The sequence below is a fragment of the Oncorhynchus mykiss genome, chromosome 20 (genome assembly GCF_057628025.1).
Source record: "Oncorhynchus mykiss isolate SJ-2025 chromosome 20, ASM5762802v1, whole genome shotgun sequence".
Lineage (NCBI taxonomy): Eukaryota > Metazoa > Chordata > Actinopteri > Salmoniformes > Salmonidae > Oncorhynchus > Oncorhynchus mykiss.
The window spans coordinates 17,476,364-17,548,452 of record NC_143041.1 but is presented as its reverse complement, the minus strand read 5'-3'; the positions used below and the strand labels follow the sequence as shown (position 1 = coordinate 17,548,452).

Sequence of the window (72,089 nt, the reverse complement as noted above, 5' to 3'; positions counted from 1 at the left end):
ATTCACGCACCTGACAGAAGAATCCGACCAAGAATGGACCCAGCGACTTCGGATCCTCTCCACTCAGCCGTCGAGATCCAGGGAGCGATGCTAGGCAGACACGAGCAGGAATTGTCTGCTGCTCGACATGCCGTTGAGACCCTGGCCACCCAAGTCTCCAACCTCACAGAACAGGTTCACCATCTCCGCCTCGATCCACCGGCCACTTCCAGGGCTTTCGAATCTCCGGAGCCCAGAATCAATAACCCGCCGTGTTACTCTGGGGAGCCCACTGAATGCCGCTCGTTCCTCACCCAGTGTGATATTGTGTTTTCTCTCCAGCCCAACACTTACTCCAGGAGCACTGCTCGTATCGCCTACGTCATATCTCTCCTTACTGGACGGGCTCGTGAGTGGGGCACGGCAATCTGGGAGGCAAGGGCTGAGTGTACTAACCAGTATCAGGACTTTAAGGAGGAGATGATACGGGTTTTTGATCAATCTGTTTTTGGGGAGGAGGCTTCCAGGGTCCTGTCTTCCCTATGTCAAGGTAATCGATCCATAACAGACTACTCTATTGAGTTTCGCACTCTTGCTGCCTCCAGTGGCTGGAACGAGCCGGCTTTGCTCGCTCGTTTTCTGGAGGGTCTCCGCGCAGAGGTAAAGGATGAGATTCTCTCCCGGGAGGTTCCTTCCAGCGTGGATTCCTTGATTGAACTCGCTATTCGCATTGAGCGACGGGTTGATCTTCGTCACCGAGCTCGTGGAAAGGAGCTCGCGTTCTCCGTTGCCCCCCTCTCCGCATCACTACCATCTTCCTCTGCCGGCTCGGGTGCTGAGCCTATGCAGCTGGGAGGTATCCGCATCTCGACTAAAGAGAGGGAACGGAGAATCACCAACCGCCTCTGTCTCTATTGCGGTTCCGCTGGTCATTTTGTCACTTCATGTCCAGTAAAAGCCAGAGCTCATCAGTAAGCGGAGGGCTACTGGTGAGCGCTACTACTCCTGTCTCTCCTTCAAGATCCTGCACTACCTTGTCGGTCCATCTACGCTGGACCGGTTCGTCAGCTTCCTGCAGTGCCTTGATAGACTCTGGGGCGGAGGGCTGTTTTATGGACGAGACCTGGGCTCGGGAACATGACATTCCTCTCAGACAGTTAAGGGAGTCCACGGCCTTGTTCGCCTTGGATGGTAGTCCTCTCCCCAGGATTCAGCGTGAGACGCTACCTTTAACCCTCACTGTCTCTGGTAATCATAGCGAAACCATTTCTTTTTTAATTTTTCGTTCACCTTTTACACCTGTTGTTTTGGGCCATCCCTGGCTAGTTTGTCATAATCCTTCTATTAATTGGTCTAGTAATTCTATCCTCTCCTGGAACGTCTCTTGTCATGTGAAATGTTTAATGTCTGCTATCCCTCCTGTTTCCTCTGTCTCTTCTTCACAGGAGGAGCCTGGTGATTTGACAGAGGAATATCACGATCTGCGCACGGTGTTCAGTCGGTCCAGGGCCACCTCTCTTCCTCCACACCGGTCGTATGATTGTAGTATTGATCTCCTTCCGGGAACCACTCCCCCCCGGGGTAGACTATACTCTTTGTCGGCTCCCGAACGTAAGGCTCTCGAAGATTATTTGTCTGTAGCTCTTGCCGCCGGTACCATAGTCCCCTCCTCCTCTCCCGCCGGAGCGGGTTTTTTTTTTGTTAAGAAGAAGGACGGGTCCCTGCGCCCCTGCATAGATTATCGAGGGCTGAATGACATAACAGTGAAGAATCGTTATCCGCTTCCTCTTATGTCTTCAGCCTTCGAGATCCTGCAGGGAGCCAGGTTTTTCACTAAGTTGGACCTTCGTAACGCTTACCATCTCGTGCGCATCAGGGAGGGGGACGAGTGGAAGACGGCGTTTAACACTCCGTTAGGGCACTTTGAATACCGGGTTCTTCCTTTCGGCCTCGCTAACGCTCCAGCTGTCTTTCAGGCATTAGTCAATGATGTCCTGAGAGACATGCTGAACATCTTTGTTTTCGTTTACCTTGACGATATCCTGATTTTTTCACCGTCACTCCAGATTCATGTTCAGCACGTTCGACGTGTCCTCCAGCGCCTTTTAGAGAATTGTCTTTTTGTGAAGGCTGAGAAGTGCACTTTTCATGCCTCCTCCGTCACATTTCTCGGTTCTGTTATTTCCGCTGAAGGCATTAAGATGGATCCCGCTAAGGTCCAAGCTGTCATTGATTGGCCCGTCCCTAAGTCACGCGTCGAGCTGCAGCGCTTTCTCGGCTTCGCGAACTTCTATCGTCGTTTCATCCGTAATTTCGGTCAGGTGGCAGCTCCTCTCACAGCCCTTACTTCTGTCAAGACGTGCTTTAAGTGGTCCGTTTCCGCCCAGGGAGCTTTTGATCTCCTCAAGAATCGTTTTACATCCGCACCTATCCTTGTTACACCTGACGTCTCTAGACAGTTCGTTGTCGAGGTTGACGCGTCAGAGGTGGGCATGGGAGCCATTCTTTCTCAGCGCTCCCTCTCTGACGACAAGGTCCACCCTTGCGCGTATTTTTCTCATCGCCTGTCGCCGTCGGAACGTAACTATGATGTGGGAAACCGCGAACTGCTCGCCATCCGCTTAGCCCTAGGCGAATGGCGACAGTGGTTGGAGGGGGCGACCGTTCCTTTTGTCGTTTGGACCGACCATAGGAACCTTGAGTACATCCGTTCTGCCAAACGACTTAATGCGCGTCAGGCGCGCTGGGCGCTGTTTTTCGCTCGTTTCGAGTTTGTGATTTCTTATCGTCCGGGCTCTAAGAACACCAAGCCTGATGCTTTATCTCGTCTCTTCAGTTCTTCAGTAGCCTCCACTGACCCCGAGGGGATTCTCCCTGAGGGGCGTGTTGTCGGGTTGACTGTCTGGGGAATTGAGAGGCAGGTAAAGCAAGCACTCACTCACACTCCGTCGCCGCGCGCTTGTCCTAGGAACCTTCTTTTCGTTCCCGTTCCTACTCGTCTGGCCGTTCTTCAGTGGGCTCACTCTGCCAAGTTAGCCGGCCACCCTGGCGTTCGGGGTACGCTTGCTTCCATTCGCCAGCGTTTTTGGTGGCCCACCCGGGAGCATGACACGCGTCGTTTTGTGGCTGCTTGTTCGGTCTGCGCGCAGACTAAGTCCGGTAACTCCCCTCCTGCCGGCCGTCTCAGGCCGCTTCCTATTCCCTCTCGACCGTGGTCTCACATCGCCTTGGATTTTGTCACCGGACTGCCTTCGTCAGCGGGGAAGACTGTTATTCTTACGGTTGTCGATAGGTTCTCTAAGGCGGCTCATTTTATTCCCCTTGCTAAGCTTCCTTCTGCTAAAGAGACGGCACAAATCATCATCGAGAATGTTTTCAGAATTCATGGCCTTCCGTCAGACGTCGTTTCGGACAGAGGTCCGCAATTCACGTCTCAATTTTGGAGGGAGTTTTGCCGTTTGATTGGGGCTTCCGTCAGTCTCTCTTCCGGCTTTCACCCCCAGTCTAACGGTCAAGCAGAACGGGCCAATCAGACTATTGGTCGCATCTTACGCAGTCTTTCTTTTCGCAACCCTGCGTCTTGGTCAGAACAGCTCCCCTGGGCAGAATACGCCCACAACTCGCTTCCTTCGTCTGCGACCGGGCTATCTCCTTTTCAGAGTAGCCTCGGGTACCAGCCTCCGCTGTTCTCATCTCAGTTCGCCGAGTCCAGCGTCCCCTCCGCTCAGGCTTTTGTCCAACGTTGCGAGCGCACCTGGAAGAGGGTCAGGTCTGCACTTTGCCGTTATAGGGCGCAGACTGTGAGAGCTGCTAATAAGCGAAGAACTAAGAGTCCTAGATATTGTCGCGGTCAGAGAGTTTGGCTCTCCACTCAGAACCTTCCCCTTAAGACAGCTTCTCGCAAGTTGACCCCGCGGTTCATTGGTCCGTTCCGTATTTCTCAGATCATTAATCCTGTCGCAGTGCGACTTCTTCTTCCGCGATATCTTCGTCGCGTCCACCCGGTCTTCCATGTCTCCTGTGTTAAGCCCGTTCTTCGCGACCCCGCTCGTCTCCCCCCCCCCCCATCCTTGTCGAGGGCGCACCTATCTACAGGGTCCGCAAGATTTTGGACATGCGTTCTCGGGGCCGTGGTCATCAGTACCTAGTGGATTGGGAGGGGTACGGTCCTGAGGAGAGGAGTTGGGTTCCCTCTCGGGACGTGCTGGACCGTTCGCTGATCGATGATTTCCTCCGTTGCCACCAGGTTTCCTCCTCGAGTGCGCCAGGAGGCGCTCGGTGAGTGGGGGGGTACTGTCATGTATTGTCATGTTGTGTCTTGTTTCTGTCCTTTCTCTTCACCCTGTCTCCCTCTGCTGGTCGTACTAGGTTACCTTTTCTTCCCCTCTTTCCCCCAGCTGTTCCTTGTCTTCTCTGACTACCTCGTTCACCCCTTTTCCCACCTGTTCCCTTTTTCCCTCTGATTAGGTCTCTACATCTCTCTCTGTTTCTGCTCCTGTCTTTGTCGGATTCTCGTTTGTGTTACTCATGCCTGAACCAGACTATCGTCGTGTTTGCTGCAACCTTGTCCTGTCCTGTCGGAATCTGCATGTTCATCTAACCTTGTCCTGTCCTGTCGGAATCTGCCTGTCCATCTGAGCCTACGTGTGTTTCGTCATTAAAGAAACTCTGTTTTGTTAATTCGCTTTTGGGTCCTCATTCACGCACCTGACAGTATCATTCTTTTTGGGAAATGATTTGGCTGGAGGGAAGGTTGTGCCGAATCCTGCCATTTGTAAGGAACCAAGAGTAGAGAAACCTGATGGGTTATCAGAAAAGTACCCTAGATTGTTCCCAGCATGTGCTGTTACACGTGGTATGTCTAAGAAGGTCTAGTGTTCTGGAGGATGTCAGCGATTCCACCATGGTCGATCTGTCCGATACCTTTATGGGTGATCCTGATTTTGCTAAACCTCCTGAGTTGACTTCTCCTTTGAAAACCCCAAAGGAAGAGAGGTACCCTAAAGTTGACACTTCGATCTCAAGGAAGCAGCTGATTGTGGAACAGAGTAAATATTTTTCCCTCTACCCTCTTTTTGCTGAAATATGTCCGGAGGAGGAGTTTGAGGAAGTTTGTGAGGCTTACTTTGACAGAGATGGGGTTCTAATAAGGAAATTATGTTCTCGCGCTACTTCTGGGAAAGACGATTGGCCCAGTGTATCTCAAATTGTCTTTCCAGTTACACTTCAACAAGAGATACTGAGGTTGGCTCATGATGGTAGTATGGCAGGCCCTATTGGGGTCAACAAGACGTATGTTGCATAATTTCTTCTGGCCTGGTCTGAAACAGGATGTTGTGGCTTACTGTAAATTGTGTCACGTTTGTCAGTGGATGGGTAAACCAAATCAAGCTGTACTAGTTGCACCTTTGCAGCCTATTCCTGCTTTTGACCAACCTTTCAGCAGGGTTCTGGTGGATTGTATTGGTCCTTTGTCCAAAGCCAAGATTAGTAACCAGTTTCTCTTAACCATAACCGCTTGTTTTCCTGAGGCCATTCCAATGAGGAAAATCACAGCTCCCAGTATTGTTAAGGCCCTGGTGAAATTATTTTCAACATTTGGACTTTTGCAGCTAGTGCAGTCAGACCAAGGATATAATTACATGTCAAAGGTCTTCCAGCAAGTGCTACAACAGTTTAGTGTAACCCATTGTTAAGATATTTTATCAAGATTTAAGATAAATTATTAAATAATTTCTACCCAGAAACTTAACCATTAGGGATTAGCGTTTATGTAGCATGAACAAGGAGTAATTAAAAATAATAAACACAGCTCCAACTGGGTTGGAGGGGGGGGGGGGGGGGGAAGAGAGGAATGTATGTGTGTGCCTAACGAAAACAAAGAGGATCCTTAACCTATGTTTGAACCGACCCAGCTATAACTCTGGAGAGATAAGATAGGACAAGGAGTGCCCCTCCAGGTTTCCCGTATCTGGGGGGGCCTGGAACTGTCAGCTGAGTGGTAATAAACTGTGGTGAGACTTCAGTAGAAAAAGAGAGAATCCTAATGTTAGTGTGTATGTATGTGCGTAGGTTAGAATGGTATATAAACTAATGTACATGGTATTTTGAGCAGAGCTCTCGGGAATAAACACTATTGTATATTTTGAGACTGGTCTTTGTCTATTTTATGCAAATAAGAACCTTACAAATTCTTAGAAACGTCTTAGAAAGTGTTTTGCTTTGTTACAATTTAATTGGTCAATGAACATATAGGAATTAAATTCCTACAACACCCATTGACCCTCTATTGCCTACCACCTTGACTCTCAAGTTGCTCTTGAGAGATTTCATCAGACTTTGAAGTCTATGTTGAGAGTTTACTGTTTTGAGTTTGAGAAAGACTGGGATGAAGAGGTTCCTCTTGTGCTGTTTACAGCGCAGGAGGTTATTCAGGAATCTCTCGGTTTTTGTACGAATGAACTTGTGTTTGGACATCATGTCAGAGTTTGCTGAGAGAGAGCTTGTTGCAGGATGACACCTTAAACACAAAAACTAATCTGTTGGAGAACATTAGCACAGATTACACCACACCTGTGAGTTTGCCAGTGATAATCTGGAGAAGACGCAAATGAAAATTAAAGTTTGGTACGATCGAAAGGCCCGAGACCCAGAGACAATTCTGATGTGGCCAAGACCTGGTTTCGTTGCCCACCATTGCAGGCTCGCTTTTCAGGCCCTTACCCCATAGTAAAAAAAAATGGTAAACTGGATTACATCATTGCCACACCGGAGCGCAGGAAGAAAACCTGCCTGTGTCATGTCAACATGTTGAAACCATATGATTGGACGGAGAAGTCAGTGTAAACTGGTAGTGATGTTCTGCCTGTGGCTGCTGCTGTCACCGTTGACTATGGTCTTCCTCGAGACTATGAGGAAAGCTCAATTTACTGTTTTTAAATCTTTAATTTCACCTTTATTTAGCAAGGTAGGCATGTTGAGAACAAAATCTCATTTACAACTGCGACCTGGCCAAGATAAAGCAAAGCAGTGCGACAAAAACAACAACACAGAGTTACACATAAACAAACGTACAGTCAATAACACAATAGAAAAGAAAAATAGAAAAATCTATGTACAGTGTGTGCAAATGTAGAAGAGTAGGGAGGTAAGCAATAAATAGGCCATTGATGTGAAAATAATTACAATTTAGCAATAATACTGGAGTTATTAGATGTGCAGATGATAATGTGCAAATAGACATACTGGGGTACAAAAGAGCAAGAGGGTAAGTAATAATATGGGGATGAGGTAGTCAGTCGGGTGTGCTATTTACAGATTGGATGTGTACAGGTACAGTGATCGGTAAGCTGCTCTGACAGCTGATGCTTAAAGATAAAGAGGGAGATATAAGACTCCAGCTTCAGAGATTTTTGCAATTCGTTCCAGTCATTGGCAGCAGAGAATTGGAAGGAAAGGCGGCCAAAGGAAGTGTTGGCTTTGGGGATGACCAGTGCAATATACCTGCTGAAGCGCGTGCTACAGGTGGGTGTTGCTATGATGACCAGTGAGCTGAGATAAGGCAGGGCCTTACCTAGCAAAGACTTATAGACGAACTGGAGCCACTGGGTTTGGCGACGGATATGTAGTGAAGGCCAGCCAACGAGAGCATACAGGTTGCAGTGGTGAGTAGTATATGGGGCTTTGGTGACAAAACTGATGGCACTGTGATAGACTACATACAGTTTGCTGAGTAGAGTGTTGGGGGCTATTTTGTATCGCCGAAGTCAAGGATCGGTAGGATAGTCAGTTTTACGAGGGTATGTTAGGTGGCATGAGCGAAGGAGGCTTTGTTGCGAAATAGGAAGCCGATTCTAGATTTAGTCCGTATGTGCTACACCTTTGCTGGTTGTTATCTCATTGGTGGGAAGGTATTTCAGCTGGGCTGGCCTAGGTGCTATTTAAGAATGGCAAACAATCCTTTATCTGATTTTGTTTTGCTCCACCTTTTTGGTTTGCTTCCTGTCTTGAAGTTTGGTGTGTGTTTTTCTTTTGGTTGGCCTCAATTTAGGCAAATTTTGTGGGCGCTCATGGTGGGTGTCTTTTAGGTCCCAATTGTTGTTGCGATGCAACTTTCAGTGGACACCCTCATGAGCGTCTTTCAGAACCCCTCATAAAACCCCATCAGTTTGGTTTTGGTTGTTGTTCAGTGATTCTTTGTTTGTTCTCCCTTCTGTTTGAGCAACAATATTTGGATTTCTTGCTTGGGAACGTAACAAGTGTTTATTTGCGTTCTGCCCATTCGTTTTTATAGATTCAGAACTAGCCAAATGAACACTGAATTCAGCCAAGCAGCAAAGCGGGAGATACTTTTTAAAAGTCGATAGAAGCGCTGGCAATGTTAATTGTTCATAGGACACTAGCAACATGCCCTGTACATTTTTTGTCTAAATTAGGTCGCCTGATATTCAAACAAGACACTGCAGGCAGTGTAGCACAGACGTCCCACCACACTGATTAATGTTTTTGTTGACACGTTTGTTGCATTGGTTATGTCACACTGATTAATGTTTTTGTTGACACGTTTGTTGCATTGGTTATGTGATCATCATCTGAACTTGTAAGGTGGAATTGGACACTGGTGGGGCCTTGGGGGAGGGGGTCTGTAACCTTATCATGCTGTCTGGTCTGGGGTCTGCAGCAGCCTTGATGTCCTGATTAGGATTCCACAGGGCGTGTGTGAGAACCGGCTGGTGTGTGCTGTGTGGAGGTCCTCCTCTGATCGGCCCAGTTTGCTATGGCCTCATTAAAATGACACACTAGTGATGAAGACGTACTACTTTCCATGACATTGTTTTAATTTACTGTACAGATTTGATATGTACCTTTTATCGGCAATGTCAACGTGGTAAAAAAAAATCTTATTGGTAATGATATGAAAAACATGAGATAGTAGAGCTCGTCTTTGAAGATCTATATTTGAGCTTGGTGGCCTGCAGTGTCTCAGTTGATGGGGCTGTCCAAAGACCTCAATGAAATAAGAGTGTGGTAATATACACTGAAAAAAAATATAAACGCAACATGTAAAGTGTTGGTCCCATTTTTCATGAGCTGAAATAAAAGAGGCCAGAAATGTTCCATATGCACAAAAATATTATTTCTTGCAAATTTTGTGCACACATTTGTTTACATCCCTGTTTGTGAGCCAATATAATCCATCCATCCACCTGATAGGTGTGGCATATCAAAAACTGAAAAAACTGATTTACCCCATTGTGCTGGGAAAAATAAAAGACCACTCCAAAATGTGCAGTTTAGTCACACACTGATGTTTTGATGGCTGACTGCAGGAATGTTCACCAGGGCTGTCGCCAGAGAATGTAATGTTATTTTCTCTACCATAAACTGCCTCCAACCGCCGACCATGTGTAACCACGCCAGCCTAGGACCTCCACATTTGGCTTCATCAACTGCGGGATGATCTGAGACCAGCCACCCGGATAGCTGATGAAACTGTGGGTTTGCACAACCGAAGAATTTCTGCACAAACTGTCAGAAACCGTCTCAGGGAAGCTCATATATGTGTGCTCGTCATCCTCACCAGGGTCTTGACCTGACTGCAGTTCGGCGTTGTAACATACTTCAGTGTGCAAATGCTCACCTTCGATGGCCATTGGCAAGCTGGAGAAGTGTGCACTTAACAGATGAATCCCGGTTTCAACTGTACCGGGCAGATGGCAGACTGTGTGTGTGGCATCGTGTAGGCGAGCGGTTTGCTGATGTCAATGTTGTGAACAGTGCTCCGTGGTGGCGGTGGGGTTATGGTATGGACAGGCATAAGCTACGGACAATGAACACTATTGCATTTTATCGATGGCAATTTGAATGCACAGAGATACCGTGATGAGATCATGAGGCCCATTGTCGTGCCATTCATCCACTGCCATCACCTCATGTTTCAGCATGATAATGCACAGCCTCATGTCACAAGGATCTGTACACAATTCCTGAAAACCGAACATGTCCCAGTTCTTCCATGGCCTGCAAACTGACCAGACGTATCACCCGTTGAGCATGTGTGGAATGCTCTGGATCGACGCGTATGGTACCTGTGATCAACAAATGCATATGTGTATTCCCAGCCATGTCAAATCCATATATTAGGGCCTAATGAATTTATTTTAATCAACTGATATCCTTATATGAACTGTAACTCAGTAAAAATCTTAGAAATAGTTGCATGTTGAGTTTATATTTTTGTTCGGTGTACTTCCAACCAGGCATCTGCTAGGCAGGCGAGACAACATAATGGGACAATTAGGACTGTGATCTCTGCTATCCAACATGCATAGCAGGACCTTGAAATACACTGAAGTACCTAAAATGTAATTTGGTTCTCAGTTGATCATGCCATCTAAAATGGATTAGTGCCTGACTACCCACCATTGCTCAGCATTTGACATTGAATTTGCATGAAGTGCTATTGCCATGAGGAAATTATTATGTTGGAACAGTACATGTCATTGTTCTTTCTCTGTCTCTAAATAGGGTGAAATAACTTATTTGACTCATCACAATTCTGAAGTATTCAATCTTGTCTATCAGTCCCTTGTGTATTAAAATAAGTCATCCAATGAATCCTGTTTGCACCTACAAGAAAAAAGGTGATGGAAGTGTATAGATTTAATTCAATCTCATCTCCAGGTGTGATGAATTCAATACGGATGAATTACGGGTTTTCTGAGTGCATTACCTTCAGAGTTTTGCTGTCAGCTGTTTATCCCTGACTTTTGTCGTTTGGTATTAATCCCACACTTCCTCTCAATGTCCCCCAGAGTCCGCAGGGCAAAGGACAGAGGTCTGGGTGGCAGTGAGACACTGGACAGATGGACAGACACAGGGAGGCCTGGGAGGTTTCAGCCATGTTATATCATTTACAGAGATTTCTATCCATTTGAGTAGTGGTCAATTGAATATCTCAGTGGCAATGCATAAGCCCTACATGTGGTCCACAGTTCACAGAAGCTGCTGCTACCAGCCTGTCCCACCCACACTCATCCAATGGTAATGACGCCGATGACGGATTGCATGTACACCCTCTATCTGACGATCCCAACACCCAGTGTCACCTTCTTCATTCTCCACCTAATGAGAATCTTCAGCGAGCTTCATGTCCAATTTGTGTCAGAACTCCGCTAGTGGTGGTCTATTAATACACAAGTCTGCTTCTCTAAATGCATGGGGGAATATTCCACTGGACTGTATGATTTATTGGACCTGAGACTCCTTTGTCTCTGAGCACCACGGCCCTGCCCATGTTTACCTCACCATGGGTGGAGGGGTGTAGACACTGCTTCAAGACATGGCCCACGGGAGCACCATGCACCACGTGTCTGCAGGATTTTTACTTCAATTAAGCTCCAACTTCCCCCTCTACTTATTAAAAAAAAAAAGTCTAATTATAATAAGGTCTGATTTATTAGGATGTTTATTAGACTGAGAAATTAGAGCATAAAAGTCTACCCTAGAAGAGGATTTTGTGATGCTGCCTGCCCCGTGGACATTCCATCTCTGCCCTATAAAGTGGAAAGGTAAATTAAAAAGGATATTCCAGCAAGGATGCGAATATTCAAAAATCCACCTAAAAATGATATGCTCATTTTCCTACCAGAGATGTGTTTCCATCAAATTGACTCGTGGGATAAAAGGCTGTGCATGATGACGTAGTGAACATTAAAAAAAAACAAATTTGCGGTTAAATTTCCATGTACCAAAAAAAAACAAGTTAAATGGGTTTTCATCGCAACTTCAACTAAATATGGTTTTCTCCCCTAAAAAATTGTTATAGAGCGAGTATGCCCACTCTTGTATTGGCACATGCGCTCTAGCCAACAGCTCACAGATACAGTGCAGGTATAACATATATGAGATTATTGTGAACAAAAGAGCAATAATATTTTTATTTGTCAAACAGCAGCCAATCATCGATGATCATGTCAGCAGAATAAGACCCTCCATATTTATTGGAAAGGAGCGTCAGGCTCATCACCCTGCACTTTCACCACCACTCTGTGAACTTCTTCATAACTTCAAATCAAATTTTATTTGTCAAATGCGCCAAATGCAGAAGGGGTCGACCTTACTGTGAAATGCTTACTTACAAGCCCTTAACCAACAATGCAGTTTAAGAATTTGAGTTAAGAAAAATATTTGCTAAATAAACTAAGGTAAAAAATCCAATTAAAAAGTAACATAATAAGATTACATAACAATAATGAGGCTATCTACAGAGGGTACCGGTACAGAGTCAATGTGTGGGGGTACAGGTTAGTCAAGGTAATTTGCACATGCATGTAGGGGTAAAGTGACTATGCACAGATAATAAACAGCGAGTAGCAGCAGTGTAAAAAAAAGGGGAGGGGGGTCCATGTAAGTCCGGGTGGCCATTTGATTAATTGTTCCGCAGTCTTATGGCTTGGTGGTTGAAGCTGTTAAGGAGCCTTTTGGACCTAGACTTGACGCTCCGGTACTGCTTGCCGTGCGGTAGCAGAGAGAACAGTCTATGACTTGGGTGACTGGAGTCTTTGACAATTTTTTGGGCCTTCCTCTGGCACCTCCTAGTATATACAGTACCAGTCAAAAGTTTGGACACACCTACTCATTCAAGGATTTTTCTTCATTTTTACTATTTTCTACCTTGTAGAATAATAGTGAAGACATCAAAACTATGAAATAACACATATGGAATCATGTAGTGAGCAAGAAAGTGCTAAACAAATAAAAATATATTTTATATTTGAGATTCTTCTAAGTAGCCACCCTTTGCCATGACAGCTTTGCACACTCTTGGCATTCTCTCAACCAGCTTCATGAGGTAGTCACCTGGAATTCATTTCAATTATTAGGTGTGCCTTGTTAATTTGTGGAATTGATTTCCTTCTTAATGCGTTTTAGCCAATCAGTTGTGTTGTGACACGGTAGGGAGGTATACAGATGATAGCCATATTTGGTAAAAGACAAGTCCATATTACGGCAAGAACAGCTCAAATAAGCAAAGAGAAACGACAGTCCATCATTACTTTAAGACATGAAGGTCAGTCAATATGGAAAATATCAAGAACTTTCAAAGTTTCTTCAAGTGCAGTCGCAAAAATTATGAAACTGTCTCTCATGAGGACCGCATCAGGAAAGGAAGAGCCAGAGTTACCTCTGCTGCAGAGGATAAGTTCATTAAAGTTACCAGCCTTGGAAATTGCAGCCCAAATAAATGCTTCACAAAGTTCAAGTAACAGACACTTCTCAAAATCAACTGTTCAGAGGACTCTGCGTGAATCAGGCCTTCATGTTCTAATTTCTGCAAAGAAACCACTACTAAAGGACACCAATAAGAAGAGACTTGATTGGGCCAAGAAACACGAGCAATGGACATTAGACCAGTGGAAATCTGTCCTTTGGTCCGATGAGTCCAAATTTGAGATTTTTGGTTCCAACCGCCGTGTCTTTGTGAGAAGCAGAGTAGGTGAACGGATGATCTCCGCATGTGTGGTTCCCACCGTGAAGCATAGAGGAGGAGGTGTGATGGTGTGGGGGGTGCTTTGCTGGTGACACTGTCAGTGATTAATTTAGAAGGTAAAGCTGGTTGTGAGCATGCCAAGAGTCTGCAAAGCTTTCATTAGCAAAGGTTGGCTACTTTGAAGAATCTCAAATATAAAATATTTGTTAAACACTTTTTTTGTTACTACATGATTCCATATGTGTTATTTCATAGTTTTGATGTCTTCATTATTATTCTACAATGTAGAAAATATTAAAAATAAAGAAAAACCCTTCGATGAGTAGGTATGTGTCACCTCTGCTCCTGCTCTCTGCTCCCGCTCTCCCCCACCCCCTGGTGCTTGAGGGCGCCAGGCTGCCCTGCATCACTCCCTCCTATCATCTATTACGCACACCTGCATCCCCTCGTCACGCGCATCAGCGATATTGGACTCACCTGGACTCACTCATCATCTGTTTATTACCTCCCCTATATTTGTCAGTTCCCCAGCTCTGTACCTGCTGCTGCATTGATTGTCTTTTGTTTGTTTTACCTGTTTGCTGACGCTGTTCCTGTCTCATTCCATGTCCGTTATTTATTAAATGTTTTACTGTGCCTGCTTCGTCTCTCCAGCATCATTCCATGTAACAGTGTGTCCAAACTTATGACTCATACTGTAGGTCCTGGGTGGCAGGAAGCTTGACCCCAGTGATGTATTGGGCCATACGTTCTACCCTCTGTAGCGTCTTACGGTCGGATGCCGAGCAGTTGCCATGCCAGGCGGTGTGCAGAATTTCATCTGTAGCCTAATAAACTGAACGCTTTCCCGACGAGTCGTAATGGGACGACAACACATGTCATCACATGACTCCAAGTTTACTTTGATACGATTATTACATAAATATTTGAGCATAAAAGCGTTTCCACCGACAGTTCTCACATAATTTATCTACAGACACCAAAAGGTCCCACCCTGTCTGGCGTATTTTGTTTTGTCGACTTTTGGAAATTTTACCGCCAAATTTTCATCAGGCCTGTCATTACTTTTCACCCGACATGTACTTTACTCGCACTAAAAAAATGGATGGAAACCTGGTTAGTAGTAACAAGCAATATCTTGTTATTTTTTCCCACAGAGAGGATTTAATGTGGCATGCTATTTAATGGAATGCCATTTGTCATACTGCAGTTATACCTTGAATGTGCATATCTGTGCTGAAATTCAGAGTATGGACTGTGGACCAGCCGGAATTCAACATTTTGGGCTCTTTAAAAGTGTTAATGATTGAGAATTATTAACAGAAGTTTAAAAAAGGACCTGCCAGGTAGGGCAATTTCTCAAGAATGCAATGTCCATCCAGCACTCCTAACAACTATCACTGAGCATTACCCCTCAAGAGGCACAAGAGGAAAAAACCTCTATCCTTAACTGAATTCTGTGGCTTTCCTTCTCTCTGTAGTACTGGTCAACTTAGCATGGGGTCATTGAAAAGGAAAAATCATTGGGTCATTTAAGAGGATGAATCAATCCATTTTCTAGGATAATTCAAAGAGATTTATGGTGCAAGTGCATCTAGGAACAATATATATAATATAATAAACTCAAGGTCATTTTTTTCACACCTTGGTTCCAATATCCTCACTGTCTCAGTGATGCTACTGTCACTATAGCCAAAGACACATTTCATTTACTCAGAGGGCGCAGTCCCTGATGTCTGCTTTAGCAATAAAAGGCCGGCGAGAGTACAAAGCTTGCTTATTGTCAGAGACAGATTCATTGTAGTGGCTCCAACTCGAATCAAATCAAATCAAATCTTATTTGATTATCATTCAACCTCTATTGCTGTATTATTGTTTGTCCTCATGTAATCTCACTGCGTGTTCCTCTCTGTCTTTCCTTGGGAAAGGTAAATGGTCTGAATAGTTCTCCCATGCGGTTTTCAAGTTGCGGTAATATTGTCTTTCGGTTCCACTGTCTCATCATGATGCAATTGTTGTTTTAAGGTCATATGTGCGTCAATGGTAGCTCTGTTCACAACCTAGCACAGGGGAATGGAGGTATCTAAAATTCTCCCATACAGCAGATTTGCTATTTATTATTGGTGATCTATAGGGTGCGCCACAGGATAATAAAAATTCTGTAAATTAAGCTGTCCCTCACTGGTCTATGATTCACACCTCAAAACAAATACCACTTTAAAGAACCAGCCAAGCCAATTGCTTTGGAAGCACCGATCCAGGCGGCAGCTGAGTCCCCTGAATTCATTCCCCCTCAATCTGACACTCATTATACATCCAGTGGTCAAAAACAAAGATACCTCACCAGGTGAAAGCTATGATCATTTATGGATATCACCCACTTCATTCAGTGTAGATGAAGGGGAGGAGACAGGTTAAAGAAGGATTTTTTTTTAACCTTGAGAAATTTGAGACATGGATTGTGTGTCTGCGTCATTCAGAGGGTGAAAGGGCAATACAAAATGTTTAAGTGCCTTTTAACGAGGTATGGTATTTAGTAGGTGCTAAGCGCACCGGGTTGAGTGTGTCAAGAACTGCAACGCTGCTGGGTTTTTCACGCTCAACAGTTTCCCGTGTGTATCAAGAATGGTCCACTACCCAAAGGACATCCAGCCAACTTGACATAACTGTGGGAAGCATTGGAGTCAACATGGGCCAGCATCCCTGTGGAACGCTTTCAACACCTTGTACTGTAGTCCATTCCCCGACAAATTGAGGCTGTTTTGAGGGAAAGTGCCCACGTCTTACTGTTACAGTCAGCACGACCACCGCTTGTTGATTTAATGGCTGCCATCTGTTGTTGTGCCTGACGAATGGAATGAGAGGCACCTACTTAGTCTGACTCTAGTCTGTGCCCTTCCCCGCCTTTCTCCCAGCAAGGCAATTAATGCCTTGGTTCTAATAATTATACTAATCTCCTCTGGTGAGTACAGCTCTGCCCATCACGTTTCCACATTAAAGCTTGTGATCAGCACTCCTATCAGATGGTTGTGTGGAGGGACAAGAGGAACATGCTGATCACCTGTGGGAGGAGAGATCTATGATCCTCTGGTCTCTTCTAGTACATGGTGTTCCTTTTGGTTCTTCAACATTTAGATACTTTGTTTAACTAGGCTTTGGCATGAAACAAGCACGTCACTGTCAAATGACCAAAATGTAGAATTATAACATGATGTATTGACCTAGTGTATTGATGTAAAATATAAACCATTTCAAACGCAAAACTATCAGGCAAAAAAAAAAAAGGCTACCAAAAATGTTAATCAACACATCAGTACATAGTGTGCAACGTGTTCCTTCCTGTTATCACACAAGTCGAAAAAAGCTAATATAAATTAGCAAATAAACAAACGTACATGGTAAATTTAACCAAACGTCCATATCAACAACTGTCATACTATTCAGATATAAGTAGGTTACTATAACATGATTGTCTTGCATGACTTTCTGATATTGGTCAACATTCTATACATAATAATTACAATTTCACATGGTTTTGAAGGTTGTTCCTTGAACACACAATAAAATGAATAATTTACCTGTTACTCAATACACAACTGGAAGCATGACTCACCATCTGTGTCGGATGCTGTTAAACTCTGACATTTTTTTTTTTACCAAGTACATTACTCACACAAACTTTATGCACTGAGAATGATTTCAATTTCAAGTACCAAATACACAGAGATATATTACAATCGTAGACTATTATTTGCCCTGTCATCAAATACAATAGTGTGCTATGTTATCTACAAATGTTATGTGCATTTCAGTTAGGGCCGGGACGATACTCGTTAGTATCACAATACTCGTTAGTATCTTGGCAAGGAAACAAAACACAAACCATATTTAACTGTTTTAGGAAAACAGCCCTAATGTTGGAAACAAACATCATTATGTTGTCATCCAGAGTCATATTTATTTATTTTCCAAGCTACAGCACACAATAGTTTCAGGAGTTAAAGCTGGAACATGTAACTTGTTGGGCGACATGACCAAATATTTTCATGCTTCCCATTTTTAAGATTTGATTTTTGGTTTTTCACGTTTGGTTTTGTACACCAGCTTCAAACACAATATTTTTAGCAACCAGGAAAAGGTGGAACAATTTCTGCATAATGCACCTTTAAATTCCCTTTGTTAGAGTGAAATTAACACTCATTGGTGTAAAATAACCCCAGTGTTAGTGTTAATAACCAGAGTTATTGTTTTACACTGTGGATAGGAAACCAGTACCATCAAAACCACAACTATCATTATCATATTTCCCAGCATGCTATGCAGGTACTTTTTTTTGTGTTTTTGCATGTACATTGATTGATTGATTAATCTTATGCTATACAAGATAAATAACATACATGTTTCTAAACTAATCCAATCAATTAGTTTGATTTATTGCACTCATTAGTGAAATGGTTGTTCCAGTCTACATGGTTTAGGTAGTCTCCTTTTAAACATTTTTTTTTTTATAGCTCCTAACCCCAACCTGGTCTAAGACCAAACACAAGCATTTTGCTACACCCACAATAACATTTGATAAACATGTGTATGTGACCAATGAAATTTGATTTGATTGAACTCTTTTGTATTATTCTGTATCTGAGGCACACATTTGGTATGATAGGTTGCATTCCATATGTTATGTATTCATTTGTGGATGTCCATCACCCAGTTCATATTATGTGTTACAAATTACAATTCGTATTATATGTTGCGAATTTGAAAAATGTACCAGATGTTACAAATTTGAAAAATGTATGATATGAATTCTAGCTAGATGGCTAACGTTAACTAGGCTAGGGGTTAGGGTTAAGGTTTAGGAGTTAGGTTAAAGGGTTAAAGTTAGTGTTAGGGTTAGCTGAAGGGTTAGCAAACATGCTATGTTGTTGCAAAGTTGTTTAGGTTTCCTGATATTCATGTTTTACGCCCACTCATCCCGTGTTATAAACCCACATTAACTAACCATCTGTCTTATGTAACCATATCAAACGTAACATATCATACTAAACGGCGTGTCTCAGATTTACATACAGAATAATCCGAAATGCTCTGAGACCAGGTTGCTAACCCTGGTAGTCATTCTGAATGCAGGTTGAGGGTAAATAGAAATTCCAACTGTTGAATATACTAACTGGCTGAATTTAAAAAAGGAATTATACATCCCTTTGCCAGTCAGCATAATGGGACTTGCAGGCCTGATGTGGCCTGTAATTTGTAAAGCAATTGTTAGCGAGTTAGGATTTGTTGGCAAATTAAAGCCTTATGATATATGTCATCTATTGTCATAAAGTTAAATTTTTTATTATAACAGGTCTTTAAAAGGAAAGAATTCAACAACCATGTCTTTGTCACTAACAAATATAGTCATGGGTGGTAACGCTACAATTCAATTGAAAAGAAAAGGCACCATGGGAAATATGCAAATGTAGCTTTTACACCAAATAGTGTTAAAACAACACCCAAAATCACTGTAACAGTGGCACGTGAAATGCAATGTTAATATTTTATAATATGAATTGTTACATTAACACTCAAAATGTAACACTACAATCAGAGTACTTTTTACACTCTGTAGAGTGGGACTATATGTTATCTAAGGTAGTGTTAAAATGAACTCTTTAAGTGAAATGAATGTACTGTGTATAACCTGACAAGATGTGGATCTAATGTTCTTGTGTGTGCCAGGTATTAACAATAATGTCAGTTATTCTATACACATGCATGTAGCCTTCTCTACTCATGAACTGAATAGGATTCCTCAGTCTAGAGTAGTGTTTTTCAACCCCTGGTCTGTGGACCTGTGGACCACAGATGGTTGTCTGCTCCAATTTAGTCATATGTCAAGCCCAAGTTTTCATTTAAACCAGGGGTGTCAAACTCATTTTGCACCTCATTTTTGTAATTTTGATGGTCCCTGACTGTTAGGCTTTCGTTTTGATGATTGTTAACAAGATGGACAGAGTGAAGAGACTGTAAAAATGTAAGTCCATTATCACTACATTGAGTTTTTTTTTTTTTACTCAAACCACCCACAGGCCGCAGTCGAATGTTTGACACCCTGATCTAAACCATAGTTTGCCGGTCCTTGTGTAGCAAAGTGTTAGAGAAGTTTAAGAAACACTGTTCTAGATCTCCAGATCCGGTCTCTCAGCCAGTTTGATGGCCTCGTGCATGCAGGCGGCGGAGAGTTTGCGGTTAATGTTCCTGTACCTGCAGAGCAAGATGTTACGGTAGGTGGTCCTCAGGTCCCTGTTGAAGAAGGCATAGATGAATGGGTTGATGAGGGAGTTGGCGTAGCCCAGCCAGAGGAGAAACCTTTCCACCCAGAGGGGAACGCAGCTACATTCTACCCCACAGATGAAGGGCCTGGCCGTGGACATCAGGAAGAAGGGCAGCCAGCAGACAGAGAAGGCCCCCACAACGATCCCCAACGTAGCGGCCGCCTTCTGCTCCCGCTTGAAGATGGAGATGTTTTTCCTGTCGTTTTTAAGCAGACGAGAGAAACTGGCACACTCCTCCACCTCCTTCTGGAGCTTAAAGGCCGCGGCCACGCAGTCAACACTGTTACGCTCGTCCTCCGCCTTGGGAAAGCCTTGGATGGTGTGCTTGGCGGCGCTCACCTTGGCTGCTCGGTAGATGCGGTAGTACATCATCAACATCACCGACATGGGGATGTAGAATGCAACGGCGGTGGAATAGATGGTGTAGCCCACGTCTTGGGTGATCAGACACACCTTGTCATCGTTGACGTTCTGGGCCCAGCCGAACAACGGGGGCAGGGTGATGGAAGCAGACAGCAGCCACACAGACAGAACTACTTTCGCCATGCATCTCCCACTCTGTCGCACAGGGTAGGTCAAGGGTTTAGTTATGCCTAGGTACCTGTGACAGCAAAGAGATTAGTTAAAAATATTGTGAAGTCTCTGATGAAAGTAATGTGATTGAAATATAGCACACAGAGGATAGTATAGATCATGAGGTGTCCAACTGTCTTCCTGGAGAGCTGCTGTGTGCAGGCTTTCGCTACAGCCCTGCTTACATACATATGAAAATCCATTCTTAATTATTCATCAATGGTAGAATAAAAAATGTAAGCAAGTACTTTGGTGTTAATTGCTGTTGACATATATTTTTTATAAATTAGACTAACCTGCATAGATAATGGTTTTGGGGGGAAAAAACAAGAACATTTGCAATAATTAAAGATTTGTTGGTTTATCATTAATGAAGGCATCTTGACTCACCTGTCTATGCTTATTACACACAGGGTCATGATCGAAGCAGTGCAACACATCACGTCCATGGCAATGAAAACGTTGCAGAACACCTGTCCGAAGATCCACTGCCCCCCGATGAGGTCCGTGATGCTGACAAAGGGCATCACCGCCACCGCTATGGACAGGTCTGCCACCGCCAGAGAGACAATTAGATAATTGGAAGGCTGTTTCAGCTTCTTCACAAAGCACACGGATATCACCACAAGTAAGTTCCCGCAAATAGTGAACAAAGTGAGCACAGTGAGAACTCCTCCGATAAGCACCTTCTCCACATTCCCGTGGCTAAGAATCTGCTCCCCGCAGCTGGTGTCATTTTCCGTGAAGCTCAGAGTTGGCAAAATTGCGATGGTTGTTTGGGGCGCTCTCAGCAAACGCAGATCCATCCCCGCTGTAGTCATGCTGGTCCTGGCAAATTCCTTCATCAGGTCTTTGGTCAAATATGATCTCATAAAATGAATACTATTTCATTGGAACCATTCTTTTAATGCCTATTAATCCGTTATTAATAATGCATTGGGTATCCATCAAATCACAATGATAATTTCCTCCCAACTAAATTGATACCTTTGTCTTTTCCACAACTTCCAAATTACCAGTCCCGGTAGGCCAGTTATCCATCCACCGGCGCCAAATCAGCAGGTTAATGGGATAGAGTAGATTAATAGGATAAACAGACTCCCGTTAACAAGCTTGGTTTGTAATACATTGTTAAATGTAATGCGATTCATTGGTCACCATCACGCGAGTGGCTACCGCAGCAAAGAACTCACTGAGAAAATGTTTTATTGGCGAAAGGGAATATACCGGGATGACGTCAGAAGAACCCGCGTAGATGTAGCCTAGTCTGGTTGGACATTATTCAGTCAAAATAAAGTATATTCATAGGCCTATCACAGAATTTCATGCTTTTTTTTATTTTTACGGAGCAACACATATACCAAGTGTGTGTGTGTGTGTGTGTGTGTGTGAGAGAGAGAGAGTACAGAAGCTGGGGGGGAGGGGGGGGGGGGGGGGGGGGTATTGATACACTTTGAAACACATCATTTGGCGCCATCCTGTGGCTTTATTCTAGGTATACGTAACAATATCATTCTTTCCCCACATAGATGTATATAGGGCATATTATAGCCTAATCTATTTTAATGGCAAGGGGAAATTTGGGTAGGCTAAATCTATAAATGTAGTCCTAATCAAATGTAGGATAGCTATTTTTTCTATTTAAGTTTTTGAAAAATATACTGGACACACCTTTTGTTCTAGCAGTACTCGGTTCTTATTAGGCCTTGTAGGTAGGATACAACACAGCCAATAATTGTAATGAGGCTTTGTACATCGTTCTTAAGTAGACCTAGAGTATAACAATGTAGCATAATTAGCCCAATTCTTGATAGGCTGCACTACAAGAATAATTACACAGTAATACACTGTAAATTTAGCCTAGTCAGTTCATCAAATCAAAATGTATTGGCTGGGTACACAGATTTGCAGATGTTATCGCAGGTGCAGGGAAATGCTTGCGTTTCTAGCTCCAACAGGGCAGTAGGCCTAATACCTAATACCTAGCAATAATTAAAAAAACAACAACACACACATAATCCCCCCCCCCCCCCCCCCACACACTCACACACAAAAAAAGTTGTAATTAAGAAAGATCAGAATGAGCAATGTCAGAGACCATGTGTAACAATATAACAGTAACTGATTTGGGCAAGGGAGACAGCATTAAGAGTCGTTTTAGAAATGTAATAAACCAACCTGGTCTCAGAGGATTTCGTATTATTCTGTACAAAAATCTGAGACACAATTTAGAAATTAAATATGTTATGTTTCGCATGATATGTGCTAATTTGTGGATGTCCATCAATGAGATGTTACAAATTACAATTCGTTTTATATGTTATGAATTTGCAAAACGTACAGATTTGTGAAACCTATAATGGATTACAAATTTGCAAAACGTATGATATTTAACATTTTTGTAACATTGCATGTTACAAAAACAAGCGAGGTGGCTAACGTTAGCTAGGCTAGGGGTCCGGGTTAAGGTTAAGTTTAGGAGTTGGTTAAAGGGTAAGGTTAGCTAAAAGGGTTAAGGTGAGGGTTCGGGAAAGGTTTAGTTGAAAAAAAAAGTAGTTTGCAGAGTAGCTGAAAAGTAGTAATAGTTGAAAAGTTACTAATTAGCTAAATTATGCTAAAGTTGCCCATGATGACATTTGAACTCTCAACCTCTGGGTTGCTAGACGTTGGTGTTATATGGCCACTGATCCACCGTAAAATGATGTTACTATACCAAATGTAATATATCATACGAAAAGTAGTATCTACGTACAGAATTTACGTACAGAATAATACAAAATGCTCCGAGACCAGGCTGATGAAACAGCCTGTACAATGACATAGGCTGCCGGCTATCTTTACTCGGAAAGCTGCGGCAAGAGGAGCATGATAAAGCAATGTAATAATAATACCCACAGGGGAAATTGGGGGTTGTAAGAAACAGCCTGTATACAATGACGTAGGCTGCTGGCTGTTTTAATTCTGAAGCTGCCGCAAGAGGAGCATGATGAAGCAAGATGACCGACAGTGACCCATAGATTGTATAAAGACAGTGACCTTAGTCAAACGTTCTAGCAGTTGTTGTCCCATTATCCACATCGACCAAACATCTTCTTTTTTTTTATCGCCGTAATAGATCTTTACCAAATAGCCTGACATTCTTTTGAAGAAACATCGCCGAGGAAAGCGGACAGATTTCGCCTTTCGGAGACTGCCCGCTAGTGCTTTCCCTGCGCAAAAAAAAATGGATAATGGCAAAGCATCGGATCAGAAAAGAACAGATGCTTGCCAAGAGAATGGTTTGACAAATGGATTCATGCCTACACAAACTGACAACGGGAGCTGCAATGTTTTAGGTTCAAACGGAACCAGTAGCAGTGGTAGTGGCGGGTGTAGTAGTAGTAGTAGTAGTTTTAGTGGTGGTTGTAGCCATAATGGAATTGAAAATGTCCACCATCTTCAGGAGGATGCCCATAATAATGGGTCGCCTCCAAAGCGGTGCAGACTCAGGAGAAGAATGGATTCTGGCAAAAAGAACCGACCGCGTAAGTAGGACACAATGTGAATCGTTTCCACACTGTTTCAGCATCGATGATGTCAATCATCTCGGCTGTCTAAAATCTAAGATGAAAATTATACGACATTGAAACTACACATTCGGTCAAATTCTGCCCTACACAATTTCAAAGCAACCTCTCAGGAATGAAAGGGAGGGGGGTTCGGCCTAAGTATTGATTGCACATAGCTCTGGGTGTCCAAAGTGACAGTCGCCTAGATTTCCTATGGTGCCATATCTAGTCTATTTGGATGACACAATGAACCAGTTAAGACATTATGCTGCAGGATAGAATATCGCTTTATCGCGTTGCGAGGCTTTTCCAAGAATGTAAATAAGGAAGCCTATCCGCCCAATTCTCCCATTGATACGACTTCTGTAATGAATAATGGGCCTGTACTCCTATGTGGAGAAATGTTTTGTTTTCCTGTATCCTCAAAGTACATTCCATAAGCTATTTATGTCTATGAGAAATGCAGAATTTAGCAAGCAATAAGAATCAAGCACCATATTCTGTATTATTTCTACATGTTTTAATCATACTATGCAATAATAATTTGTATTTTACACGAATGTAACCCTCCTGGTAATAGAGCTTTAGCCTCTCTTTCTCTCGTCCCCTTTGTTATTGTGAGATCTTTGATGTTGTCCGTCGAGCCATTTTTCATTGGTCGTTCCAAAGTCAGGAGGTGTGCTGAAATCGCTGCTGATATGAGAGCCACATAATGTCGACCAATCAGCCGCCAGTACTTGTCTAAGGAAGTTGGCTGAAGAAACTGACAGAGCAGCCAGCTCCATGAATAGCACAGATCTTTCTTTGTCTCCAATATAACACTGTAAAACAAATGTGTCACTATGTCAGGAAAATGTAGTCCGCCTTATTGCTGTGTTGACATCATGCCACAATTCATTAGGACTGAGTGATACTACTTATCAGTCTTGGTATGAAGTGTATTTGACCATAAGCAACTTGACCTGAGGATCACAATTAAGTTTGTTGTTTAAGAAAAACAGGTACGAGTTTTTACTCTATTTTAAATGGATGAAATATACTTATTTGCTTACTTTCATTTATTTGTTTATTTACATCTGCTACCTTGGCAGAATCAAATCTAAGCAAACAAACAGCAATTTTACAAATGTTACACTTTGGCGCCAGGAACTATTTGGCTGGTGTAGTTAGAAGCGGTCTTTATCTGTCTTCAATGCCTGCAACCCAGCCATTTGTCCAAGACGTTGCTACAACACTGCTGGCTTGTTTGCATTCCTCTGGGAACTGTGGAAAGAAGTCTTGAATCCAAAAATACCACTTCTATTATATAATTGAATGGAAGGGATTGTGGACAATTGCAGCAAGTTGCTAAAATGCACTTGGCATGAAGACAAATACAACATTTTTACCTTCCAGTATGCTCAATTGAATAAGCATCATATGCTTTGTTGATGTCTCTTATTGGTAGTTCCCACTTGGATGCAACAAACTGAATCCCAATTTTTATGACAATTTTTTTATTGAACCTTTATTTAACTAAGCAAGTCAGTTAAAAACAAATTCTTATTTACAATGACGGCCTACCCCGGCCAAACCCGGGCGACATTGGGCCAATTGTGCTCCGCCCTATGGGACTCCCAATCACGGCCGGTTGGGATAGAGCCTGGAATCAAACCAGGGTGTCTGTAGTGAGGCCTCAAGCACTGAGATGCAGTACCTTAGACCACTGCGCCATTCGGGAGCCCAAATAGAGCTAGGCTTTGCCGATCAGACTCAACTATGAAAATGTATGCCGTTAAATCATTTCCATTGACTTGAGCTTTGGTCCTTTGTTGCACATACATGTGACCACTGTGAAATTATAGTAAAAGCAATATAGCTCAGCCATTACTTGAGAATGAGTGGCAGAAATTCAAGCATTCAGTCCTCTGTAAATTTACAGTGAAACCATTGCAATGCAGGATCTGTCTGTAGCACAACTGACTGAAGACATTGAAAGCATGTGATTCCAGTCAGTGAAGATTCCAGAGTAGACACTCACACATTTGCTGAGATCAATATATTTATGTTATGTCAAGTTCCTCTACTAGAAATTGATTGTCCAACCCAGATTACATCACCAGTGCACCTCTGATATATTGGATCGACCATATATCAGAGGTGTAATGGTGTTGTAATCTGGGTATCATTGCAAGCCAGAACCAAATCAACAATTACATCTCAAATTTGACTATTTTAAGCACCTCAAGCATGTCTTTTGGTTACTGCTTTTCTGTAGCTTCACACATAGTTGAATGTAACCAGGCTGATTTGTGGAATGAGCAATAAGGGACTATACACCCCTCTGTCAAATGAAGTGCTATTGAACCAGTTTGCCTGCCGATGTATTGACTACATATTCATTGTACTGTACACTCAAGAGTTAATTGAGAGTTAGGCAGGATATCCAGGCAATCTTCTCTCCATGCTGGGGTTTCCATGGCAACAAAGCCCTCATCTTTTGTTGCAGAGCAAACACACTGCTGTGAATTTAAGACGACCCTCTTCCTCTCCCTTCCTTCCTCTCTCCAAAAAAAGAGAGAAACATGTCACAATGATCTACTAATATGAAGACATGATGTGTGCATAATATGCCATGATGCTTTCGTCTTCAGTGAAATCAAGTTAGAAAATGCAACAGGTTTGAGTAAGTTTCAGTTTGCACAGTTCATTGGTAGACTTATATGGAGCAATAGCTTAGTTGTGACATAGACAGAATACTAGAGCCCTCTGTTTTGAGAGTATGCATTTCTCCATAGAGGATTTTGCACAATTCCAAAAGAGCTAAACAGCGCTTTTCTACAGGCAATGGTGACCAAGCTTTTCCTGAATCTACCAACTAATCTCTCAAAACAAATTTTGTTTCTGTTCCAGCCTTCCCCTGGTTTGGGATGGACATCGGCGGCACCCTGGTGAAGCTGGTTTACTTTGAGCCTAAGGACATCACGGCGGAGGAGGAGCAGGAGGAGGTGGAGAGCCTGAAGAGCATCCGCCACTACCTGACCTCCAATGTGGCCTACGGCGACACAGGCATCCGCGATGTCCACCTAGAGCTGAAAAACCTGACCATGTGCGGCCGGAAGGGCAACCTGCACTTCATCCGCTTCCCCACCCAAGACATGCTGGGCTTCATCCAGATGGGCAGAGACAAGAACTTCTCCAGCCTGCACACCACACTCTGTGCCACCGGCGGAGGGGCGTACAAGTTTGAGGACGACTTTAGGACGGTGCGTGGTGGTTGCTAGAACGATTGGGTATTGTCGGCCAGGGAGAATGACTGAAAGTGACAGGCGATGTGAATTCATGTCTTATTGCATGTTATTACATGTCATTAGTCAGTTAACTATATTGTGGCGTGATCATTACAGGCAACATGGTTTCTTATGTGATTAGATGGGAGTAGGTGTTGATGGTTTAGGCTTGCCTGGTTGAGGTGTGTTATAGACAGTTCATGCTCTTGGAGGAGTTACCTTTGCATATCAAAACCACTCCAGTTTCTCTTTCTGTCCTATAGTCTTATAGATCTTCTGCTTTCCATCTCCCAGATCGCCAACCTAGAGCTACAGAAGCTAGATGAACTGGACTGCCTTATCCATGGTCTTCTCTATGTGGACTCAGTGGGGTTCAATGGCCATCCAAAGTGCTACTTTTTCGAGAACCCCTCTGATCCCGAGAGTGAGAACTGTGTCAAGAGAGCATGTTGCCTTGACAACCCCTTCCCCATGTTGTTGGTAAACATTGGCTCAGGGGTCAGCATCCTGGCAGTCTATTCGAAGGACAACTACAAACGGGTCACAGGCACCAGGTAAATAAATGTAATCTGTTGCTGTTTTAGTGTAGGCAAACAGAGGTAATCCTGTGTCACTCCACATAATGATAGCTGTATTTATTTGATCTGTCATTGGTAACACAGTTCTGTCATTGCTCGCGTTCATCTGTATTCAAAGTATTCTTGTTTTGAGTCTAGATAATAGTTACCGCGGTAACTAGTTAATAACTTCTTAGTCAAATACAACTTTCCCACTGGGCAAAAACTGGTGTTTCCATGTAATCTCAACAAAGAAAACATGTAATGTGATGAAAGAAAGCAATCAACGTAAGGTAATTTTGTATTTTTTTTAACCAAATTTATAACCTAAATCCAATGACATGGTGATGTTTTTTCTTGAATTCACATCACTGTTGACAACTCAATCAAATGTAAACCAAAACTAGATGTTGAAATGATGTCTGTGCCCAGTGGGTTGTTTCCTGCAAGCTAAACAGTGGTACAACCCATAGAGTAGTAGGTCACATTAATTGCCTGTCCCCCCCACAGTTTGGGAGGTGGTACTTTCCTAGGCCTGTGCTGCTTGCTGACTGGCTGCGAGACTTTCGAGGAGGCCCTGGAAATGGCAGCGAAGGGGGACAGCAGCAACGTGGACAAACTGGTGAAGGACATCTACGGAGGAGACTATGAACGCTTCGGCCTCCAGGGGTCTGCAGTTGCATCTAGGTGAGCTCTAAGTTAGCTGATACATGATACGTGTTGTAACCTCAAGACTTCCAGTAACAGTATGCTTTGAAAACGGAGTATTATGGAAACTAACCCCGTGAATAATTCATTGCAGTTTTGGTCATATGATGAGCAAGGAGAAGCGTGTCAGCATCAGTAAGGAGGACCTAGCCCGAGCCACTCTCGTCACCATCACCAACAACATTGGTTCTATTGCTCGTATGTGTGCGGTGAATGAGGTACAAAGTAGATGTATTTACTTCTGTTTCAGTGGAAGTCTTACTTCAATGAGTAATTCTAACCGTGTTAGTTTCGTCAACAATAACTCTGACAAAAAATACTTGTCGACAACCTATTTTTCCTGACTAAAACTGTGACGATAATGAAACGAGATGCCCTGAAAACCCCCCCCCCGATAACTATTACAAATTACTTTTCAATTTAGTCTACGGAAATATGACAAGATGAGAATTCCACATGAAACGAATGAACATTTAATTTGACACGAAGCATACATGCATGCAGATTATTTCATGCAATCCTCTCATTGGCAGGATTAACAATTTTCAGTTGCACGGTCTGAGCTGATCTGCCCGGCTGTCCCACACAGCTCCCAGGTGGTCACTTCAATCACTCATTAGTCTTTTCAACTGATGAGAAGCCAGGACACTTGACTTGTAACTAACCTCAACTAGAAACAACAATGTTTACACTCTCTTGTACTTTCATGTAGGCTGTTTTTGCTTTGATCACAACAGAAGCTCTATTTTCCCATGTGTGCTGTTATTCACTCGCTTGTGTTGCTGCTCTCACGCCGCGGTCTGCAAATGCGAGTTGAGGTAGCTTGTTCCTTATGGGAAAAACAAATGCTATTTGTTGGATATTAGGAGTGAAGTAATACTTCCAGCATTTTCATATTTTCCTCTTTTCAAGGAAACCACTGTTATCCCCCCCCCCCCCCCCCCCCCCCCCCATGACGATTATGATGGGGAGAAAATCAGAGCTCTAAATTGTTTAACCTGTAGCCAAGGCTTAATAGCCTACGTGGTTAATTATGGCTGTTATTGTTTACAATCTGCCACAATATCAATGTAGCCAGCTACGGTTTACATGGGGATAGTAGGTCTAGTTGGAAAAGCCTAAATATTAATTATTTAATAGTCTAGTTTTAGTCGACTGATAATAACTAAAACCGACGTAGGATGAAATGACTACAACGTGACTAAGACTAAAATGTATTTCAAGACTAAAACTCAATTTAAAATAGCTGCCAAAATGAACACTTATTCAAACAGTGAGAATATACCACACTGTGGTTGTGACTGTAACGTACGGGGTCAACTTTCTCAAAGTGATTTTTCTTTCACCATAAAGCAAAGGAGTGAAGTGGATTTGGCAGCCAGTGTGATGGATGATGGGAATGGACTCTGTGTGCTTTCAGCTTCTTTACAGTGTTGCCTTGTGGCATGGAGATCAAGCAGCATTGTACAGGGCTATCAAAGCACATAGAACAACAACAGGAAGTCTTCTGACACAAATATCAAGTGGGCAAATGATCTGCCCCATGAGTAACCCCATTGTAGTGTTTTGAGCACGAGGTACACAAATGTACATTTGATTCAGCTTTCTAGCTACCTATGCATATAGTGTACAGTGTATCAATTGGGGGAAGTCTTAAAACCAGCCTGCAAAGTGCGGCGCTTTTTTTTTGTCGGTAGAGCTTTACTTAGAATGAGCGGACTTACTCTGTTAGCCCCGCAACTATGTCATTCACAGGAGTTGAGCTCTTCATTCTTGGCTGTTGCTCAATCTTTTTCTCCCTTGCTGCTGAGTCACTGAATCGTGAGACAGCTCCTCCCACTGCTGTAATGTCAGGTTCTCTCCCCTAGATGGCAACAATACATCCATCTATGCCACGTGTCAAACTCATTCCATTGGAGGGCCGAGTGTCTGCGGGTTTTTGCTCCTCCCTTGTTCTTGACTGATGAATTAAGGTCACTGATTGGGAACTGAAGGAACTCCCCTCACCTTGGGCTCCCGAGTGGCACAGTGGTCTAAGGCACTGTATCCCAGTGCAAGGGGCGCCACTACAGTCCCTGGTTTGAATCCAGGCTGTATCACATCCGGCCGTGATTGGGAGTCCCATAGGGCGGCGCACAATTGGCCCAGCGTCGTCTGGGTTTGGCCGGGGTAGGCCGTCATTGTAAATAAGAATTTAAAACCAGCCGACACTAAACCCTCCATGGAACGAATTTGGCTAATAGTCTGAGAGAACTGGCCTAAGGTCTTTAAACAAAAAAAATGTGTACTTTTTTTTTTTTTTACATCTTACTTTTGAAATGTCTAATTCTGTCTTGCTTTATGAAACGGTCATTCTTGCAAGCTCTAAAAATGTCTGGTTTACCAATGGTTCAATGTTGTCTTTCAGAAAATTGAAAGAGTGGTGTTTGTTGGGAATTTCCTGAGAATCAATACTGTGTCAACGAAGCTGCTTGCGTATGCCATGGACTTTTGGTCCAAAGGACAATTAAAAGCTCTCTTCTTAGAGCATGAGGTAAGTAGTTTGCAGTATATATATATATGTGTTATTTTGATTTAACTAGGCAAATGATTATTTACAATGACGGCCTACCGAGGAACAGTGGGTTAACTGCCTTGTTCAGGGGCAGAACGACAGATGTTTACCTTGTCAGCTCAGGGATTCGATCCAGCAACCTTTTAGTTACTGGCCCAACACTAGGCTACCTGCCGCCCACGTTCTGTGTTATGTGAGGGATGTTCAGCACTCTTGTTTTAGTCTAATTGTACAATAAAAAGGGTAAACAGATCATCTGCATATATTTGGATAGGTTACAATTGGGCGCTGAGCAGGAATATCAAGGTTATTGATGATAACCTGGCCGAATACCTAAACAGATAATGAATTAACCCGAGCCACTCTGTTTTTTTCAGGGTTATTTTGGGGCCGTCGGTGCCTTCCTGGAACTACTGAGGATAACAGATGACCTTTGAGACAGAGACAGACCGAGGCGAAACCCAAACTCTCACCACAAGACACTGCTACTGACTGGACGAAATGAGGAAATTACATTTGAATAATTTAACTGTTTTAAGAGGTTCTACTAATTATCCTCCTCCTCGTCTGCTGATGTTTAAGAAAATTGATTTTCAATATTATGAATGCAGGCTGGAGGAGATGAGGTTGGTGTTTTATTTGCCACTGAAAAGCAAACCTGGGTACTTATTGTTTATAAAAACCCTAACTGTATATTGAATGTGTGATTAAGCCAAACGCTACTGACCCCTGATCCTTCGTGTGTATTTGCTTTTGTTTACTTTTTTAGTGATCTGAGAACCCCCCCCCCCCCCCCCTCTTATTGGTCCCTTATTTGTTTAATTTAAATTGTATAAAGTACTTACAAGATGCAAGTAGTTACATTGATCTTTAACTTAAAGCATTAGCTTACAACTAGCTTTTGCATTTTTCTTCTAATCAATCGTCCTTTCCTAATGTTCTGTGATATGATTTGAGATATAATCAAATGTATTACCCTACTGAATGTGTGAATCGTACGCAGTTACTCTTATCAACCCATTCTGTCAACCCGTCATCTGTGGATTTGCCAATTTGTGGAATATGGACCATTAAGCAATAGCTAAATTTGACTGATAATGTTGCGGGTTGATTTTGCTTAATAATATGCAGAAAAACCTTAGAACACTTTACATAATGCATCTATTTTTATCAGTGGCAGTAGAATGACCAGTGCCCAAAATCTATATTATGTATATTCTTTCCTGTCCCATGCCTTATAATTCCATTACTGTTTTACTGAAACAGTTAACTTTGGAACCAAGCCTTCATTACTAAATTATCCTTAGAAACCTCAAAAAATAGACCCTGTCTGTGACTCCACTTTCCAGGGGAGTTGGGATATGCAGAAAAATACATTTTCAATTCACACATGCGTATTAATACACACATGCACGTGTTTGAAATAAGACAAATATAAGCAACCACCTAATTATCATTATTAAGTACATGTTCCTCAGCAAAGCCAAATCACTGACTCACTAAGCAGTGCTACGCAAAGTTTCCACCTCCATGTGAAGAGACTTTAACAATATTTACTTACTACAGTTGTTTTCATTGTCATCAAAGATGGGGACCATTTATGCCTGCCTTCCTACCTGTAATAATCAGTATGTGCTTTATGATAGTAATTTCATATTTGTTTTGGATGTACTGTGCTGAGTACTCTAGTCGAAAGGAGATTTGACTCTCCTACTGGATCTCTTGGTTACATTTCATGACATTTCATGATGGCATTTTGGTTTCAAGTGAAACTGCATAGCTGGCCTGTGAACCGCTGTGAGCTGCATACCCTTCTGCCTTCCTGTCCACTTCAGAGGGTCCCATGACCAATACACAAACAATACATCCATGCTGTATCTGAAATGGCATCCTATTCCCTATAGTGCGATACTTTGGAACAGATCACGCTTTTCCATATATAATTCACCAGTGGTGATTTTAGCATGAAAATCTTGGTGTGGAAAACTCCCCCCCCCCCCCAATTTTTTTTAGATACATGCCAGCAAAGCCACTACACAACACAACACTAAACAATACATGAATTGCCCTATAACGGCGACAAGCGGTGCCCACAAACTTTTAGGGTCTACATAAAGCTGTCCCGACAGCAGAGCTTTCTTTTCAGCACCATGGAGTGAATCCTTACCACCGCTACACCTGGCTATCAGCGGAGCCTTGTCTGGCAGCGAAACAATTCATTCAGCCTGGTTTACTGCCTTTTAAAAAAAACATAGCTGATATGACCATATCTCCCTGGCATATTGCATAGTTTATGCAGCAGCATTTAAGACATTTTTGGACTCACCTTGCTGTGCGCGGCAGTCGTATGTTGGCAAATGTTGTCATCAAAGAAAAAGATTTACAATTTTGAGTTGGATGACTGTTCAAAACGTATCTTCCCAGTCTGACTTCCCAGTTGCAATGCTTGCTGTTAGCCACTGTCACTGATTCCTTCCAAACAACTCATTGTTGAATTTGCGATTTCCAAGTTGTTGTGTAATGTTTATGTCTATGTATTAGACATTTATCTTCATTATTTCTCTTCATATGACAAGGATTAAAAAGGATTTGCCAGTTGATTTATGATGATGACTAGCTAAGATTTTGAAAGTAAGATGTTGACATGATCAGTCCAATCAAAGCTACTGTACATATAACGTGATTTGATGTCATTTTGTCTGTGGTCATTGACGTTGAGCCTTCTTGGAAGGGCACTTCTAATGTAACTCTATGGGTAGCACCCAAAGGGCTCACATTCTTGATGTCTACCCTTGCTAAAGGCTAGTGTCCCCATGAGTGACAGAACACTGAGCCAATCACGGTGCAATGCTCCTATTTTCTGCTGGCCTGCCCCATCACAGAAAGCACTGAGCTAGGCTGAAACACCTGTATTTTGGTGCTGCCTGTTTGTATGCGGCTTTATTAACTCAATTATATATTTTTTTGTTGCATTGTTTGCAAACTGATATGTGACATGTATTAATGCCAAAATAACATGGAAAACAGCCCCCCCCCCCCCCTGAATGACGGGTCGCCACTGTACATCAGCCCCACCTACCCTGAATGACGGGTCGCCACTTTTGACCAGGGCGATGATTTTGATCAATAGTAGCGCATTATATAAGGAATATGATACCATCTTGGACTCATCCCCAAACTGACTTCCCTAACATCATACGTTTATTTTTTATCTCAATTTAACCTGGTGGAGTTTTCAGCTATATTTTAGGACAGATTTTTAAATGTGCTTTATGAATTGAATAACTGCATACATGTCATGGCGAATAATATATGTAACTCTGAACCTGATTGAACTGGATTACGGAGCTGGGTCTTGCTATGAATTCAGTTTTGCTTGTCGTCATTAAAACTGTTCTCTAACCTGATGATATGTTGAGTTTGTTGCATTTACTTTCTGATGTCCTGCCTTGTCCTGTTGTGTGTGTTTATAAGACTTGCCTAGTGAAGACTTGGTACAAAACATTAAGAACACCTGCTCTTTCCATGACATAGACCGACTATTCCCAAACTGAGGGTACGCACAATGCCGTCGGGAGAGTAAGGCCCGCGTCCATAGAGACACATACCAGCTCTACTGGTAGTACTGCTACTACCTACCAGCAGTACTACACCTGCACCACGACACAAGAAAGCACCGAACAAATGACAGGGACGTTGGACCCTCGAAGAGGCACAAGTATGATGAGAACTACATTGATTTGGGGTTCACTTATGTTGGTAACACACTTAGTGTGTTATATGTGTGTTATATGTGCAAAAGTACTATCTCACAACTCAATGAAACCTTCACTCTTGCGCAGACATTTAGAAACAAAACATGCCAATTTGAAAAATCAGCCACAGGAGTTTTTGAGTTGAGAATTAAGATGACTTTCGAGTAGTATGACGTATAAAAGCAACAGATACCATTACTAAGAAGGGGTTAGAAGCGTCTTATATGGTGAGCTACCGAGTGGCTAGGACAGGCAAGCCCCATGCTATTGGAGGACTTCATTCTTCCTGCTGCTGTGGACATGGCTGGGACTATGCTGGGGGGAAAGGCCAAAAAACTATACAGACGATTTCTTCATCAAACAACACTGTTTCATGGGCTCCCGGGTGGTGCAGCGGTCTAAGGCACAGCATCTCAGTGCTAGAGGCATCATTACAGACACCCTGGTTTGAATCCAGGCTGCATCACAACCATCCGTGATTGGGAGCCTCATAGGGCGGCGCACAATTGGCGTTGTCCAGGTTTGGCAGGTGTAGGCCGTCATTGTAAATAAGAATTTGTTTTTAACTGACTTGCCTAGTTAAATGAAGGTTAAATAAAATGAATACAAATTCAGTGACTTGGCAGGAGATGTTTTGAACAATTACTGCTTCGCATACAAGCCAGTGAATTCTTTACGTTACAGCTGGATGAGTCAACAGACGTGGCAGGCCTGGCACAGCTCCTGGTATATGTCTGTTACGTTTATGGGTGGTCAATTAAGGAAGACATCCTCTTCTCAAACCACTGGAAACCAGGATATTTTTAAAGTACTGGATAGCTTTGTGACATCAAATGGACTTTGGTGGTCAAAATGTGTTGGTATCTGTACTGGTGACGCAAAAGCCATGACAGGGAGAGATAGTGGAATGGTAACGCTCGTGCAAGCAGTTGCTCCCGACGCCAATTGGGTACACTGCAGCATCCACCGAGAGGCTCTTGCTACCAAGGGAATGCCTGACAGCTTGAATGACGCTTTGGACACTACAGTGAAAATGGTTAACTTAAAGCAAGGCCCCTGAACTCTAGTGTATCTTCTGCGTTATGCAATTATATAGGCAGCGACCATGTAATGCTTTTACAACATACAGAAGTGGGCTGGTTATCAAGGGGAAAAGTATTGACAAGTTTTTTTGAATGGAGAGACGAACTTAAAGTTTTCTTTACTGACAATAATTTTCACTTGGCTGACCGCTGGCATGACACGACTGGTCTATCTGGGTGATGTTTTTTCTCGCCTGAATGATCTGAATCTAGGATTACAGGGACTCTCCGCAACTATATTCAATGTGCGGGACAAAATTGTAGCTATGATTAAGAAGTTGGAGCTCTTCTCTGTCTGCATTAACAAGGACAATACACAGGTCTTTTCATCATTGTATGATTTTTTGTGTGCAAATGAACTCAAGCTTACGGAAAATGTCAAATGTGATATAGCAAAGCACCTGAGTGAGCTGGGTGCGCAATTACGAAGGTACTTTCCCGAAACAGACAACACAAACACTTACCGATATCTGAACAAGAGAGCCTCATCAAAATTACAACAAGCGGTTCTTTGAAAATAGAATTTACTCAGAAGCCACTGCCAGATTTCTGGAGAGGGCTGCGCTCAGAGCATCCTGCCTTGGCAAGTAGTGCTGTTAAGACACTGATGCCCTTTGCAACCAAGTACCTATGTGAGAGTGGATTCTCAGCCCTCACTAGCATGAAAACTAAATAAAGGCACGGACTGGTTGTGGAACATGATTTAAGACTGAGACTCCAATACAACCCAACATTGCAGAGTTATTTATGTGCATCCTTTCAAGCACAGCCTTCTCGTTAACCTGTGGTGAGTTATTCAGGATGTAACTCAATATTTTGTACACTCAGTGCCTAGTTAAAATCTACACACTCTTGCACAGATTTCACATTTTGCGGCCTTAAATTTCAATCTAAAAAGGGTTTACATTGGGATTTCCTCCCAACCTACTCCACATTTTCAGTTGGTTTTTTTATGTTCTGAAATAAGTAAAAAACTCAAATGTATGCTTCTCATGATTCCAGAACAACTGTCTGTGTAAGATCCCTCAGTTGTATAGTGAATTTCTCAAAATGATTTAACCTCAGAGCCACCAATGAGATTCATGAGAATGTCTGGGATACATTTTTAGGCAGGGATAGATCAGGAGAGGTTAATAAATAATTCCAAGACACTGAATGTCCCTTTCAGTATGGTCAAGTATGGTAATGAATCTATGGATGGTGTATCATATCACCCAGACACTGCAAATATCTGGCCATCCTAACTGCGGAAGAGAATGGAAACTGATATCACTATGAGGTTTAAAATGATTTTAAAGCTGACATAATTTATTGGCGGAGCTGAGAGAACTGCATGGTTTAACAACATTGCATTCACTCAACATTAATGGCCTGTATGACAGAGTGAAAAGAAGGAAGCCTGTGTTTAAAATATATATATTGCAAATCATCCAATACTAAAAGACAACATTTTAAATAAATCTACTTTTTTGCCTAAATGAAAAATGTCAGGTATGGGTCAAATCCATTTAGAGTGAAACGCTCTGTATTTTTAAACATTGTGGTGGCAGCCATATAATTAGGAATTAGAACACTTTATTTAATGGGACATCTATGGTGGCAGCATCTTGTTATGGGTATGCTTGTCACCGACAGGGACTGGGGAGTTTGTCCGGATCAAAAGAAATATGAAAGGAGCAAAGTCCAGGTAAAAACATAGAGGAAAATCTGTTTCAGCCTTCTGAAAACCTAACCCTGGGTTAGAGTTTTATTTTTCAGCCAGCACACTAGAATGGCTTTCCAAGATGTGTTGAAGGTCTCAGTGCTGACTTAAATCTGCTTGAAAATCAGAGACACGGTTTGAATATTGCTGTCCATCAATGATTCCCAACTAAATTGACTGAGCTTAAGCAATTTTGACAAAATGATTTACAGCTTTAATCACAAATGAACTCTTAGGTGTGAAGACCTACGCAATCAAGACATCCTTGTTTTTCCATTTAAATAGACAACTAATTTGCAGCAATATTGCTCCTGTCTGTCTGTTTGGTGCCCGTGTTTGTCTATCACTCCATATTTAGCCAGTTAGCGATGCAAATGATAACCGTCTTTGTGGGTAGACAGAAAGACTTTCCCCAAAAACATTCTCAATAAAATGTTAACTGCAAAGTAGGTTTAACCGGGGGAACAATATAATAATTATTTGCATCAATTGGCTGGTGATTGTTTGCAAACTCTGCCATATGGTGCAGCAGTAGTCCTATCAGCAGAAACATAGCTAGATCAACACATTCCTCTCTTGCTAGATGCCCAATTAAAGGGGAATTACACTCAATCTACATTTGTCAGTTTATTTTTCCAAAATGGTCTTCTGTTGTAATTTAAGCCTTGACATGGACGTAGAACATCAATTTTCTTTGTTTCTCTATGAATAATTATAATATTGAGAGTAAAAAACTTAAACAAATTTCAAACAAGGAAAAAAAAAAAGAGAAAACAGAATTCAGTAAAATACAAAATATAATTTGATGAGGCCCCCTTGCAGTTGTTTATTAACCATGATTTTGCCAGGTATGACAGCAAACACATATTTTGTACACCAAGGACCCAGGGACGAGTTGCAGGGTAGAGAAGAAGAGAAGAATGTGCCCAATTGGTAGTTACAGTCTTGTCCCATCGCTGCAACTCTTGCATGGACTCGGGAGAGGTGAAGGTCGAGAACCACGCATCCTCTGAAACACGACCCCTCCCAAGCCGCACTGCTTCTTGACACATTGCTCTCTTAACCCGGAAGCCTTCCACACTAATGTGTCGGAGGACACACAGTACAACTGGTGACTGCGTCAGCGTGTATGCACCCGGCCCGCCACAGGAGTCGCCAGAGAGCGATGGGACAAGGACAAGGCCGACAAAACCCTCCCCTAACCCGGACGACGCTCGGCCAATTGTGCATCGCAATTGTGCCTTAGACGGCTGCACCACTCGGGAGGCCAGCGTGTTTAGTATGGTTACACATGACAAAAGGTTACTTAGGGCAAAAACGAAAACGAATATAATGCAGACATCTAGCAACCAAAAGGTTGTGTGTTTGAATCTCATCACAGCCAACTTCAGCATTTGAAATAAGTAGCAACTTTTCAGCTACGTACTATTTTTTAGCTAATGTGAAACTACTTTGCATGTTAGCTAACACTTCCCCTAACCCTTTTAGCTAACACTTCCCATAATACTTTAACCTAACTCTAACCACTAGCCTAGCTAACGTTAGCCAGCTAGCTAACGTTAGCATTACCAACCCAGACACCTAGCCAATGTTAGCCACAACAAATTGGAATTTGTAACATATCATTAGTTTTGCAAATTCATAACATATTGTACGATTTAAAAATTGGTAACATTTTGTAAATATTTCCAATTCTTAACATATTTTAGAAAATGTGTAACAAATCATACAAATTGTAATTCGTAACATATCACACACAATGGCTGATGGACATCAACAAATTAAAACATACCATACGAAACGTAACATATCATACCAAATGGAGTGTCTCGGATTTTCGTACCAAATAATACGAAATGCTATGAGACAAGGTTGGCTGTAAATGACTTGACTGAGCTATGCAATTCAACAACAGCTGATGTGTGTGTCTGGAAAGGTAAGAACCTTATTGCTCCATCTTAGAAACTGTGGGGAAAATGTTTATTGGAAATATTTTCAAATGTTGGTGCTGTGTGTATTATTTCCAATTGATTGTTTAAAAATAATGTGTAGCCTACGAAGCCAGCAGCCTCTGGTGTTCTATTGGCGCTTTGACCGATGCTGATGAGAACCAAAGGTATTCATTAGAAGAACAGAATGTTACAAAGTCGACGAAGTTGAATATTCCGTAACTTACTGGTTCACATGTTTTGTTTGATATAAACTGGAAATTATTGCACGCTAACATAACACAAAGAGAAAGAAGGTCTGAAAAAGTTTTACACATTTTACTAAAGCTGCACGTTTTTGAGAACTTGCCATTTCCCGAGGAGGAAATATGGTGAACATGAGACCCAGTCCACATTGTCGATAGTTCAGCCGCGTGAACCCACCACACAATATCTGCCTTCTGTCAATTCGACACATACTATATATTGCTTGCGTTGTCTTATGTTTTTATATGAGGCTCAAACATTATCGCATGATCCCATGTTTTTACTTGATGAATTTGAAGTGCAATACTGAATCTCCTAAACTTCAGAATCAAAATTTTGCCGACTGTGGCAAATGTCTAAGTTCTAAGGTTAACAAAACAATGATAAACAAACATGCCATGAAATTATCTTTTTTTTATCAGCAACATTTAGATGAACAATTGACCTAGATAGGGCTATGTAGTAATAGTTTGGATACTCAGTAGATTATTCTCCCTGCTGTGCAATAATGTCGCTCTGGCCATGTTGAACCAGGCAGGTGGTTGCCATGGGCTCAGCAGCTGAAGCAATGGGAGTCAGACAGGTTTTAACCAACTAGAAATGCAGACAATTGTTTTACAGCCTTAAAATGTATTAAATCGAGATTTTTTTTCACTGACCTACATACGATACTCCAAAATGTCAAAGTAGAATTATGTTTGTTCACATTTTTACAAATGCATAAAAAATGAGTAAGTACTCAACCCCTTTGTTATGGGAAGCCTAAATAAGTTCAGGAGTAAAACTGTGCTTAACAAGTCACATAAGTTGCATGGACTCACTCTGTGTGCAATAATAGTGTTTAACATGATTTTTTAATGACCACCTTGTATCTGTACCCCACACATACCTGTAAGGTCCCTCAGTTGAGCAGTGAATTTCAAACACAGATTCTACCACAAAGACAAGGGAGGTTTTACAATGCCACATGAAGAAGGGCACCTATTGGTAGATTGATAAAAAAAATGACATTGAATATCCCTTTGAACATGGTAAAGTTATTAATTACACTTACACCCAGTCACTACAAAGATACATGTGTCCTTCCTAACTCAGTTGCCTGAGAGGAAGGAAACCACTCAGGAATTTCACCGTAAGGACAATGGTGACTGAGGATGGATCAACAACATTGTGGTTACTCCACAATACTAACCTAATTGACAGAGTGAAAAGAAGGAAGACTGCACAGAATAAAAATATTCCAAAACATGTATCCTGTTTTCAACAAGGCACTAAAGTAATACTGCAAAAAATGCTTGTAATTGTGACCGACAGCCTTGATTTGGTCTTATGTAACAAAATGTGAAATAGTGTATTTTACATTGGTTAAAAGCAGAGACACAGAGCTACAAAATGGTATATCATACATGGCATTTTAGGAATAATGGGAAAGTAATTATGCTTTGAAAGTTGATAAACTTGTAACCCCACTTTTGAAAAAATGGCCTTTGAAAGTTTTGATACCTACCGGAGAACTCTTCTTTGTCTACAGCCATTCAGCATTGTTCACACCCTCTTAAGCTTTAGTCCACACCCAAACTCTGAGCATTTTACTCGTCCAAGCAGAGCTGGTTAAGCTGTTTTCTTGTTATCCAGAGTGTTGGTTACTGTAACTGTGCTGTTGGCAACAATTTAATTATGCTTTTTTGCCGTCGTTTACTGACACCGGTCATATTCAACGTGTGTTGAGCGTTCGTAAATTCATCTGTTATTCTGCACTCTGGCACACTCAGACCAGAGTGCACTGAAATCGAATGCACCCAAAATTGTTACTTGAATAGTGGAGTCTTTTGTTAAGACATGTCGCTAGTTAGCTAGCTAAACAATGAACCATAATCCCAACTCATGGCATTACTACCCTGCATGAATCTGCAGGTAGCTAACCAACCAGGTTCAATGTTAGCTAGCTAACATTAGGCTATAACTAGCCAAGCAAATGGCTCTGATATACGAATAATAATATCATACACATAATGTTAGCTAGTGAGCCAGCCAGCTAATGTTAGCTAGCTAACAGTGCATATTAACTTGAAATGAAACCACTTTCTGTCAAAATTAGAAACATGTAATATCTGAAGATGTAGCTAGCTAGACCATCTTACCCATCATGGATGGACACATCTCCTGTCAGATGCCATGGCTGCCCTTAGTTTGAAGATGTAATCCGGAGACAGGTGTTTTCTCCATCTCCTTAGCTATCATACTCCAATTCCACAGATTTCAAAACTCGGTCCTCCGGAAAGTGGAGAGCCACACTTATGCAGTTTTACTATGCAATATATATTTTTTAAAGCAGCGTTAGATAGGATTAACTAGACATACTGACCAGCTCAAATAGACAGAAGCGTACTATATGGCAGACCAATCCAAACTTATCTCTCGGCATATCCAGCCCACTCATTATCTCAGCCAATCGTGGCTAGAGGGAACTTTTTTTTGCCCACTTTTTCTGCCCTACCAACCAGAAAGGCAGTAGCTGCTTATAGCGTGGAACTGAGAAAAATTGCTTTTATTTACCTTGGTTTCACAGTAACTTTATGCAGTTACTGCTAACGTGACCCCCATTTTCTCCAAAACACAATACAATAGAGGCAGGATACTTGTCCACATGATTAAGCATGTATTTAATGTAGCAAAAATGACATTAACTCATTTTCTACCAAATGAGCAGTTACTGCCTTTTTGCTTGGTTGGGCAGTTTTCTGTGGCTAAACCAACTAGGCTCATAATTTTACAATTTTATTCGTATTTCCAGATGGCATAAAATTTGTTATTAAGGCATGTGAAAGTTCACATGTTCGAGAAGGCTTTTCTGCCAAACGGGTCACAATTGTTAAGGACTGGTAAGTTTTTCAGGAAAATAATTAAATGGAATGGAGCTAAGAACCGGCAATATCCGGAAAATCTGGTTCAGTCTGCTTTCCACCAGACACAGGGAGATGAATTCACCTTTCAGCAAGACAATAACCTAAAATACAAGGCCAAATCTACACTGGAGTTGCTTACCAAGAAGACAGTGAATGTTCCTCAGTGGCTGAGTTACAGTTTTGATTTAAATCTATGGCAAATCTATGGCAAGACTTGAAAATGGTTGTCTAGCAATGATCAACAACCAATTTGACAGAGATTTAAGAATTTTTATACAATAATGGGCAAATGTTGCACAATCCATGTGTGGAAAGCTCTTAGAGACTTACCCAGAAAGAATTACAGTTTTAATCACTTCCAGAAGTGCTTCTACAAAGTATTGACTCAGGGGTGGGAATGCTTATGTAAATTGGATATTTCTGTATTTAATTTTTAAATACATTTGAAAAGATTTCAAAAATATGTTTTCACTTTACCATTATGTGGTATTATTTGTAGATTGCTGAGAGAAAAACATATATTTATTGAATTTTGAATTCAGGCTGTAAAACAACAACATGTGGAATAAGTCAAGGGGTATGAATACTTTCTGAAGGCACTGTATATCCTCCACATTCTTATTTAAAAATGTTAACTCTTTATTTAGTTACCATATAAAGATATCATAGAGCTAGTGCGTTTCGATTACTGATTTAAATCACACTGGATTATTGATTAAGATTAGTGATTTAAGTACTGACATTAACTGACATTCATCAATCAAATCCTTTTTTGCTGCTTGCGGGAGTACATTTAAAGGAAATGAAGGGTAGCTAAATCACCCGGTCAATTGACATCTGAGGAACCAAAGCTGCAGAGATGGAAAGTGTTTTAGGGTTGCACATGCCTCAGCTTTTCAACAGGGTCCGAAGTCATGCCAGCAGATGGCTGCTGGTGTCTGAAGTTAATATTGTACCACCCCGAGTTAGCCCTGACACCTTGCCAGTAAACACCTCCTCTCCTGGACTCCTACGTCATTACCCTGTCGCCTCACTGTGCTGCTTGGGCCGGGGAGTAAAGTATTTCAACATGCACATCAGCAGTGACTAGCCTTGTTCGTAGGCTAGCTCTTCAACAAATGCTGAATGGGCTGGACATGTTTTAGACCCAGAGAAGATGTCTGAGGTTTTTTGTTTATGGGTACTGCCTCTCAATTGATGCCTGTCAATGATTCCGAGTCTCTTTTTTACTTATTCATAGAGTCTTAGCTAGTATATTTGCTTCTCCCTGTGTTCTACAACAGTGTAACTGAAGTGAACTGAACAGCCTCTTCAACAATCAGTGCAACCCATTCTAGCTGTGACTGTGTGAGGCTGTCTGTCTGCGAGGTGTACCTGGGGCTTCTTGGCTGAGAACAGGAGAAAACTGCGTGAACAGAACAAGGATCTGAGCATGGTTCATGCTGCGGCTATGGCTCAGGGGAAGAAGAGACCAGCGGTCCCCCCTCCTGATGGGGGCTGGGGCTGGGTGATCGTGGCCGGCTGCTTCATGGTCACTGTTTGCACACGTGCCGTCACTAGGTAAGTCTGGCAGCTGGAGAGAGTCACTGCAGATTCCCTGGGACCTGACCCAACTCTGGGAACTGTGGAGTGATAAGCATGTGTGTTTATTTTACAGTATATGTGGGCATCCTAACAAATCAGTCTATTAGCAATTTTATTACATGTTTGAGTACAGTTAAGTTTGTGGGACAAATTATGATTTCAAACAAAACTCAACAATAATTTTAACCAAACTTGATGCAGGTTATCCATCCATTCTATAATGGTGGGCTATGTACTTAATAAAGTGTGTGAGTTGAAAGGTATTCAAAAATACTTATTCTCCAATACTTATTATCATCTTACACAGAAATACTGTATGTCCTTTTAAATACATCTGAAAATGATTTTCAAACAATAACACTGTTATGGTATGATGAAATGTTTATAATATATGTAATACAGGTCAAAGTCAACTCTATATATAGTGCAACTTGGACTGAGTATGACTTTAGAACAAGACTCCGGTTTACTAAAGTGGCAAGAGGTATCTTGTGTTTCTGCCATCACACTTCCCAGTTCAGGTTACACTGGGTGCCTGGTAAACAACCTGCAGGTCAGAAGCAGGCCTTCAGTATAGAACTACATTGAAGCACAATACACCCTGAGTGAGGATGGTTGTGTTTTAACATCTACCCTTAACGGGGAAAAAAACAGGCTTATTTCTGGCAAATAGTTGTGACAAATTTTTGACAATATTTTCACACGCAAATGAGTTTTCTGGCAAACTGTTGTGGCAAATTTGCGGCGACTTGTGGCAAACAAGCATTATGTATACAAATATCAGGTTTTTGGTTACTTTGTGTATTAACAACATTGCTCCCCCCACATCTGTTCAATGCATCGGATGGGGTTGGGGTTGGAATCCAGGGAAAATAAGAAAGTGTTACCAAATATAACAATGTGCATTTCATAAGTATTCTAATAAAGTGTGTACATAAAAACGCATTAAGCACGTCTGTAAAACCACAATGAGGACATCGACCTATCATGTAAGTTTTCATAAATCATTCGGTACAGTGCAAGAAAAAACGTCAGAGTAGTCTGAATTAGTGGCATTAATTAATGATCACATTTACAACACAACATGCATGGGCATCTCGTCATTAAGACCTTTTGGGAATATCCCTCGACTCCAACCCCATTCGATGCATTGAGATGTGAGGGGGGAGTAATGTCTACATAAGGGTGCAAATTATAAACACTCACAAGAGCTCTGACAAAGGCCTTGAGGCCGATACGTAAAGCTTATTAAAGAGCAGTGATACTAGCAAGAGCAGTGTGCGTGTTTCTTGTTTTTTTCTCATCATGTTAGGTTACCACGCACCTGCAACAAAGATAGCTCAGATGTACGAGTGCCTTTTGAATACTGTATTGACATTGAAATGTTGTGTCTACGTAAACCAATTAACATATAACTTTAAATGAACCTGCTTCTCACAGAGAAAACTGAACTAAACTTAATACATATTCTAAACAACATGTATTCGATGTCTAAACAGATCAAAATAAATCAATGCAACTTGAAATCATCGGCATGCTAATGCAGAAAAGAGTAAAGACCGAATATTTCCCAAATAACATTTACAAAAGAGAAATGTGAACACATTGGGGATGTTGACCGTGGGATGTTTAATGGAGCAACTACAGAATTTACATGAGCCAAGTGATGACTGAGCAATAGCTTTTAACCAATGGAATTTTAAAATATAAATATATATATATCTTAAAACAGCATCAGCTGTTACAATGTTACCTTGATGTTGCTATGCTTTTCACTGAAACATACATTCTATATATTTTTCAGCAAGGAAGCAATGTTTCTGTCATGTATAAATGCTATATAAACAAACAAGGTTGCTAGTGTAAACTGAGGCTTAGGCTAATTATAGCTACATTTAAATGTGTGGCCAGCTGTTCCTAGAGAGCTACAGTATACAATATTTTTCTCCAGCCAAGCATTAGCACAAGTGATTCAAACTAATCAACTAATTATGATCTTCAATCTAGACTGGGGACTTGATCATTAAGAGCCAGTTATCTACTAAACTCAGCAAAAAAAGAAATGTCCCTTTTCAGGACCCTGTCTTTCAAAGATAATTCGTAAAAATCCAAATAACTTCACAGATCTTCATTGTAAAGGGTTTAAACACTGTTTTCCATGCTTGTTCAATGAACCATAAACAATTAATGAACATGCACCTGCTCATCTGCGTGAACATGCCTTAGGCATGCTGCAAGGAGGCAAGAGGACTGCAGATGTGGCCAGGGCAACAAATTGCAATGTCCGCACTGTGAGACGCCTAAGACAGCGCTACAGGGAGACAGGATGGACAGCTGATCGTCCTCACAGTGGCAGACCACATGTAACAACACCTGATCGGTACATCCGAACATCACACCTGCGGGACAGGTACAGGTTGGCAACAACAACTGCCTGAGTTACACCAGGAACGCACAATCCCTCCATCAGTTCTCAGACTGTCCGCAATAGGCTGAGAGAGGCTGGGCTAAGGGCTTGTAGGCCTGTTGTAAGGCAGGTCCTCACCAGACATCACTGGCAACAACGTTGCCTATGGGCACAAACCCACCGTTGCTGGACCTGACAGGACTGGCAGAAAGTGCTCTTCACTGACGAGTCTCGGTTTTGTCTCACCAGGGGTGATGGTCAGATTTACGTTTATCGTCGAATGGAATGAGCGTTACACCGAGGCCTGTACTCTGGAGCGGGATCGATTTCGAGGTGGAGGTTACGTCATGGTCTGGGGCAGTGTGTCACAGCATCATCGGACTGAGCTTGTTGTCATTGCAGGCAGTCTCTGCCATGGCCAGCGAAGAGCCCGGATCTCAGTCCCATTGAGCACGTCTGGGACCTGTTGGATCAGAGGGTGAGGGCTAGGGCCATTCCCCCCAGAAATGTCCGGGAACTTGCAGGTGCCTTGGTGGAAGAGTGGGGTAACATCTCACAGCAAGAACTGGCAAATGTGGAACTTGTTCAGTTTATGTCTCAGTTGTTGAATCTTGTTATGTTCATACAAATATTTACACATGTTAAGTTTGCTGAAAATAAACGCAGTTGACAGTGAGAGGACGTTTCTTTTTTTTGCTGAGTTTAGTTGTCCTGTGTGGCTCAGTTGATAGAGCATGTCTCTTGCATTGCCAGGGATGTATGTGGGTTTGATTTCCACGTGGGACCAGTATAAAAATGTATGCACTCACTACTGTAAATTGCTCTGGATAAGAGCATCTGCTAAATGTAAAATAGTTGTCTCTTCTTCCTGACTCAGGTGTACAAGGCTTGGGTGGAAGAAATGCAACATAAAATGTATTTATGCCTAGTATGGGAATTCATATTATTTTCCAAAATGAATTACTGTCAACAAAGCCATGCATGCAAGGAACCTTGAACTTGACCAGGTGCATTGTAACTGATTGCTTCTGGAAAGAAAGGGAGAATTAGCAACACGTGATTAAGATGAGCTCGTTACTAGTTTAAAGCAATGAGAGATCTAATTGTTACAAAGAATGAATGTATTAATTTATCAGAATAATACATGCACTTACATAGCGTCCTTTTCAAGCTTGAAGACGATACACTCATTTATCACTCAAAAAAAAGTGTTATGAGGGAGTGCACCACTAACATCTTTCCAGGTTGTTGATGCATCCTCCTCCCAATGCAGCTTCAACCAACACCACGGGTAGGGGAACGGTATCCATCTGCAAAAGTAAAGTTTTGCTTTGATGTCAAGTTAGCTCATATTGTTGCTACCTTAGCTGTTCTAGCGGCAGCAAGTTATTCACCTAAAAAATAAGTGTTCAGGCAAATCATTAGTTAGCTAGCATTAATTGTGAAAAAAATATGATAGCTAAAAAGTTAAGATGTGCCAAAATGTGTATCCGATAAAACATGACATTGCTTTTTTAATTTTTTAATTTGACCCCTTTTTCATGGTATCCAATTAAATGTTTTGTTTAGTAGCTACTATCTTGTCTCATCGTCGGGAGAGACGAAGGTTGAAAGTCATGCGTCCTCCGATACACAACCCAAGCTGCACTGCATCGTCGGGAGAGACGAAGGTTGAAAGTCATGCGTCCTCCGATACACAACCCAAGCTGCACTGCTTCTTAACACATCCAACCCAGAAGCCAGCACCAATGTGTCAGAGGAAACACTGTGCACCTAGCAACCTTGGTTAGTGCTGCCCGCCACAGGAGTTGCTGGTGCGTGATGAGACAAGGATTTCCCTACCGGCCAAACCCTCCCTAACCCGGACGATGCTAGGCCAATTGTGTGACCTCCCGGTCTTGGCCGGCAGAGCCTGGGCACGAACCCAGAGTCTCTGGTGGCACAGCTGGTGCTACAGTACAGCGCCCTTAACCCCTGCGCCACCCGGGAGGCCCCAAAACATGACATTGCTAAGCATCAATTAGCTAACACAATTTTAAAGTTTCTTAGGATGTTTAATGAAGAAATCAATATACACTACCGTTCAAAAGTTTGTGGTCACTTAGAAATGTCCTTGTTTTTTAAACAAAAGCTATTTTTTTTAGGAAAGTGTAGACATTGTTAACGTTGCAAATGACTACTGTAGCTGGAAACGGCTGATTTTGGATGGAATATCTACATAGGCGTACAGAGGCCCATTATCAGCAACCATCACGCCTGTGTTCCAATGGCACATTGTGTTAGCTAATACAAGTTTGTCATTTTAAAAGGCTAATTGATCATAAGCTAACAAGCTTAGCTAGCTAACAATTTTGAATTAAAATAATAACCAGAATTAAAATAATAACACATCTTAGCTTTTTGTAGATAATAAATCCAATGTGAAACATGATAACTATAGTATCCTTACCTAGCATTGAAAAAGTTAATCCATTATTTTCTAATTGAACATTGCTCTCCCTAATTTCTGAATCACCCCTGTAACGTCAGTAGCTACAGTAGACTATGTATGCTTCGTAAGGAGGGGGAGGGGCAAGTACACCACACACACACTGGCAAAGATTTTCAGCTGGCAGGCAGGCAGACACTAGAACAAGTTTGAGTGACAGTGAGGGCTTTGCACAGGCACTTTGTTATGTTTGTTGTGGGACTGAAAAAAATGCCCATAAAATAACATTATTAACCGATTTCCATGCTTTTAAAATAACGTTTCTGTTCCAGAACAGTATTGATCACTTTAGTTCTCGGTTCTGTTCCTCTAAAAATTGTCCTTATTTTTCAGTTTTTGGTTCTGTTCCCTGAACCGGTTCCAACCCCTGCTCACTGGACAATTTCGGTAGGTAGCTAGGTAGATAGCTTTCCAACTGATTTTCCTTCTCCCCCTGACTGGTCACCAATGATTACTGGTCTTGGAACTCATGTGTTCACCAGAAAAGGCTTCTGGTAAACTGTTTGTCACTAATGGCAAAAAATATTGTTGCCACAGGTTTGCCACAGATTCAAATAGAATCTTGAGAGAATTGCTTGCCAGAAAAAAAACTCAAGCGAACTGTTTGCTGGAACAAATACATTTTTGTAGGTCTCCTCTAAAATGTTGTTTTTCAAGGTTTCACGTTTCGTGCTTTGTTACCCAGGTGAAGGGGGTTTAGTGAATTGCATTACTGAAAAAAAATGGTTCAGTCAGATGAAGACCTGTTGGGTGAGGGATAAAGAAGGAGATTATAATCTCACATTTCCATAAGGCAATCGTTTGTATAGATTAGAATTGGAAAACATTTAAACAAGGAAGAGCATGTTGGAATGTCCCTCCCAACATTATTCAATAATTATCAAACAGCAACCTGGTCACTGATTGTTGTAAACTGATAATGCCTGCCCAGATTGTCACCTTGAACCTTTACCCTATTGCACATTGCAATATTAGGTCGGAATTGGAAGGAATGGGTGAAATTTTACCAAGGGTTTGAGAGTAACCAAAGGTAATAAGTCTAGGCAGTCCTGATCCTCTACTTTATTGATATGCATAAGTGATCCCAAGGTCCTTTAAGGTCTAGTGAGTGAGTTTAAACCCCTAAACCAGCTGTAGCGGACAGCGAGTGTGTGTACACGTTTGTGTGTGTGTGTAAGGAAACAGCAGGCTGACGGAGGGCCACACTATGTAGGTCCCCACATGTGCGTTCTCTGGCCAGTGCTGGGGAGGACATGAAGATCAGATGGCCGTCACATTCACACTGAGTGATCTGGGCCTTATCGCCTGACTGGTGCTATTCCTCTGTTTGTACAGGTGCAGCCTCTCTGCAGATTCGGACGTAGGAGCTTGTGGTTCATTACCCCCCAAGCAGGCGTTCTTCCCACACGTCCCAGGCTTTTTACAGCTCTCCCCTCAGCTTCGTGATTACACAATTCATTACGGTTGCATCGCTCCCTCCGACCGCTCTGGTCATCACCATGTCTAGCTGGAAAAGAGTAATTACATAATCGAAGAAACCTCAGTGTGTTCTGAGAACGTGTGCTGTATACACCAAAAATGGTGTGTTGGTGTGTGTGTGCTTGTCAGACTGTGTGTGTGTGTGTGCGTGTATGCACACCATTGTGACTTGTGTCAAATTTGTGTCAGATACACCACTAGGAAACATACATTTTTAAGTTCTGGTACATTTTGAAATATGCAAGATAATCAATTTTTTGTCATGATTTCTCTTCATCTTGATCTTTTTCTTCTGTTCCAGATGCATCTCCATTTTTTTTGTGGAGTTTCAGATGCACTTTGGTAGGGACTATTCAGGGACAGCCTGGATCCACAGTCTGGTGGACTGCACCACTATGCTGTGTGGTAAGTCATCATATTAAAAACTGAAGTAATATGGCTACAGGTTCATCTGCCTCACCTAAAGCCCATTCTGGTGGGAAGCTGCTATATACCATCTACTGCTAACAGTCCGTATCTGGATAACATGTGTGAAATGCTTGATAATGTATGTGATATCAACAGAGGTATATTTTCTGGGTGATTTAAATATTCATAAAGCTGCCCACTCAAGAAAAAGCTTCAAACTGTAACCAGTGCCTGCAACCTGGTTCAGGTTATCAGTCAACCTACCAGGGTAGTTACAAACAGCACAGGGATGAAATCATCAATATGTATTAATCACATTTTTACTATTGCTACAGAAATGTGCTTGAAAGCAGTATCCAGATCCATCGGATGTAGTGATCACAATATAGTAGCCATATCTAGGGAAACCAAAGTGCTGGGCCTAATATAGTGTATAAGAGGTCATACAATAAGTTGTGTAGTGAGTCCTATGTTGATGATGTAAAGAATATTTGCTGGTATGTGGTGTGTAATGAGGAGCAAACAGATGCTGCACTTGACACATTTATGAAATTCAATTACATTTGGGGGAAAAAAGCTCCCTCAGCTCCATCATTCATTTAATCAGATGGCTCATTCATCACAAAACTAACTGATATTGCCATATTGCCACTAACTTGAATGTTTTTTTTAATTGGCAAGATTAGCAAACTTAGGCATCACATGCCAGCAACAAATGCTGACACTACACATCCAAGTATATATGACCAAATTATGAAAGACAAGCACTGTCATTTTGAATTCCATAAAGTGAGTGTGGAAGAGGTGAAAATATTGTTGTCTATCAACAATGACAAGCCACCGGGGTCTGACAACTTGGATGGAAAATTACAGAGGATAATAGCGGACGAAATTACCACTCCTATTTGCCATATTTTCAATTTAAGCCTACCTAAAAGTGTGTGCCATCAGGCCTGGAGGGAAGCAAAATTCATTACGCTAGTTATGAATAGTAAAGCCCCATTTACTGGCTCAAATAGCCAACCAATCAGCCTGCTACCAACCCTTAGTAAGGTTTTGGGGAAAATTGACCAGATACAATGTTATTTTACAGTAAACAAATTCACAACATACTTTTATCAAGCTTATAGGGAAGGACATTTAATAAACACAGCACTATACAAATGACTAATGATTGGGCGAGAGAAATTGATGATAAAAAGATTGTGGGGGCTGTTTTGTTAGACTTTAGTGCAGCTTTTGACATTATTGATCATGATCTGTTGCTGGAAAAACATAGGTGTTTACATCCCCTGATATATTCTGGATGAAGACTTACCTGTCAAACAGAATGCAGAGGGTGTTCTTCAATGGTAGCCTCTTCAACACAATCCAGGTAGAATCAGGAATTCCCCAGGGCAGCCTTCTAGGCCCCTTACGTTTTTCAATCTTTACTTATGATATGCCACTTGCTTTAAGTAAAGCCAGTGTGTCTATGTATAGGAATGACTCAACACTATCCACATCAGCTACTACAGCGACTGAAATGACTGCAACACTTAACAAAGAGCTGCAGTTAGTTTCAGAATGGGTGGCAAGGAATACTTTAGTCCTAAATATTTCAAAAACTAAAAGCATTGTCTTTGGGACAAATCATTTACAAAAACCTAAACTTCAACTAAATCTTGTAATAAATTATGTGGAAATTTAGCAAATTGAGGTGACTAAACTGCTTGGAGTAACATATCAAAACATATTGATACAACAGTAGCTAAGATGGGGAGAAGTTTGTCCATAATAAAGTGCTGCTCTACCTTCTTAACAGCACTATCAACAAGGCAGGTTCCACAAGCTCTAGTTTTGTTGCAGCTAGACTACTGTTCAGTCGGGTGGTCAGGTGCCACAAAGAGGGACTTGGGTTAATTTCAATTGGCTCAGAACAGGGCAGCACGGCTGGCCCTTGGATGTTTTAAAAATATATATTTTTATTTCACCTTTATTTAATTTCACCAGGTAGGCAAGTTGAGAACAAGTTCTCATTTACAATTGCAACCTGGCCAAGATAAAGCAAAGCAGTTCGACACATACAACAACACAGAGTTACACATGGAGTAAAACAAACGTACAGTCAATAATACAGTAGACAAATAAGTCTATATACAATGTGAGCAAATGAGGTGAGATAAGGGAGGTAAAGGCAAAAAAAAGGCCATGGTGGCGAAGTAAATACAAAATAGCAAGTAAAACACTGGAATGGAAGATTTGCAGTGGAAGATGTACACAGAGAGCTAACATCAATAATATGCACATCAATCTCTCTTGGCTCAAAGTAGAGGATAGATTGACTTCATCACTACTTGTATTTGTGAGAGGTATTGGCATGTTGAAAGCACCGAGCTGTCTGTTTAAACGACTAGCACACAGCTCTGACACGCATGCATACCCCACAAGACATGCCACCAGAGGTCTCTTCACAGTCCCCAAGTACAGAACAGACTATGGGAGATGCACAGTAATACATAGAGTCATGACTACATGGAACTCTATTCCACATCAGGTAACTGATGTAAGCAGTAGAATCAGATTGAAAAATACACATTATAGAACAATGGGGGACTGTGAAACAACACAAACATAGGCACAGAAACATGCATACACACACACAATAACATGCGTACACATGGATTTTGTGTTGTAGATATGTGGTAGCGGAGTAGGAGCCTGAGGGCATACACTTAGTGTGTTGTGAAATAATTTATGAATGTATTGTAATGTTTCTAAAATGGTATATATGCCTTAATTTTGCCAGACCCCAGGAAGAGTAGCTTATACCTTAGCAGCAGCTAATGGGGATACATAATACATACAAATACAACTGGCCATCAGTCAAGTGCTGCTTCAGCAACAGTGATCTGGCATCACACTCGGCCTGGCACTGTCTTGGAATGTGTGGTCTAGACAGGTTGCTCAATGCCCAGGGTAGTCATGAAATGGATTTGGTTCATTGGATGTAAACATATAAGCTTTTAAAAGACTGTTAAGGAGAAGTTAAGCCAGTTTGACAACTAAGACAACTAGGTTTGATATTTTGTACATCATTTTGCTTCCAATTAGTACACATGACGAAGACAATGTCATGTAAATGTGCTTTTTACAATCACACAGCAAAGTTAGAGTATGCTTAAGTTGAGAAAGTCACAGGCCGCTGACTGGCAATGTGTCCTTGCAACTCAGCCAACCATATTGGTCAGTTTTAGCTGCTTCTCTTAAATTGGGATGTTCCCTGTTTGACCCCCTTACATAGAACAGAAGTTATGTTTTAGTGTTTTTTAAGTGCGTGGATCTTCTTTGGATCTTCTATAGATCTTTTGGACATGTTGATTGCTCTTAAAAAGTTTTTGGGTTGAATCACAGGATTGTATTTTATTAGTAGGTACACATTAGTGCAGTCGTATTTAAGAATGAAGTACTGAGAACCCCATGTCTGACTAAAGCAGACACCAGAGAGAGGAGTTTGCTTCTTTTCCTGTTGATTTAGCTCTTGAGAGAACAAAGTCAGCAACACACAGAGAACATCTTGAAATACCAAAACAGTGTCACAACACTATGACCCAACAGAGGGAGTTTGTTTATTTCGCTTGCTCCCAGTGAAATTTGACACCACGATAGAGACTGTTTTGAAAAAGCATGTAAAAATAGACCCTTAAACTGACTCATAGCAGACTCAAGGCTGACTTAGGTAACATGTTCAGGCAGGTGTATGCCAAGGCAAGTCAGCACGGGTCACAGAGGACTGCTGCGGATCACAAACCTCTCTTCTAGGTTCACATTTTGCAACTCTTTGTCTTGTGTTTACTCACAGTATCAATGGTCCAAAGTGACAAAAAAAGTGGCAAAAGAGAAAAATGTACTTGCATCTATTTATACAAGTTGAAACTAGCAGTGAGGTACACTATATGTGACCCGATTCAGGAAACTAGGCGTATGTCGCAAGTCACGACTTCACAGTAGAGCCGTTTGAATGTAAAAAGTATTTTTTTAATCAAAATGCGTTTTTTGTCAGAAATGCCTTCTCGAACATGTGAACTTTCATGTGCCTTACTATCAAACTTTTATGCCATCTGTAAATACGAATACAATTGTTAAATTACGAGTCTAGTTGGTTTAGCTACAGAAAAAGTCAGTAACCTTCCCGCTAGCCATGATTGGCTGAGATAATGAGTGAGCCGGACATGCCAAGAGTTGCGTTTGTATTGGTCTGCCATATAGCCTGCGTCTATTGGAGCTGGTCAGTATGCAGTATGCTTAGATAATCGAGTCGAACGCGGCTTTTCATTTGATTTATTTTTTAATGTGTAGTAAAAACTGCATAAACCTAATGTCAAGTTAAAGTGTACTGTTAGCTAGCTGTGACTGTCGTGAGGTCAGAGCTTTTGGATCAATCCTACTTATTGACCAGAGCGCTCTGAACGCGAAACACTCTGAATTTACAAACGGACAATCTGACAGCACAGTTGCAGTCACCAACGCTCTAGATAACATAACAGCCTAACCAGCTCTGCTAGGGCGAGGAATGTTCAGTTAGCTGTTCTCTCGCTCTCTTAGTTGTCTGGAATTAGCTGCCAAGTTTGTACAGAACTCTTGACTAAGGCTTAAGAGGGTGTGAACAATGTTGAATGGGTGTAGACAAATAAGGGCTCTCCAATAGAAGTACCAAAACATTGAAAGACGGTTTTCTCAAAGGTGAGTTTACAAGTTGACCAACTTTCAAAGCAGAATTACGTTCCCATTGTTTCCTCAAATGCAGTGTATGATATAGCATTATGTAGCTCTGAGTCTCTACTTTTATCAAATTTTTTAAATAAATTATAATTTTGCTACATAAGACCGAAATCAGTTGGTGAGTTACATATATAGAAAAGGTATGTGGACTCCTCCCTTCAAATTAGTGGATTTGGCTATTTCAGCCACACCCATTTCTAACAGGTGTATAAAATTGAGCACATAGCCATGCAATCTCCATAGACAAACATTGGCAGTAGAATGGCCTTACTGAAGAGCTCAGTGACTTTCAACGCGGCACCGTCATAGCATGCCACCATTCCAACAAGTCAATTCATAAAATATCTGGCCTGCTAGAACTTCCCCGGTCAACTGTAAGTGTTGTTATTGTGAAGTCGAAACATCTAAGAGCAACAGCTGCTCAGCCGCGAAGTGGTAGGCGACACACGCTCACTGAACATGTCCTCCGACTGCTGAAAATCGTGTTTCCTCGACACTCACTATCGTGTTTCCGCGACACTCACTACCGAGTTCCAAACTGCCTCTGGAACAACGTTAGCACAAGAACTGTTCGGCGGGAGCTTCATGAAATGGGTTTCCATGGCCAAGTAGCCGCACACAAGCCTAAGTTCACCATACGCAATGCCAAGCATCGGCTGGAGTGGTGTAAAGCTTGCCGCAATTGGACTCCGGAGCAGTGGAAACGTGTTCTCTGGAGTGATACATCACGCTTCACCATCAGGCAGTCCGACGGACAAATCTCGGTTTGGTGCATGCCAGGAGAACTCTACCTGTCCCAATGCATAATGCCAACTGTAAAGTTTGGTGGAGGAGGAATGAGGCTGTTTATGGTTAGGGCTAGGCGCCTTAGTTCCAATGAAGGGAAATATTAACACCACAGCATATTCTAGATGAGTCTGTGCTTCCTATTTTGTGGCAACAGTTTGGGGAAGGCCCTTTCCTGTTTCAGCATGACAATACCCCTGTGAACAAAGTGAAGTCAATACACAAATGGTTTGTCGAGATCGGTGTGGAAGAACTTGACTGGCCTGCGCAGAGCCCTGACCTCAACTCCATTGAACACCTTTGGGATAAATTGGAATGCCGACTATGAGCCAAGCCTAATATCCCAAGTCGCGGCTGTAATGTTCCACCATTTAGTGGAAAGCCTTCCCAGAAGACTGGAGGCTGTTATAGCAGCAAAGGGGGGACCAACTCCATACTAATGCCCATGATTTTGGAATGAGATGTTCAACAGGCAGGTGTCCAAATATTTTTGTTAATGTAGTGTATCTTATCAGAGCTTAATATTATGCTAAATTGGTGTTCCACCCTTTTTTCCTGTATCTGCATGTGTTTTATCGTGTCAGGGTGTGAGAAAAGTAAAGAGCTGGTTTGCCCATATTCCCCCTGGGCTACAAATCATTCATACACCGGTCTTTTGGCAACAGTTTGCCAGACATTTGCTTGGATAAAAACAAGTAAGACACTATGTACTGCTCTAGTGCAATACACAATCTGAAGGGCGTAACTTTTTATGATGTACAGTGCCTTGAGAAAGTATTCGGCCCCCTTGAACTTTGCGACCTTTTGCCACATTTCAGGCTTCAAACATAAAGATATACAACTGTATTTTTTTGTGAAGAATCAACAACAAGTGGGACACAATCATTTATTAAACGACATTTATTGGATATTTCAAACTTTTTTAACAAATCAAAAACTGAAAAATTGGGCGTGCAAAATTATTCAGCCCCCTTAAGTTAATACTTTGTAGCGCCACCTTTTGCTGCGATTACAGCTGTAAGTCGCTTGGGGTATGTCTCTATCAGTTTTGCACATCGAGAGACTGAAATTTTTTCCCATTCCTCCTTGCAAAACAGCTCAAGCTCAGTGAGGTTGGATGGAGAGCATTTGTGAACAGCAGTTTTCAGTTCTTTCCACAGATTCTTGATTGGATTCAGGTCTGGACTTTGACTTGGCCATTCTAACACCTGGATATGTTTATTTTTGAACCATTCCATTGTAGATTTTGCTTTATGTTTTGGATCATTGTCTTGTTGGAAGACAAATCTCCGTCCCAGTCTCAGGTCTTTTGCAGACTCCATCAGGATTTCTTCCAGAATGGTCCTGTATTTGGCTCCATCCATCTTCCCATCAATTTTAACCATCTTCCCTGTCCCTGCTGAAGAAAAGCAGGCCCAAACCATGATGCTGCCACCACCATGTTTGACAGTGGGGATGGTGTGTGTTCAGGGTGATGAGCTGTGTTGCTTTTACGCCAAACATAACGTTTTGCATTGTTGCCAAAAAGTTCAATTTTGGTTTCATCTGACCAGAGCACCTTCTTCCACATGTTTGGTGTGTCTCCCAGGTGGCTTGTGGCAAACTTTAAACAACACTTTTTATGGATATCTTTAAGAAATGGCTTTCTTTTTGCCACTCTTCCATAAAGGCCAGATTTGTGCAATATACGACTGATTGTTGTCCTATGGACAGAGTCTCCCACCTCAGCTGTAGATCTCTGCAGTTCATCCAGAGTGATCATGGGCCTCTTGGCTGCATCTCTGATCAGTCTTCTCCTTGTATGAGCTGAAAGTTTAGAGGGACGGCCAGGTCTTGGTAGATTTGCAGTGGTCTGATACTCCTTCCATTTCAATATTATTGCTTGCACAGTGCTCCTTGGGATGTTTAAAGCTTGGGAAATCTTTTTGTATCCAAATCCGGCTTTAAACTTCTTCACAACAGTATCTCGGACCTGCCTGGTGTGTTCCTTGTTCTTCATGATGCTCTCTGCGCTTTTAACGGACCTCTGAGACTATCACAGTGCAGGTGCATTTATACGGAGACTTGATTACACACAGGTGGATTGTATTTATCCTCATTAGTCATTTAGGTCAACATTGGATCATTCAGAGATCCTCACTGAACTTCTGGAGAGAGTTTGCTGCACTGAAAGTAAAGGGGCTGAATAATTTTGCACGCCCAATTTTTCAGTTTTTGATTTGTTAAAAAAGTTTGAAATATCCAATAAATGTCGTTCCACTTCATGATTGTGTCCCACTTGTTGTTGATTCTTCACAAAAAAATACAGTTTTATATCTTTATGTTTGAAGCCTGAAATGTGGCAAAAGGTCGCAAAGTTCAAGGGGGCCGAATACTTTCGCAAGGCACTGTATATAAGTATTCAACACAATCCTGTCATGGTGCTCTACGGACAATTCCTTCGACCTCATGGCTTGGTTTTTGCTCTGAAATGCACTGTCAACTGTGGGACCTTATATAGACTGGTGTCTTAAGGTGCCTTTTGGAAAACTCCAAATGGGCTGTCATGTGCCTTTTACTGAGGAGTGGCTTCCATCTGGCCAATCTACCACAAAGGCCTGATTGGTGGAGTGCTGCAGAGATGGTTGTCCTTTTGTAAGGTTCTCCCATCTCCACAGGGAACTCTAGAACTCTGTCAGTGACCATTGGTCACCTCCCTGACCAATGCCCTTCTCCCCCGATTGCTCAGTTTGGCCGGGTGACCAGCTCTAGGAAGAGTCTTAGTGGTTTCAAACTTCTTCCATTTAAGAATGATGGAGGCCACTGTGTTCTTGGGACCTTCAATGCTGCAGAAATGTTTTGGTACCCTTCACCAGATCTTTGCCTCTCAGAGCTTTACAAGACAATTCCTTTGACCTCATGGCTTGGTATTTGCTCTGACATGCACTGTCAACTGTGGGACCTTATATAGACAGGTATGTCCCTTCCAAATCATGTCCAATCAATTGAATTTACCACAGGTGGACTCCAAATCAAGTTGTAGAAACATCTTAAAGGATGATCAATGGACACAATCTGAGCTCAATTTTTGCAGAAATGTAAAAAATAAAAATAAAAACGTTTTTCCTTTATCATTATGGGGTATTGTGTGTACATTGATGATCAATTTTAGTACAGGCCTGTAATGTAACAAAATGTGGAAAAGGTCATGGGGTCTGAATGATTTCCGAATGCACTGTAGCTAGCTAGCTAGCTAGTACCAATCTGTTATGAATTGTGCAGTGTAATTAGCTAGCTAGCTACAGATAACTGACAAAATAAAGGAAACACCAACATAAAGGTATTGGGCCACCACAAGCTGCCAGAACAGCTTCAATGCACCTTCGCATAGATTATACAAGTGTCTGGAATAAGCTTTGGTGATTACCATTTTGTTACTGGTGGTGGAAATCGCTGTCTCAGGCACCGCTCCAGAATCTCCCATAAGTGTGTGTGTGTGGGTTAAGATCTGTTGACTAAGACACGCGCACACACACACATTGGGTTGAGATTAGAGGTCAACCGATTATGATTTTTCAACTCCGATACCGATACCGAATATTGGAGGACCAAAAAAAGCCAATACCGATTAATCGGCCGATTTTTACAATTTATTTGTAATAATGACAATTACAACAATACTGAATAAACACTTATTTTAACTTAATATAATACATCAATAAAATCAATTTAGCCTCAAATAAATAATGAAACATGTTCAATTTGGTTTAAGTAATGCAAAAACAAAGTGTTGGAGATGAAAGTAAAAGTGCAATATGTGCCATGTAAGAAAGCTAACGTTTAATTAAGTTCCTTGCTCAAAACATATGAAAGCTGGTGGTTCCTTTTAACATGAGTCTTCAATATTCCCAGGAAAGAAGTTTAGGTTGTAGTTATTATAGGAATTATAGGACTATTTCTCTCTATACCATTTGTATTTCATTAACCTTTGACTATTGGATGTTCTTATAGGTACTTTAGTATTGCCAGTGTAACAGTATAGCTTCCGCCCCTCTCTTTGCTCCTACCTGGGCTCGAACCAGGAACACAACAACAACAGCCACCCTCGAAGCAGCGTCACCCATCGCTCCACAAAAGCCGCGGCCTTTGCAGAGCAAGGGGAACAACCACTCCAAGTCTCAGAGCTTCACATCGGTTACACCAGCCTAATCTCGGGAGTTGATAGGCTTGAAGTCATAAACAGCGCTGTGCTTGCGAAGAGCTGCTGGCAAAATGCACAAATGTGCTGTTTGAATGAATGCTTACGAGCCTGCTGCTGCCTACCACCGCTCAGTCAGACTGCTTTATCAAATCATAGACTGAATTATAACATAATAACACACAGAAATACGAGCCTTAGGTCATTAATATGGTCGAATCCGGAAACTATCATCTCGAAAACAAGACATTTATTATTTCAGTGAAATACGGAACCGTTCCGTATTTTATCTAACGGGTGGCATCCATAAGTCTAAATATTCCTGTTACATTGCACAACCTTCAATGTTATGTCATAATTACGTCAAATTCTGGAAAATTAAGCAGCCCAAACTGTTGCATATACACTGACTCTGCGTGCAATGAACGCAAGAGAAGTGACACAATTTCACCTGGTTAATATTGCCTGCTAACCTGGATTTCTTTTAGCTAAATATGCAGGTTTAAAAATATATACTTCTGTGTATTGATTTTAAGAAAGGCATTGATGTTTATGGTTAGGTACACATTGGAGCAACAATATGCACCGCACTGATTATATGCAACGCAGGACACGCTAGCTAAACTAGTAATATCATCAACCATGTGTAGTTAACTAGTGATTATGATTGATTGATTGATAGTTTTTTTATAAGATAAGTTTAATTCTAGCTAGCAACTTACCTTGGCTTCTTACTGCATTCACGTAACAGGCAGTCTCCTCGTGGAGTGCAATGTAATCAGGTGGTTAGAGCGTTGGACTAGTTAACTGTAAGGTTGCAAGATTGAATCCCCCGAACTGACAAGGTAAAAATCTGTCGTTCTGCCCCTGAACGAGGCAGTTAACCCACCGTTCCTAGGCCGTCATTGAAAATAAGAATGTGTTCTTAACTGACTTGCCTAGTTAAATAAGGATTAAATAAAGGTGTAAAAAAAATAATAATAAATCGGCCAAATCGGTATCCAAAAATACCTATTTCTGATTGTTATGAAAACTTGAAATCGGCCCTAATTAATCGGCCATTCCGATTAATCAGTCGACCTCTAGTTGAGATCTGGTGACTGAGACACACACACCCTATGCTGCACCATTGAGAGCATCTTGACTGGCTGCATCACCGCCTGGTGGGGCAACTGCACGGCATCCGACCGTAAGGCGCTATAGGGAGTAATGCGTAAGGCCCGGTATATCACTGGGTCTGAGCTCTCTGCCATCCAAGTCCTCTATACCACGTAGTATCAGAGGAAGGCCCGACAAATTGTCAAAGATTCCAGCCACCCAAATCTGGAACCAACAGGACCCTAGACAGCTTTTACACCCAAGCCATAATACTGCTAAATAGTTAGTTAAACAGTTAACCAAATAGCCATCTGCAGTGACCAGTTTTTGCACTAAACATTTTGGCTCATCACATACACTGCTGCTACTGTTTACTATCTGCTACTGTGTTCCTAGTTATATGTACACATCCACCTCAATTACCTCGTACCCCTGCACTTTGACTCGGCACTGGTACCCCTTGTCTATAGCCAAGTTATTGTCACTCATTGTGTATCTATTATTACTTCTATTATTCCATGTTTTACTTTTCTATTATTTCTCTATTTTCTTTCTCTATGCATTGTTGGGAAGGGCCCGCAAGCAATATTCCCTCAAAAAAATTCAGCACTGAGCAAATTTCAGGTCTTCGAAGCACAAACTTGAACATTGTGAAATTTCTGTGCAATTACCTGTGCAATTTACTGTAAACACTGAGGCTGTTCCCGCTTTAAGTTACAGTTTTAGCAGTGGCCAAGTAGGCTACTTGATCATAATGTAGGCCTAGCAGAGTGGCCTAACATAAACAACGATGAGAAAAATGCATCCCATGACATTTTAACATGGAAATAGCTGTTCTATCATTCAATCTACAGTAGCAGCAAATGCGTGGTGTTCAATGTAGACCTACAATCCATGAGACCTTTGAAAAAAACATGCAGGGCTTGACATTAACCTGTTTACCCACTTGTCCTTCAGACGAGGTGACTGAAAAAGTTGTGTTGTTTGATGCAAGAAATCACTTTATAAAATATAATTCATTATTATTCCCATACCACAAATACAGAGAATCAGATAAATGATGCTACCCTCTGCCTATTGGCTACTTAGCTTAATCAAGACGGTCTCAAAGTACAACATTGCCCCTTTAAGACAAAAAAAAGCTATTTTCAAAGATGGCTAGAAATGCACACATTTTGTGCTCTTGTAGGAAGCAACCACTCCCCCATTGTTGAAATTAGCTGCATTAGCTAACTGGGCTAACAACTAACTAGCAAAGAATATGAACAAATGTGCACATGCCACAGGGGTGGCAAAAGTACCCAATTGTTATACTTGAGTAAAAGTAAAGATACCGTAATAGAAAATGACTCAAGTAAAAGTGAAAGTCACCCAGTAAAACACAACTTGAGTAATAGTTTAAAAGTATTTGTTTTTAAATATACTTAAGTATCAAAAGTAAATGTAATTTCTAAAATATACTTACAGTGCCTTGCGAAAGTATTTGGCCCCCTTGAACTTTGCGACCTTTTGCCACATTTCAGGCTTCAAACATAAAGATATAAAACTGTATTTTTTTGTGAAGAATCAACAACAAGTGGGACACAATCATGAAGTGGAACGACATTTATTGGATATTTCAAACTTTTTTAACAAATCAAAAACTGAAAAATTGGGCGTGCAAAATTATTCAGCCCCTTTACTTTCAGTGCAGCAAACTCTCTCCAGAAGTTCAATGAGGATCTCTGAATGATCCAATGTTGACCTAAATGACTAATGAGGATAAATACAATCCACCTGTGTGTAATCAAGTCTCCGTATCAATGCACCTGCACTGTGATAGTCTCAGAGGTCAGTTAAAAGCGCAGAGAGCATCATGAAGAACAAGGAACACACCGGGCAGGTCCGAGATATTGTTGTGAAGAAGTTTAAAGCCGGATTTGGATACAAAAAGATTTCCCAAGCTTTAAACATCCCAAGGAGCACTGTGCAAGCGATAATATTGAAATGGAAGGAGTATCAGACCACTGCAAATCTACCAAGACCTGGCCGTCCCTCTAAACTTTCAGCTCATACAAGGAGAAGACTGATCAGAGATGCAGCCAAGAGGCCCATGATCACTCTGGATGAACTGCAGAGATCTACAGCTGAGGTGGGAGACTCTGTCCATAGGACAACAATCAGTCGTATATTGCACAAATCTGGCCTTTATGGAAGAGTGGCAAGAAGAAAGACATTTCTTAAAGATATCCATGAAAAGTGTCGTTTAAAGTTTGCCACAAGCCACCTGGGAGACACACCAAACATGTGGAAGAAGGTGCTCTGGTCAGATGAAACCAAAATTGAACTTTTTGGCAACAATGCAAAACGTTATGTTTGGCGTAAAAGCAACACAGCTGAACACACCATCCCCACTGTCAAACATGGTGGTGGCAGCATCATGGTTTGGGCCTGCTTTTCTTCAGCAGGGACAGGGAAGATGGTTAAAATTGATGGGAAGATGGATGGAGCCAAATACAGGACCATTCTGGAAGAAAACCTGATGGAGTCTGCAAAAGACCTGAGACTGGGACGGAGATTTGTCTTCCAACAAGACAATGATCCAAAACATAAAGCAAAATCTACAATGGAATGGTTCAAAAATAAACATATCCAGGTGTTAGAATGGCCAAGTCAAAGTCCAGACCTGAATCCAATCGAGAATCTGTGGAAAGAACTGAAAACTGCTGTTCACAAATGCTCTCCATCCAACCTCACTGAGCTCGAGCTGTTTTGCAAGGAGGAATGGGAAAAAATTTCAGTCTCTCGATGTGCAAAACTGATAGAGACATACCCCAAGCGACTTACAGCTGTAATCGCAGCAAAAGGTGGCGCTACAAAGTATTAACTTAAGGGGGTTGAATAATTTTGCATGCCCAATTTTTCAGTTTTTGATTTGTTAAAAAAGTTTGAAATATCCAATAAATGTCATTCCACTTCATGATTGTGTCCCACTTGTTGTTGATTCTTCACAAAAAAATAAAGTTTTATATCTTTATGTTTGAAGCCTGAAATGTGGCAAAAGGTCGCAAAGTTCAAGGGGGCCGAATACTTTCGCAAGGCACTGTAAGTATCAAAAGTATAAATAATTTCAAATTCCTTATATTAAGCAAACCAGACTGCACGATTTTCTAGTTTTTTAAATTTACGGATAGCCAGGGTTCCCACTCCAACACTCAGACATAATTTACAAAGAAAGTATGTGTTTAGTCATTCCGCCAGATCGGATGTAGTAGGAATTACCAGGGATATTGTCTTTAAGTGCGTGAATTAGACAATTTTCCTGTCCTGCTAAGCATTGAAATGTATCGAGTACTTTTGGGTGTCAGGGAAAATCTATGGAGAAGAAAGTATATATTTTCTTAAGGAATGTAGTGGAGTAAAAGTAAAAATGGTCAAAAATATAATTAGTAAAGTACATATACCCCAAAAAACTACTTAAGAGTTACTTTCAAGTACTTAAGTAAACATACTTAAAGTACTTTACACCACTGCTTCATGCAGTTCTCGCTTTGATCTCAAAACAAGCGCATCTACTCATGACTGCTCATGCTGTCCAGTTCAAATGAATGATCCAAATATGGCTATGTCTATTTGCATATAGGCCTACTGCAGCTCTGATTGGTTATGGCGCACTGGTCTGTGTTGAGTACAGGCCTGAATCATGGAGAATACTCTAGAAAGTTAAGTGAAATTCAATCTCGTGATTCTCTGTGCGGGCTGATATTTCATCTGTGTGGCAGTCCGAGGTGCAGCTCAGTTTAGAGGGAAAATTGCCCCTAAAAAAATGTAATTATTAGTCCAAACCTGTTGTTTATGAAGCATGTGACAAATATAATTTGATTTGATTTTGATTTACAGTACTCTGCACTCCCCCAAAATATCTTATGCTCTGTACTTTTCTCCTCTTTGATGTTGGCACCTCCATTACGGGTAAAGCTACTTTTTCTGTAGGGTGAACATTGACTCACTAAGTGCTGCTCATCTAAAACTGCAGTTCAAAAGGGAAAGATCACCATACTGTGCTTTTGTTGCAAGCTTAGGTAGCTAGCTAACGTTAGCCTAGCAAAAATAGCCAACCTAACATTGCATGCATCAGTATCACTCGGTATAACACTCTTTTTACACAATGTTATCTCATCACCAATAGTTCGCTAGTTACACAACAACATAGGAATACATGTATAAAATGTTAATTAACTTTTACTCGTTTTAATCTTTCCAAACATGTAGCTACCTCGCCTCAGCAAACACCACAAAGAGAAAGAGAGAGAGGGGGGTAGTGCGTGCTGCTGAACTGTTAATGCAGACTAAAGCAATACATGCAGACCAATGAAAAGGGTCCGTCTCCCCCCAGCTCAAGCTACGTGCCTGCACAGTCCCATACTAACATGTGTACTGTGTTGTGATTGAAGCTCCTCTAGGCAGCTTCATTGGGAACCGTCTCTCGTGCCGCATCGCTGTGATCCTTGGGGGCTTCCTGTCCTCCATCGGCCTGGTCCTCAGCTCTTTCGCTACCAGCCTGGAGTACCTGTACCTCAGCCTGGGGGTCCTCACAGGTGGGTCCTCCCTGACATCCTCAGACAGGCACCTAAAAGGGCAACTGCAGTATCATTAGGAACCCCTATAAATCACACGTCATATAATTCAGGGATACTAGATAGACATACTGTACCAAAAACATGCCCTAGTATGGATCATGGCATACCAACAACCACCTTTTCCTCTTTTGATTTTCAGGTATTGGATTTTCCCTCTGTTACACCCCTGCCATTGCCATGGTGGGGTCATATTTCTGTGAGAGGAAAGCCCTGGCATACGGGATCGCCATGTCAGGTAGTGGCATCGGGACCTTCATCCTGGCCCCTGTGGTCCAGCTGCTCATAGAGCACTACTCCTGGCGCGGGGCCCTACTCATCCTGGGGGGCGTTGTCTCCAATCTGTGTGTCTGTGGGGCCTTACTGCGCCCTATCACTCTGAAAGAAGAAGAGGAGGCCCATGGTCCGGTCCCGTTGGATACTGACTGTGGATATAGGGTCAAAGCTCAGGTGGTGAGCACGTTAGAGGAACCTCTGCCGATTAACAACAGCAAAGACAGCCGCTGCTTCAAGTCTATGCAGGAGTACCGCTTCCTGCTGATGCCGGACTTCCTGATGCTGGCGGTGAGCTTCTTGTTCCTAGCCAGCGGCTGCAGCCTGCCATTTGTCTACCTTGTGCCCTACGCACTGGATGTGGGCGTAAGCCACCACCAGGCCGCCTTCCTCATGTCTATCCTGGGGGTCATAGACATCGTGGGGAACATCACCTTCGGCTGGCTCGTAGACAGGAGGTAGGCCTGAGTTAAGATTTTGTTCCATTGAACATGCCACCACAACAAGGGTATTTTAATTCCATGAAGAGTGCCTCTGTCCCGCCTTGCTCTTTGATAGGCCCGCAATTCCTTTATTTGGACTGGAAGACAGGTCCAAAACATACCTGTATTTGTTGAGTTGTGTCTTTCTGTAGGTCTTCCTCTGCAACATTCCACTTGGAGTTTGTATGAAATCAGAAGCCATGCTTTAACATAAATACAGATCCAGCCTTTTCTTATTCAGTTTTCACTTGGTTTTTGCAGTGTCACTTTTTACTGAACTGTCACCTAGTTTTTGTAGTCTCACCTTTTTAAGCAAGGATCTGTTCCTGTTCCTGTTCCTGTCGGTTTTCGCTCCAACGCTGATCTAGTGCACCTGATTCTAATACTTAGCTGATTGAAGCTGAATCAGGTTAGTTACAACTGAGGTTAGATTGAAAACCTACAGGAAGGTAGCTCTCCAGGAACAGGGTTGGAGAGCCCTGCTCTAAGAAATGGAGCTGTTACCCAATTTTATCTTGAAGGTGAAAACAGCTGGTTTCATCAAAGAAGTCACACTTCTAAGAAAACCCACATTAATTTCACATGATCACGTGAATTGTTCCAAAAACACATTTTCATGTGATCACATCTGATCTTATGTGAAGTTAATGTGATAACGTGATTTTCCACCTTAAATCATGAAGTTTTTCTGTAAGGACATGAACAGTTGAGCCGCAGATCATTCAGATGGTCAATATGGGAAATATCCCACCTGGCACAGACGTCAAGTCAACGTCTAGTGCACGTTGGTTCAATGTAATTTCATTGAAATGACGTGGAAACGACGTTGATTCAACCATTGTGCCCAGTAGGATGTGTTTTTAGACTGATTGTATGCCCTCTTCTTCTCCCCCCCCCCAGGTGCCTGAAGAAGTATCGTAATGTGTGCTACATGATTGCAGTGGGCATGGAGGGACTTTGCTGCCTCTTCATCCCTCTCCTGCGGACGTTCGCCCTGCTGGTGCCTTTCTCTGTGCTTTATGGGTACTTCGATGGCGCCTACGTGGCCCTCATACCTGTGGTGACCTCAGACATTGTGGGGACAACTAACCTCTCCTCCGCTCTGGGGATTGTGTACTTCCTACATGCCATTCCTTACCTGCTCAGCCCTCCAATAGGAGGTGAGTGTCCTTGTGTTGAAAGGAAAAAGATTAAGTACTAACCGTTCATAGCACAGGAGGTGAACAAAAGATATGGGAGTAAATGTCCACGCGTTGTTTGCTGATCGCAAAAGTGGTCTTTATGAAAGCTTTTACTGGTAAAAAAAGCCGTGTTTGGGCCATTGTTATTGCTTCACTAAAAGCTTTGCCAAATACCACATTTGCGAGCAGCAAACAATGAGCAGACATTTACCTCCCACTGGGCACAGATGTCAATTCAACATCTATTCCACGTGGACACAAAGTTGATTTAACCATTGTGTGCCCAGTGGGCTTCTTTCTAGACCTCTCATCAGGTAGAGCAAGCCTGCTGGTCTCTTTGAGAAAATTATAACAGCAAACAATGTCACTTATAGTATATTATGTCATTCATAAGTGACCCGCTTATTCAGTCCTGATTCTGAATTTTAGGAGACTAAACCATTCCGGGAAACCATGGATGTTAGATATTCACATTATGTAAAATGTTTTTTTTTGTCTTTTGTCTTGGATGCAAAAATTGTGCATTAAGTGCACCAATAGCTTGTTAAATTACCCACCAGTGTACTTTTACTGATTTAAAAATGATTTATTTTGTATTTATTAACACATGCATTATAGTCAGCAAGTCCTCCATCCATCAAGTTAAAGCCTAAGTGAATGTTCATATCTCCTTCCTCCTCCTCCCTCCGCAGGCTGGCTAGTTGACACCACAGGCACCTACACGGCCACCTTCTTCCTCAGTGGCTTTGCCCTCATCTCCAGCTCGCTGGTCATCAGCACAGTGACTGGGATACGCCACTGTCGCAGGACCCAAAAGCACAGAAAAAACAATAAAGACACAGACCCCAAACAGGATCCTTGTCAAGGCAGCCGATCAGACTTCTACATAGCCTCAAGTAAAGATGTGAACCCTTCAACCAACACAGCAAATTCTTAACATTGGACGCTTTTGTGTAGTTTTGCATTTGTTTTGTTGGAATACCAAAGTATATTGAAGATTATGAGAAACGATGGTCAATTGGTACACATAATCTAGCGTGGTAGTTCAAGTTTGGGATTGATTTTCCTCAGAATGAGCCATTATAAACGGACACTTAAATGGAATGTAAAGAATTCCGCCGGAACCAGAACAGCTTCAGTTGAAATATGGAATTTTCCTTCTGATCTGTCTATCAAAGCTGTGATATTATTGCTCATTTTATGTGCCTTTCTCTTTCAGGGTTTCCATGTCTGTCAATCCAAATGTAACGGAAGAAGTTGATCATTTTCAATATCTGAAGATTCAGACAGGGTGTTTGTAATAGATTATTTCTGAAGACAACAGTCTTCCAGTTGTTTCGTAAATACTTGATATTGACATGGGAGGTCAGCCATAGTCTTTCACTCCTTTGTGAACGACTATGATCTATTGAAATGAATGATAATGGGAACTTCCTTCAGACTGGAACTTAGAAGTTAATAATGAATGAGTCATTATTCATTTATAAAGGTATTTGCATTTTCATACCAATTTCCTATACAATAATTGATGACATTAAAAGACAGGATGATTTGCTTTACATGTGTACACCAAATGTATAGTTTTGTAAAGATATACAAAATGTATTATTTCATTGCCACTTGTTACTTTGTAGTTACACCAGAGGGCTAGGAGGACAATTATCTTGTTCCATATTAGAACAACCCTTGTCCTGACCTCTCTGAGCTTAACGTAAAAGCTATAGGCCATCTCAGCCATATGACTTCAAAACACACATTGGATCCACTTAGAAAAAAAGGTGTTATCTACACTGATAACTATATAGAAACACAACATGTAAAGTGTTGGTTCCATGTTCCATACTCACAAAAAAAAGCTTATTTCTCTTAAATGTACATCCCTGTTAGTAAGCATTTCTCCTTTGCCAACATAATCCATCAACTTGACAGGTGAGGCATATCAGGAAAAGGAGATACCTAGTCAGTTGTACAACTGAATGCATTCAACTGAAAAGTGTCTTCCGCATTTAATCCAACCCCTCAAGAGGCTGATTGAACAGTGTGATACTTACATAGGTGCGCCTTGTGTTGGAGACAATAAAAGTCTACTATAAAATGTGCAGTTTTGTCACAATGCCACAGATGTCTCAAGTTTTGAGGGAGCGTGCAATTGGCCTACTGACTGCAGCAATGTCCACCAGATCTATTGCTAGAGACTAGAATTTTCATTTCACTACCATAAGCCGCCTCCAATGTCTTTTTAGAGAATTTGACACTACATCCAACCAGCCTCACAACCGCAGACCACGTGTAACCACGCCAGCCACATCCAGCTTCTTCACATGCGAGATCGTCTGACACCAGCCACCCGGACAGCTGATGAATCTGTGAGTTTGCACAACCAAAGAATTTCTGCACAAACTGTCAGAAACCATCTCAGGGAAGCTGTGGTCTTTACCAGGGTCTTGACATGACTGCAGTTCAGCATCGCAACCGACTTCAGATCCTGAGGCCCAATTGTCAAGCCATTCATTCTCCCCCATCACCTCATGTTGCGGCATGATAATGCACGGCCCCAAGGATCTGTACACAATTTCTGGAAGTTGAAAATGTCCCCAGTTCTTCCATGGCCTGTATACTCGACAGAAATGTCACACAATGAGCATGTTTGAGGTCCTCTGGATCGACGTGTACGACGACAGTGTGTTCCAGTTACCAACAATAGTTAAATAAAGGTTAAATAATTTAAATAAATAAATAACAGTAAATTCACACAGCCAATGAAGAAGAGTGGGACAACATTCCAAAAGACCACAATTAACAGCCTGATCAAGTCCATGCGAAGGGGATGTGTCGTACTGCATGAAGGAAATGGTGGTCACACAAGATAATGACTGGTTTTCTGATCACGCTCACTTTTTTTTTTAAGGTATCAGATGCATATATGTATTCCCAGTCATTGTGCATCCATATATTAGGGCCTAATGGATTTATTTAATTTGACTGATTTCCTTATACGAACTGTAACTCAGTAAAATCTTTGAAATTGTTGCATGTTGCGTTTATATTTTTGTTCAGTGTAGAACCTAAAAGAGTGTTTTACTGTCCCCATAAGAGAACCTTTTTAATAGCAATTTTTGGTTCCAGCTAGAACCCTTTTCAGTTCCATGTAGAACCTTTTCCACAGAGGGTTTAATGGAGTTAGATGAAAGGGGAGATGAAGGGGAGGTGTCCTGGTATCCTTGGATTAATTGCAAAGCCACCACTATGTCATTGTAGCTCAGTTGGTAGAGCATGGTGCCTGTAACACCAGGGTAGTATGTTCAATTCCAGCGACCATATGTAAAATGTATCCAACCATGACTGTAAGTCCCTTTGGATAGAAGCCTCTGCCAAATGGAATCTATCACAATTTAAATGTATTCTCTTACAATGTCCAGAAGAAACCTAAGAATTTATGTTGATATTTCTTTAAATAAAATTATTTTTTTAAATCATACAGTAGTGGAAATATAGCCATTTGTGTATTGTAAGTGTATTGTAAATAAAAGTGCAGTAAAAGCCTATTAACCTAAAAGCACATATAGAATACAATAATATACATTTCACAACTATATCTTCAAATGACACAAACCATATTTCCACACAGAAACATACAGTTTTCATAACCATCATAAGTGCAAGATCTTCATAAATACATCTGCACAACTAATGTGAGACAAGGTGAAAT

At 41.8% G+C, this 72,089-nt stretch overlaps 3 protein-coding genes across 7 annotated transcripts; 2 read left to right on the top strand and 1 right to left on the bottom strand.

The window, feature by feature from the left end:
* Positions 1-18,785: 18,785 nt before the first annotated feature.
* LOC110498994 (5-hydroxytryptamine receptor 7-like) lies at positions 18,786-21,574 on the bottom strand. Its single transcript, XM_021575769.3, has 2 exons — positions 20,755-21,574; positions 18,786-20,392 (listed from the first exon to the last, which is right to left on the bottom strand). Exons 1-2 carry the CDS (start codon positions 21,234-21,236, stop codon positions 19,636-19,638), a joined length of 1,239 nt encoding a protein of 412 aa, XP_021431444.1. The 5' UTR covers positions 21,237-21,574; the 3' UTR covers positions 18,786-19,635.
* A 1,560-nt stretch (positions 21,575-23,134) lies between these two features.
* LOC110498993 (pantothenate kinase 1) lies at positions 23,135-34,407 on the top strand. Of its 2 annotated transcripts, none has more exons than XM_021575768.3 (7): positions 23,135-23,888; positions 26,805-27,157; positions 27,476-27,735; positions 28,249-28,425; positions 28,541-28,664; positions 30,854-30,979; positions 31,378-34,407. In XM_021575768.3, exons 1-7 carry the CDS (start codon positions 23,588-23,590, stop codon positions 31,435-31,437), a joined length of 1,401 nt encoding a protein of 466 aa, XP_021431443.3. In that variant the 5' UTR covers positions 23,135-23,587; the 3' UTR covers positions 31,438-34,407. The 2 variants fall into 2 exon arrangements, with proteins under 2 accessions (XP_021431443.3, XP_036811728.1); XM_036955833.2 differs by lacking the exon at positions 23,135-23,888 and adding an exon at positions 24,675-24,913.
* A 5,000-nt stretch (positions 34,408-39,407) lies between these two features.
* LOC110498992 (monocarboxylate transporter 12-B) lies at positions 39,408-71,856 on the top strand. 4 transcript variants are annotated; one of them, XM_036955832.2, is made up of 8 exons: positions 39,408-39,475; positions 43,924-44,200; positions 49,453-49,506; positions 50,900-51,003; positions 66,262-66,405; positions 66,587-67,175; positions 68,100-68,359; positions 69,073-71,856. In XM_036955832.2, the coding sequence occupies exons 2-8, from the start codon at positions 44,073-44,075 to the stop codon at positions 69,315-69,317; spliced, it is 1,524 nt and encodes a 507-aa protein (XP_036811727.2). In that variant the 5' UTR covers positions 39,408-39,475; positions 43,924-44,072; the 3' UTR covers positions 69,318-71,856. The 4 variants fall into 4 exon arrangements, with proteins under 4 accessions (XP_036811727.2, XP_090068539.1, XP_090068540.1 ...); XM_090212413.1 differs by lacking the exon at positions 49,453-49,506; XM_090212414.1 differs by lacking the exons at positions 39,408-39,475; positions 49,453-49,506 and adding an exon at positions 50,455-50,636 and having other exon boundaries at positions 42,993-44,200.
* The last annotated feature ends 233 nt before the right edge of the window (positions 71,857-72,089 follow it).

Bases quoted from the DNA above. Each gene is read 5' to 3' on its own strand.
- LOC110498993 (XM_021575768.3), top strand. From the start codon at position 23,588: ATGGATAATGGCAAAGCATCGGATCAGAAAAGAACAGATGCTTGCCAA. The intron at 23,889-26,804 runs GTAAGTAGGACA...TTTCTGTTCCAG, and splicing joins TGGCAAAAAGAACCGACCGC to CCTTCCCCTGGTTTGGGATG. The intron at 28,426-28,540 runs GTGAGCTCTAAG...AATTCATTGCAG, and splicing joins GGGTCTGCAGTTGCATCTAG to TTTTGGTCATATGATGAGCA.
- LOC110498992 (XM_036955832.2), top strand. From the start codon at position 44,073: ATGGTTCATGCTGCGGCTATGGCTCAGGGGAAGAAGAGACCAGCGGTC. The intron at 67,176-68,099 runs GTAGGCCTGAGT...CCCCCCCCCCAG, and splicing joins GGCTGGCTCGTAGACAGGAG to GTGCCTGAAGAAGTATCGTA. The intron at 68,360-69,072 runs GTGAGTGTCCTT...CTCCCTCCGCAG, and splicing joins GCTCAGCCCTCCAATAGGAG to GCTGGCTAGTTGACACCACA.
- LOC110498994 (XM_021575769.3), bottom strand. From the start codon at position 21,236: ATGAGATCATATTTGACCAAAGACCTGATGAAGGAATTTGCCAGGACC. The intron at 20,393-20,754 runs GTGAGTCAAGAT...TTGCTGTCACAG, and splicing joins TGTGTAATAAGCATAGACAG to GTACCTAGGCATAACTAAAC.